The sequence below is a fragment of the Dipteris shenzhenensis genome, chromosome 23 (assembly GCF_047967505.1).
Source record: "Dipteris shenzhenensis isolate YYH24624 ecotype China chromosome 23, Dip_SZ_1.0, whole genome shotgun sequence".
NCBI classification, from domain to species: Eukaryota; Viridiplantae; Streptophyta; class Polypodiopsida; order Gleicheniales; family Dipteridaceae; genus Dipteris; species Dipteris shenzhenensis.
The window spans coordinates 35,417,386-35,478,351 of NC_141618.1; the positions used below are offsets into that span (position 1 = coordinate 35,417,386).

At 39.3% G+C, this 60,966-nt stretch overlaps 1 protein-coding gene across 1 annotated transcript; it reads right to left on the minus strand.

Annotated features, from left to right (window-relative positions):
* Positions 1–8,107: 8,107 nt before the first annotated feature.
* Positions 8,108–38,467, minus strand: LOC147887313 (MADS-box transcription factor 23-like). Its single transcript, XM_087394272.1, has 9 exons — positions 38,199–38,467; positions 37,171–37,212; positions 36,396–36,399; positions 36,225–36,286; positions 35,856–35,955; positions 35,668–35,709; positions 20,249–20,290; positions 20,003–20,164; positions 8,108–8,212 (listed from the first exon to the last, which is right to left on the minus strand). Exons 1-9 carry the CDS (start codon positions 38,465–38,467, stop codon positions 8,108–8,110), a joined length of 828 nt encoding a protein of 275 aa, XP_087250398.1.
* Positions 38,468–60,966: the final 22,499 nt, after the last annotated feature.

Sequence of the window (60,966 nt, forward strand, 5' to 3'; positions counted from 1 at the left end):
CCATTCGTAGTGAGATATCTAAGATAAATGTGTGCTGCTATGACAGGGTGCCTAAAACATAAAATATGCAAGGGCAGCCCTAATCGTGGTTGCATCGCCTAAGTGTGACCATCCCAAAACATATCCTCTAAGGCCTACCTGTGAGGTGACTCACGCTCAAACAACTCTTGAACGGCTCTCCAATTCAAGCCATGACCAGTGATCTCTGCCTCAGCCTGTGCCTGAAAGGTATCCACAACATCCTCAACTGTGTCCAATCGACCCAGAGCCTCAATGACTGAATCTAGACTCGCAACCAAGTGAGGGGGTGCCCTAGCATCCTACAGTGCCCTCATCTTAGCTCTCAGAATCTCTATCTGCATACAAATAGTGGTGCCAGAACCTATGCGCTGGTGGCTAGCGAATGCACAAAAAAAACACATGGAAATTAATATTCTATTTGGGTAATGAAAATAATATTCTATTCAATATGACTTATAATCTATTTACGTAATGAAAACTATTTGTATGTACTCCTTGATGAGGTAGGATGTCGTTGGGATCATCCTATGCACCTACCAGTAGATGGGCCAAATGTGTGGCTATGCCTACAATAGTGCTATGTTGCAAATTCAATTCGTATTTACAATTATTTACAAGTTGTTTACTTTAGAAAGTCGGTTTCTTCAAGCTTATCTCCTTGTCTATACTACCCACCCTTGCTGTAATTAATAGCAAATAGCTTTTGTTCTACATGCTCCCTCCATTTTTTGAGGCTCTACACTACCATGGGCTCTACTAGCATGTCAAAGTATGTAGTAGAGGTGTATTTTTGGAAGAGAGATGTAAAGATACTGAGTGATAGAAAGAAAATATTATGTACAATATATTATAATAAACTACAAGGAATAGATGCTAACTTGAAAGATATAACCCAAGGCAAGACCTGCACACTAGAATATTCCACACAAATGCACCTCTCAATAATTGCAAGTGGAAGTCAAATTGCACCTCTAAACATATGCCAAACTAATGTAGAATAGCATCTTGAAATGTATAGAATATATAGGAAATGACAATATTTATAGGATAGAGATAGGTTATGGTCATTGAGATAACCCTGGTTATACTGCTTGACTTGGAACATCTGTTGAATGATTGGGTGGCATGACTGGCTCCTAGCTAGTTGGGAATAGCTAGCCCTAAACAACTTTTTGACTAGGCCTTAACTAGATCATCTTGCTCTAGCTTGTTAACTCAGCCTACTTACTCTACCTAAATTATGAAACAACTCTTAACCAACTATATAATCTATAATATTCCACATAAAGATAGATAAATGCACACCGCAATAATTTCTTTTTTTTAATACATGATTTCTAAAAACAAAATTTAAACGTTATATTTAATTCAAAACTTCACTAATTTAAAAAATAACATAATCTCTTTTTTTTTTAATAGATGTTTTTAAAAAACAAAATATATACTTTCTGACATTTAAATAAAAACTTCACTAACTTAAATAACATAAAAGCTACCTTAAACTCTTATTTTTCTTTTTTTTTAAAGATAATTTTTAAAACTAAAATTTAAATGTTTTTTTATTTAAATAAAAATACCACCAATTCGAAAAATAACATAAAACCTACTTTAATCTCTCTTTTTTTAATAGATGAATTTAAAAAACAAAATATATACATTTTCACATTTTAAATAAAAAATTACGTAATTAAAAAAAAATATTTAAAAAAACTTTAAAATGCATTTGAAATTTTGAAATATTTTATAATTAGATTACATATTCCTATAAACTAAAATAATATAAAAGCTACTTTAAACTCTTATTTTCTTTTTTTTAATAGATGATTTCTAAAAACAAAATTTAAACATTATATTTAATTCAAAACTTTAGTTATACATTTTTTTTTAAAGATGATTTTAAAAAACAAATTATATACTTTTTGACATTTAAATAAAAACTTCACTAACTTACATAACATAAAAGCTACCTTAAACTCTTATTTTCTTTTTTTTTTAAAGATCATTTTTACAAATAAAATTTAAACGTTTTTTTATTTAAATAAAAATAGCACTAATTTAAAAAATAACTTTAATCTCTTTTGTTTAAAAGATGATTTTAAAAAACAAAAAATATACATTTTCACATTTTAAATAAAAAATTACGTAATTCCAAAAATAATTTAAAAAAACTTGAAAATGCATTTAAAATTTAGAAATATTTTATAATTATTCCTATAAACTAAAATTTAAATGTTATATTTAATTGAAAACTTCACTAATTTAAAAAATAACATACAAACTACTTTAATCTCTTTTTTTTTTAATAGATGATTTTAAAAAACAAAATATATACTTTCTGACATTTAAATAAAAACTTCACCAACTTAAATAATATAAAAGCTACATTAAACTCTTATTTTCTTTTTTTTTAAAAGATGATTTTTAAAACTAAAATTTAAACATTTTTTTATTTAAATAAAAATACCACCAATTTGAAAAATAACATAAAACCTACTTTAATCTCTCTTTTTTTAAATAGATGAATTTAAAAAACAAAATATATACATTTTCACATTTTAAAAAAAAAATTAGTTAAAAAAATTTTAAAATGCATTTGAAATTTGAAATATATTAGATTACAAATTCCTATAAACTAAAATAATATAAAAGCTACTTTAAACTCTTATTTTCTTTTTTTTAATAGATGATTTCTAAAAACAAAATTTAAACGTTATATTTAATTCAAAACTTCAGTAATTTATAAACTTCAGTTATATTTTCTTTTTAAATAGATGATTTTAAAAAACAAATTATATACTTTTTGACATTTAAATAAAAACTTCACTAACTTAAATAACTTACATAACATAAAAGCTACCTTTAACTCTTATTTTCTTTTTTTTTTTAAAGATCTTTTTTAAAAATAAAATTTAAATATTTTTTTATTTAAATAAAAATAGCACTAATTTAAAAAATAACTTTAATCTCTTTTTTTTAAAAGATGATTTTAAAAAACAAAATATATACATTTTCACATTTTAAATAAAATATTACGTAATTCCAAAAATAATTTAAAAAAACTTTAAAATGCATTTGAAATTTAGAAATATAATTATTCCTATAAACTAAAATTTAAATAAGTTTTTGCAAAAAAGAAATGCTACATTAAAAAAACCTTACCTGGAATCTCCCGCTCTATCCATCGTCGGTCGTTGTCCGTCGCTGCTGCAATTCCGTCGAGCTCCCATAAATCCGTCGATTTCGATGAGGAGGAGCTCGATCGAGGTATGAAGAATGAGGGGGAGTCCCTCTTTTTATATACGAAAATTTAGGGTTTCCCTACCTCGATCGAGGTATTTCACATGCAACATACATATCGATCCATCATACCTCGATCGAGGTATAGACATGCCACGATACCTCGATCGAGGTATTTTACATGCCACATATACATCGCTCCGTCATACCTCTATACCTCGATCGAGGTATTTCACATGCCCCATACACATCGGTCCATCTACCTCGATCGAGGTATGGACTTGCCACAATACCTCGATCGAGGTATGTCAGTTGCCAGCTGGATGCCACATACCTCGATCGACATATTGGACATGCGGCCAAGTCATTGGTCCAACATACCTCGATCGAGGTATGTCAATTGCCCTGTCGGATGGCACATACCTCGATTGAGGTATTTGACACGATCGAGATTGAGGTATGTGGACTTACTACAATACCTCGATGGAGGTATAGCTACCTACCAACATTGAAGGAAGCTTAAAAGTATCCCCTAGCGGGGGAATTCTCAACTGGGGGCCAATTTTAAATTGGGCCATTAACCTCGAATGACAAATTGTAGATTGATGCTTCCGCCACACCTACCAAACTACCACATAGTTCCATAGCAAGTGCCTCAAGTCCTCGAGGGCTTTGCCACACAAGGAGCATCCAAATTCACCTAAAGTTAGTCTACAGATACACACAATGGGCACACAATATAGGCACGAAAGTACCGTACATATGCTCCTATAATTTGCAAGAACATGCAAGTTCATATGGTGTTTTGAAAAAAATGTGATGTCTTTCTTCAACAAAGTGGTTCACTACTTCACATGGGTGAAAGCATGCTACGGTGTCTAAAAGGTACTCTTTTTGGCAGAGGTTCTAGCATAGATATAGTACTAAATTGTGTACTAAAAGGCGCTGACAGTTGGACTAGATTTCCACATATTGAGGAGTCTACGATCTACAATTTGCAATCCACTCTCAATCGAGGATGATTTTCTTGCACATAAAGGAATCCGCGATTTGCAATCTACTCTCAATTGACTCTCTTCTCTCTCGTGGAATCACTCGCACATGTTTGAAACCATTGATAGTCGACTCTCTTCTCTCTCATGGAGTCCTATCTCTGTCCCTGCAATTATCTCCGCTCATCTTCACTAGAGGTCCATTTCTCTCTCTCTCCCAGAGGTCCTTTGCTCTCTCTCTCCCCGGCTCTCTCCATTCTTTGTGCAAACTAGCTCTCCCCTTCTCTCATTGAAGCCCTCACACTTTGGACCGTATGGTCTCTTTGGCACAAAAACCAATTATGTTTGAGTGATTCTATTGCTCTCTCTCTCTCTCTCTCTCTCTCTCTCTCTCTCTCTCTCTCTCTCTCTCTCTCTCTCAGGATGACTTTCTTGTATAGTAAGATTCAGCATGCATGTTTTCATGTATTGTCTTCTTGTGTCGTTCATTAATTTATGATTTACCATTGAAATACGGTTGTGCGCAGAATGGAGAACTCTACACTAGAAGTACCACACCATGAAGGGAACTCGCTCAATGCACTACCACAGCATTGCTTCGAAAGGAACATGAGACACTTGACATTAACAGTTGTGCAACATTTCAAGCATACCACAAAGAACTTAGACTTGAGAACGAAGGCTGACATTTTGTCTTAGGTTATAAAACATCCAGATATGCAAGAGCCTGCTCCAAAATGCACATTTTCATATCGCTCTATCTAGATCCGTCGTGCCTCCACGTGCTACAGAATAGGGTCCACTTTCACTGCCTTCATCACTTTCTTCCATTCATGCTTATGAGTGGTGTGTGGCTGGCCTCTTGGTGGTTGTCCTCCCTCTCTCTTGGCAGTCTTGGCTAGTTATTGCCTCTTAAGCAAAGACCTCTTATTGGCAAGGATAGTGGTAATCTTTGTCTTTGCCCATTTTTTAGTGAACTCAACACGTTCTTAACTTGGTTTAACATTTAAATTAGGAAGAACTGTACAATGTGTGGAAGGCATGATTTTTAAACTTATTCTTAATTTTAGATTGTTCCTAGTTTGTAGTCAATGGATGCTACCGTGAAGTGCTGGATCAATTTTTGCTTTTGTGTGCCTTGATTCTGATTTTATTTTAAAGTTATTTGATCCTTTGCTAACTAATCGGCATAACAAGGTAGAATCATTTGCAAAATGATGATCGTATGCCAAATGAATTTATGATTTTCCTTCTTATCAAGTTGCCTTTTTTTTCCCATGAAAAAGACTTCTATTAGAAAGAAACCCATGTGAGCAAGCTCGAAGTGGAAATACATCATGCTAGACACGAGGGGAGAAAACACTGTAGAGGAGTAAATAAAAACTCACAATGAGCTGAAAAGAAACCAAGGTTGAGGCTGAAAATGCCACCTCAACCATGCTGAAGCCTCTAAGAAAAAGGGAAAGCCACTCCATTTCATAAGGAATATAACCATCTTGGCAGAGGTTGCTCGAGAGGACCCCTACATGCTCGTGCAAATGGCCATCAGAGTGTAAATAGTATCAGTGCAAATACTGGCCAAAGTGTGAGAAGGGTGGACATATGATCCATCTATGGCCTCTATGCATCTGGCTCTCCAAATTTTCCAAGCATAAATGCTAGCCAGTATCTCCTTAGCAGAATCCACATCAATGTGTACTGGTCTATAGCGGGAGATAGGCACATCCTCCAAAGATCAAGCCTCGACTAGGTGTTTACATCTTCTGGCCCCAAATATAGCACAAGGGTCAAGTGAGGCTCCTGAAGAGCTTCTTGGCCACATGATGCACTACTGAAAAGAAGAGAAGAAGATTAGAAGAGAAGAGAAGAAGAGTTGAAGATAAGAAGAGTAAAGAAGAGAAGAGATGAAAGAAAGAAGAGTAAAGAAGAGAAGAGAAGAAAGAAAGAAGTAAGAGGGGCATTTTCCATCATGCATGCCCTCTTTCCATATGCATATATAAAAGATTTATGCCAATTTTCCAATTTCCCTCATGTAATCCCGTGATTTCCATCATGCATGCCTTCTTTCCCTATCCCGCCCTCATGCTGCAGTCCTAATTTCATGCATGCAGTCCCTTATTTCCATTATCACCTTCCTCTTCTTCATGCTCTTGCTCTTCACACTCGTGCTCTTCCTGTTTTATTTTCTTTATAGATAAATGACCTCTTTTTTGAGTACCTGTAGTGATACTAGAACTTGATATCGTAGCTCATGAAGTACTCACCCAACATTTGACATCATTGTTTACTTTTTAGAGGCTCTATATCCAAACTGCTTTCGACCGCCTTGCTTCTTCCTTTATTGCCTACACTCCTAGTGTACTCAAGGGTTGTACTTGCTCTTGCATCCCATCACCTTCTTGAGCTACATAATCCAAGTGAGCATCCGTGTGTGTGGCACCCTCATCCAAGGCTACCACATATGTCTTAGCCACTCCACTTCCTCTCTCATATGTACGACCCTAAACCAAGATTGTATGTTTTGCCTCGTCCTATGAAATTTTGGAAGCTCATGTGTAGTTCCGTTTACCTTAGGTCCCTGTATGATGGCACCGTGGAAGTTGAGGGGGGGGAATGGTTTGAGTGGTCCCAGGTGTAAGAGAACTAGCCACACCAATAGGGGTTGTTTATAGGTCTAACCACCCTCCATCTCAACATGGCATTGCCCCACAAAATGGAGAACTCCCATAGGTACACCTAAAATCCCTCACTAACCACTTGAAATTAGGAAACACTTGTTGGGAGCACTTTGGAGACACCGATTCTCCCCTAATGGAGTTTGTATCTCATGCTATAAGAGCAAAAAATCCATAGGTCCTTTCATCATTTAAGGAATTCCAAATCCTACTAATGTCCAATAAAAAGTGGAAGTCTTTTGATTACTATGTTGGAACACTTGTACAACCACCTAATTGGGAGGTCACATTATTGTGAATGGGATATCTTTTTGAAGATCTTATTAGAAAGGATATTCCACCAATATTCTTGAAAGAAAGTCTTGCATGGCACACTTTCACTTGCAAGCTGATCTAACTATTAGCTACAAGAAAGAGGTGGAACATAAGAGGATTCAAGATAATGACATGGATGCTTTTGATGGCTCCCATAATAAAGAGTGTGCAGATAATGACAAAGAGGATGCAAGTAATGATCTAGAGATGATACACAACAACACAATGTATCCATGCATGCATATTCAGATGCATTTATTGATTTTAGTAAAAAGTGATGGGTGCATCTATTAACGCGGCTACAAACTTGTCTATAGCCGTGTCTATATAATAGAGAGATGCAGATATAGACGTGCTAATATATGCTCTAATAGATGCTCTACAAAAATTTAGGAAAAAATAGAAGGATGTGCTAATAGACACGCTTATAGATGCTCTCCAGATTTTTTTGAAAAAATAAAATAGAATGCTGTCTATGCTATGTGGTTGCAGGAATCCCATTTCTATAGTGTGCAATGCAACTCTTACAGCCAATAGCATTTTAATTTGCACAATTCCATGCACGTCTATAGCTCATGATTACAATTCCAAATAAAACATTACAACTCCAAAACACAAAGCATTCATTGATAAAACATTGCACAAGGAAATTGAATGCCAAAAAATTAAGAGTGTATATTAAATCATAGCCTAAAAAGTGCTTGTATATACATATAGCACGAAGCCAAGAAACCTATGGCTTGAAGTACAAAAATGAGAGGAGTGTATATTACATAGCCCAAAAATTCCTTATATATACATATAGCACTAAGCCAAGCCACCTATGGCTTCAAGTACAAAAAAGAATAGCTAGCACTACTTCTATGACTAATTGGAGACATCCTCATCCTCACTCCCATCATCAGAGCCTTGCTCATTACCTTCTTCCTCCTCAGTATCCTCACCTTCCTCCTCCTCAATATCCTTAGGAGCCTGTAAAAGAGGGACACCATGTATCAATGTATGAAAAATTAAATCTTTATTTACAACATTGACATTTTAAAAGTACTTTTAAATACCTTCAAGGGTGCTCTAGTAGCCCCGATATACTACTCAGTAATCAACCCCTTGTCATAGAATTGTCTCCAAGTATGTCGCGTGTGATGTCCATGATGGTAGGAGGTTGTCTCAGAAAGAGTAGGGGATCTATCCACGATATCAAGCTACAAAATGACACAATTTGCAGAGGGGTTAGTACAAAGGAAAAACCTCCTAATAAACCACATAAACATAATATAATTTGAGATCAATACTTACAAATTGGGCCTCCCATGATGCAGCAATACCCCCTGCTCCAAAATGCATGTTTCCATATCGCTCCATCTGGATTCATCGTGCCTCTATGTGCTACAGACTGGGGTCCGCTTTCACTGCCTTCATTGCTTTCTTCCACTTATGCTTATGAGCGGTTTGTGGCTAGCCTCTTGGTGGTTGTCCTTGCTCTCTCTTGGCAATCTTGGCTAGTTCTTTCCTCTTAGGAAAAGACCTCTTATTGGCAAGGATAGTGGTAATCTTTGTCTTTGCCTATTTTTCAGTGAACTCAACACGAGGGTGCTCCATGATACCATGGGCCAATCCATGGGCACGGAGAGTGCTTTCTCCCTTCCAGCCTTGGGAGGAGGTACATGATGATCAAGATGCAGGATTCAGTTCCTCTAGAGATTATGACCAGCTTACATATTGGTAATATCTTCGCGGTCATTGCTTCGGAGGGCAATGAGGAGGGTGTGGATTATTACTTGTTGCGATGCTCTATGGTGAAGAGTGTGCTGAATGAGGATACAGGGGATGGGCATGGGATGCTTTTCAATGCTCATAGCATGATCATAGGTGGCCACTATTTTCAGCAAATATAGAGGCATGGTCACTATATTGAGTTCCAGGAGTACATGGCAGATCACAAGGCATACATGTATTCTCATCTTGTTGTTGCGATCAAGATTACTTTGAGTCGTGTTTGCACTCACAAGGTGACGTCCACTCCATGATGGCACCTAGTAGTAGAGGATCATGAGAGCATACTTGCAACTATTGGCATGAGAGCCGAACGATCCTGAGGAGTAGCACATTACATATCATAGTTTTGGGATCATGAGTTGATCAGATAGATTCTTGGGGGGGTCACTATGTATAAACCCTCTATGTCATGTGCGTTCAAGGCCTATTTCTAAAATCCCTTATTTGTAAATTTTTCATTTAATAAAATGTACTCCTTTTCTATACAAATCTGTAAATTTTTTCCAAAACTAATTTAAATAGTCCCTTATGTATATTTATTTCTGTAAATTTTAGAAATAAAAAATATCCTTCTATTGAACTCACGTGATAGGATTACATATGATGAGTGACCCCCCCAAGGATAGATTTTTATTGGGTATCACTAGATGATTACATATTTTTGTATTCGATATGTATAGGCTCAATATATGACCGTACAATTGTAATTTTCATGGACTCATATTTTGTATTTCACTATGAGATGCCTTATTACAGTAGTTATATAACATTTTCAGGCACCCTCCCTCTCCTCCAGAGGAGTTATATACATACATGATGAGCACTCAAAACACCCCTCGTGAGTTGAGAGCATAGACTCCAAATCACCCCACACCCACACCACCTGAGATTACTCCTATGGAGTTAAGGGGAAGGGGGGGAGGGGGAGGGGGGAGGGTGGAGGGGGAAGAGATCGAGGTGGAGGGCAAAATGTAGGTGGCTAGGGGAAGGGCGGAGGGTGGAGGTAGGGGAGCAGATGACGATGTGGAGGGGGGGACAATGGAGGTGGGGGCGGTTGTGGGGGTGGAGGTGGAGGTGGAGGTGGGATGTAGAGGTGGAGGTGGATCGGTGGTGGTAGCGTGAGATCTAGCTTTAGAGGCTCTCTTGCACTCACGAGCCTTCCGCTTGCACTCCTCGTCAATGAGATTTGGGGGGGCTTCCTACATCTTTCATGTCTACTAGCTCTATGGCTTTGAGAACCCATTCTCAATGAAAGTAGGATGGAAGGTGTGACAAAGTGATGGGGAGGCAAGAATGGCTAAGAATGGGTGAAATGTACTAAAACGTGGTGTCTTATAGAGAGCCTCAACTCATCCACTAGATTGCTCTTGATTATTATTGGTGGAGAAGGTGCTAAGATTGAAAATAATTGGCTACTAAAATTACGTTTGATTTTGTTTTGAAACTAATTTTTGTGGTCTATTCAAATAAGTTGATTTTAATCATATTATATATATATGGAATCCAATGTTAATTTTTAATTTTGCATTGTTTGAATTTATTTCAGTTTAATATTCACATAACATATGTGCCTATCTTGATTAATATTTTCATTAATGCAATTTGAGAATAACCTATGTGATAAACCATGATAATTTGATTATTTTGCCACTTCCAAATATCTCCAAATACCTCGATCGTGGTCATACACCATGACAATTCGATTATTTAGCCACCTTTGGATACCTCCAAATACCTCGATCGTGGTCATAAATACTACAAGGCATAGGCCCTTTTTCGATGAAAATACCGACGCTTTTTACATTAAAAATTTTTTTTAATGGGCACAAACGTCATTATTAAAGTCGTTAAAAGCATCGGAAAAGAACCATCGCTATAAACCGTTACTATATAGCGACACTGATAAGCATCACTATATAGCGACATTGATAAACTTCGCTATATAGTGACACTAGTAAACGTCGCTATATAGCGACGATTAACAGAACTAAAAAAAAAGCATTAGTGGGGCTAAATAGGGCCATAGCAAGCCCTGTTTTGCCTTACTAATGCTTTTTTTTTTTGTAATTACAAAAAAAAGTTTTTTATTACAAAATTTTCCTTGCGAAAAGGGTGATACAAAATCGCTCAAATGAAATGATCGAGCAACAAAAGCATATACATGTCGAACATATACAACATTGTTTGTTACAAAATTACCCTTTCGAAAAGGGTGATACAAAATTGCTCAAACGAGCGGATATACAAAATGACATACATGGCGAAGTATATGCAAACTACTACTACTACTCATTTGAATCGTCCTCGTTGTCCTCGTCCTTGTCCTCATCTTGTTGGCCTGATCCTTAGTCCTTGTGAGCTACACCTTTCCCTGATCCTCATCACGTGCATCTTATCCCTGGCCCTGGTGTCGCTCGCCTCCGGTGATGGGATGCTCGAGCTTTGACCCTAAGAGTGAACCATATAAATTGAAAATTAGATTGGAACTTAAAGAATAAAACAATTTAAAAAGTAATATTAAAAGTAGGAGTAGACTTATACCGTGCGAGCAGCCACGTCAGCCCAATCGACCGTCGCTTCCATTGCCTCTTGCTCAATAAACCACGGCTTTGTTCCTATGCGAAAGGTGCATCGTGTCTCTGCATCTGTAGGAAGATGACCCATCGCAGCTTGTTGTGGATCCAATTAACGAGAGAGTTAGATAAAGTGCATGTAATATGTAGTAAAACAAATAGAACAATACATTAAATGAGAAGTAGACTTACCACGGTTGCCTCGAATGCCAACGTCCGCCTGCACCAGAGTGCAAAGTACCTACGATGTGGATTCAAGCTTGGAGGGCAAATGGAGAGGAATGTCCTCCTGGTATGAAGAGGCTATCAATCTTTCACGAGCTTCCTTATTGGGGTCAGCTACCAATCAATCATCTCTTAGATCCCATGCATATCTTCAAGAATATGGGGGCTACTATTTGGGCACACTTGGTTGGTTCCAAAGACTCGAGAGGAGTGCGAGAAGACTTGCGTGCTATGAATAGGATTCTCGTTTGTGGCCCCAACTGCATGCTTCAGGAAAAGTTGTCCTCCTGAAAGCAATGTGGATCCTCTCTAGGAGGGAGGAGGCAGCGGTCAAGGCGGACATTACCTCTTTTCAAACACCAACAGGGTACATGCGTTGCTTGAAAGGAGCATTTTCAAAGGACAAAAAGCTTAGTGGGCTCAAGTCCCATGATTGGCACAAGGTCTTATAGGTATTCTAAGCTGTACAATTAGTGTATCGATAATCGTGATGCATTAGCATAATTATGATTATGTTATATTGTTGACATGACTTCTTTGTTGCTTTGATAGTTCATCCTCCCAATTACAATAAAAGGGTGCTTACAAGAAGATGTTAGAAATGCTATATTCAAGATCTGTGGTATTGTGAGGTATGCTTACTATCAAATCACATTGATTGCATTTTCTTTAATTTAAGCTAATTAATCTATAGACTGATTATGAAAATATCTTACATGGACATGTGAAATAGGTGGATATCTCAAAAAGAGATCTCCATATCGAGCATCGAGAAGGCTAGGGTGGAATCCATTGATGCCGTATGTTTGCTTGAGAAGCACTTTCCCTTGAGCATTATGACAACTCAAGTCCACTTGCTTGTGCACATAGTTGATGAGGTGGCTATTGCATCCTTGGCAAGGTTACCCAAGGAAAAGGGATTGAAAGAAAGATGAGCGAAGACCAAATGGAGAAATTCAATAAGTTTTGTATCCTCAATAGCCCTGAGATGCAGAAGTGGATTGAGAGATATGAAGTGGCCAAAGCAGAATGAATAAATGCAAGGACAAGATTCATAGTAATGTACAGGTGATCACAACCATATCCATGGGATTTGGCTCTTCTCCCCACTCACATATCACTTGATTGGCTACAACTGGCTCTACATAAAGCCGAACGTGATGGAGAGACAATAAACAAGCACAAGCGAGAGTTATCATCTGGATGTATGATGCATGTAAGTTTCTTATCTCTTGACGTAATTAAGTAATTATTTGTGGCAATATACGCTCTCGGGGGGGTCACTATGTATAAACCCTCTATATCACGTGCGTTCAAGGCTTATATTTAAAATCCCTTATCTGTAAAAGATTTTGTTAATGAAATGTACCCCTTTTCTATACAAATCTGTAAAATTTTCCCAAAACTATTCTAAATAGTCCCTTATGTATATTTATTTCTGTAAATTTTAGAAATAGAAAATATCCTTCTGTTGAACTCACGTGATAGGGTTACATATGATGAGTGACCCCACCGAGTATACGCTATAAAATATATGCATCTTCATTGTTTTAATGATGCTCTTTTACAGTACAAAAAGTACAGTGCATTAAGGTCATATGGATGACATTTTCACGTGGAACGCATCGATTCAAAGAGAGTCACGTATGATTGTGGAGTCATGGCTAACTTCACACAAGATAGCCGAGCAAGTGCTTCAGATACCAATCTTCTCTCCTCACAGTTGGATTATTGTGGAACCATACACGAAATCTATGAAGTTGATTTCAGACAATTTAGTATTTTCATTCTTGATGTAAAATGGTTTGGAACTATTTACAACAGTCCCCATGCAATAGTGAGAAAAGATAGTAGCAGTTTCTTTGCAATAGACTCCACCAAACATTGGACTGATGAAAGTGATATTTTTGTTCTTCCCGAGCACTATGAGCAGGTGCATACAAATGATTTAATTAATCGAAGCTTTCGTTTTTAAAGATCCATTGATACATGTACTTGAGCATAATTTCGTATATATAATTGATGACATCTGGAACCCACCTTCAATATAGGTGGTTTTTCATCCAGATCGTTCTGATCCAAGATGGTGGTACATGATCCATGTTGCACCATGAAGTAAGCAAATTTTTGAAGATATAGATGTGGATATGGAGATGCCACTACCAATGCTGGATCCAATTGATCCTGATGAATCTAGTGAAGAAGATGAAGATCACAATATGAGCCAAGAGGAAGATGCACATAATGACATCGCACGGGAGAAGATGGAGATCATGATACTAAGGAAGAAGACAACGATCATCAAGAATCACCACACTTTATTGAAGAAGATGATCACGTACTTTTAGGTGAATGTACGATGTTAGAGTACGATGATGATATAGGAGATCAACTTGGTATAGAGTTGGAGATAGACTTGTTTGGCACCTTAGACTTGGCTCAAGATGAAACAGTTGATGTAAATGCTCTTCATTGATTTTTTTTCATCTCAAACTTGAACATGAATATATGAGCTTCAAAGGCTTGATGTACATGCTCTCATATTTTTATTCTCTCAAAAGATCAAACATGTATGAAAATTTTAAAAAAAAAATTCATTGGAAAAAACTAACTTTTAAGGCCTATATGAGTGAAAAACCTCTTTGGAAAACGTCACTATAAAATAGTATCTCAGTGTCGCTATATAGTGGCACTTAAAAGTCGATATATAGTGACCTTTGTAATAGTCGCTATATAGTGACGTTTGCCTAACGTCGCTATATAGCAACGTTTTACGGGATGCACTTTTCATACCGATGATTAGCACCCCACGTGCACTAAACGTCGGTACTTAAACATTGCAATAGGATCCATGTGTAGTAGTGAAACCATGACAATTTGATTTGTCATTTGATTATTTTGCCATTTCCAAATACCTCCAAATACCTCGATCGTGGTCATAAACCTCGATCGAGGTATTCTATGCCTCACACACATCATGGTCATAAACCTCGATCGAGGTATTCTATGCCTCATGCACATTGCAGTCATAAACCTCGATCGAGGTATTCTATGCCTCACGCACATCGTGGTTATAAACCTCGATCGTGGTATTCTATGCCTCACGCACATCGTTGTCATAAAACTCGATCATGGTATTCTATGCCTCAGGCACTCAAATCACATGCATGTATAACTTATCATGCATGTTGATGATGTGGCTCACCATCATCACGATGTGTATACATGTGGCTGATGTGGCACCATGCATGGTGATGATGTGGCAATATGGTGTGGAATATATGAGTCTCTTCCATGATGTGGAAATGTGATATGGCATGATGAGTTGGCATTCATGAGGTAGTAGATTGACATGGCAAACTGAGGTGGAGGGATGATGTGGCAATGTTGATGAGGTATGCCAAGGTGGCAAGGTGTAATGACATGGCTCCAAGAGTTCCTATGATGTGGAATGATGAGGTGGCACATGTGGCTGATGTGGCAGCATGTGTGGCAATCTAAGGTGACATGGAAAGGAGTGATGTCACATCTCCTTTATGACATGGCACCATGCGGTCTAACAACGTGACATGGTTGCAAGGCAAAAATAGATGACTCAGCCTTCCACATGGGCAGCATGCACACTCCAAAGACTTGCCACTAGGGTCGGTGATGCTCCTAGCCTACCTCACCAAGCCTAATACCAAGCCTACCTTGTCTTGGTATTAGGCTTGGGTGGCCCTTTTTCCCCCACAAAAGTGAGATTTCACTCTTGGAGGCCATATTGTACATTTCCCTTAGTCAAATTTAACCAAAATTTTTTCCTCTTATTCATCATGTAGAGTACTAAAAATATTGACATTTTGGAAATGTTTGGTCATGTTTGAGAATTACTAGGCAATAACATTTAATCTAAAATGAGTGAGAAATTTAGAATTTAATATGACACTCTCTATTTGTGACAAAGGTGTGACCGCCTTGGAACCATGCCATGTGACACAAAGAAATTTTTTGTGTGTGCATCGAATTTTCGATCAGACTATACCATTGTGTGCACAATAGCATGTGTGATGTTGTGTCTTAAGACTTCAAAGAGATCCATAGGGAAGTACATGAGATTTGCATTTTTGTGGCTAAAAAGCTTGTTTTTCCACCTCCTAAGGATTGGGGAGTGAACAAAAAGTCGACACCCTTAGCTTGCTACTTCCCTGGAATGCTAGAGCTATAGTGTGCAGCACATTATCATCGTGGCCACTACGACCTACATCACATTTGAATGGAGTTTAAAAATTCTCAATGGATGGAGATAGAATGGATCTTCAAGGGTTTCATCTGGGTTGAAGAGGGGGGTAAAAAGAAACTCCACTCATCCTTGTGGGAGGCCTCAAGGCCCCAAAACCTTCAAGGTGGGCTAGGCCTACCAAACATTAAGACAAAGAATATTTTCCTAATTGCTAAATGGTTCCCTTAGATTCTTGAGAAATAGGTTCCGTGGATTGAGATCACCAAAGCTTTAATCTACAAGAGTAGAAGTAAAGGATCCAATGCTTGCAAAGAACTTTCATGGTATGAGCAACTGATTTCTCTTTTCTCGGTGTCCATTGTTGGCTCAAATTTGATTGCAGGGTTGGTAGTGGCATGGAAAGAATGCGTGGCTCAAATTTGATTGTAGGGTTGGTAGTGGCATGGAAAGAATGCGTGGCCTATATGACCTAGGAAGGGTGGAGAGGCCTAAAGGGGGATGCTAGCTTGATGAAGAATATATGGTGGAGTCTTGTAGCTCGATGGGGTGGCGAGGCACTTGCATCAATGAATGTAGCCCAAGCCAGCAATGTATCCAAAGAAGGGGTCTGGCTGTGGACCTCTGGGATGCATACAAGGCAAACTGGTTGTCTATTGAAGAGGTGTGCAACCAATTCCATCTGAACAATAAAGAACCGGACTTGATTTGGGTAGTGCTGGATAGCACGCAGTTAGAGAAAAGACATATATATATATATATATATATATATATATAGGGTTCTTATAATCCCTTTTATTCAATGCATATGTTGAAGGAATAGGATATGAAATCTATAAAATACAAGGTATTTACCATTTAAGTGGAAATGCTAGCTAAGAATCCAGTCGGTTGTGACATACGAGAGTGTCACCAACTCAAAGACAGCAATGTCAATGTATGCTGCAATAGTCATCCTGGACTATTGCAGCTGCTCTATAGAAGAGGCATCAGGATGTGATGCTAGTTGATGTAGTTGTGAAGAAAGAATCCAGTCGGTTGCACATGACATATGACAGTGTCACGAACTCAAAGACATCAATGTCGATGTATGCTGCAATAGTGTAATCTCTATCAAATGATACAAGATTGTAAAAGATTACATAATCAGTGTGGACAGAGTGATCCATGGGATGCATAAAAGCGAAGGCCGAAGGTGAAGCTATGACACACTACTCTATTGATGGGGAGGCCCATAGAACTGACAAGGTACGGTAACCTATCGCACCTATATGCTCAGTTATCATGAGCTGAAGGTCATCTTCTATGTTCATAGCTAAACATGCATTGGCATGGGATGAAGCATCTGTCATAGGCTCATCGAGAAGGAGCTGACAATATAAAGGCCTAGAAGTTAGGAATATAACTGAAAATGCATGTCATGTCCATGAGGCATATGCAGTGCCGAATGTTGATGTAGGGAGTGATATGAAGTCATGGATCCAACCACTGAGGTGCATCATGTAAGGAATCTATACCACGGCCATAAGTGCATGATGAAATAATGAGTCTCCCCAGGTTGCACTATGCCTGAACCTGATGATGTCTATTGGTTTGGGGAAGGACCGTACTGATGCATAAGTATCCTCATACTGAGGAATGTTCCACTAATCAAAGGTGGTGATAATTGGATTGAAGGGTGGTGCAATGCAGCAGGACTGATTTGATGCTAGAATATCCTGAAGACTAATGTGTTGATCTCAACTCCTAAAGGAAAATGAGCCCAAGATATGCTCCGTATTAGAGGTGAAAGCATTAATGATAGATGCTGGAATGGAATCACTTGAAGAGCTAGATGCGCTGGGTCATATATCACTGCATGCGGCAGAAGATGTGAGTGCCTTGTACTGATGAGGACTTACCTACTAAATTCCTATTGAGCATCTACATCTATGGCAAAGGATGGAGTTGGCAGATCCATGCATGAAGATGATGGTTGTGTATCATGAGAATTAGACTATGCTGATATGAGTGGGACTACCTCATGCTAAGGGCTTATTGAGAAGTGTGCCTCATGTTGAGGGCTTACCATCAAATGTGCATGATCTGAAACTACGAGCTGATCCATGCTAACATTTAAAGCATCTGCATCTAATCTCTCAAGACTAGTGAGATGTTGAAAGAAGCCCTTCATGTGTTTGCCATTAATGTTGCAGAGCCATTGATATCGTTGAGGAGTTGTAGTTTTAGTTACTGCTTGTTGGTCAGCACTGCTTGTAAGCTTGGGCTGGAGGCGCAGTTGTTGGTGCAAGTTGTGTCGACTGCTACTTTTGCTCATTGCAAGCCTTTGAGACTTTGTAGTAGTCATTGGTTGATGAGTCATTGAGTCTTAGAGCTTTGTAAAGAAAGCTTTAGACTATCACAAAACTCTCTCTTTGTATCATAGATCTCTCTGAGACTAAGATAAGATTCTAGATCCTCAGCGAACCAGACAAATTATGGAAAATTTAACATCTCACAAAGTAAATCTCTCTCTCTCTCCTTTCTATTTCTCTCTTAGAACTGTCTCTCAATGAACATAAAGAATGGAGAAAATCTGAAATGAGCATAATAGAAGTGCTGCAAATTGGAATCATGAGCTTTCTATCTCGAATCAGAGAAGGAAAAGAGCTCTATGAGATGAACTCTCAAAGAGAAGAAAATGATGAAGGTGCCTCATGGAGAGGGCTTGTGCCTTGACAGAGCAAGGGTTTATGCCTTGAGGAAGCAAGGGCTTCACTCTCTCTGACGGAAGTCTCTCTCAATGGAGGGTGCCTCATGAAAGGAGGGCTTAACACTCATTAAGGGAGTAGGAGCACTTGGTGCTCTAATACCATGATAGCAGAACTGAGAGAGGGAGACAAAGAGGAGTGCACACGATATAGCTACCTGTACACTAAATTGTATTGAACGTAACATGAAGATATACATGTGAACCCTTAATGGTGCAATTTACACCATCCTTAACAAAATCTTTGCGCAAGACAGTTTGAAAAAACAGTTTGAAAAATTAATTAATAACATCTTTAATGAGAAATGTGTTCCATTCCCTTGCAATGTTAGTGAAATCTAATTATTTCATATGCTATTTAAAAGGCATGTTTTCTAAGTTTACTAGATCTCAAATACATTAGAGTACTTGAAACCACTAGTCTAATTCTCTTGTGTCCATTTTCTTTCTTATATACATTGTTTTCTACTTCAAACTATTTAGCATCATTGATTGAAGGAATGTCTTGCAAAGGCTTGAAGTTGCTCAATGTGTTGCACATGAAAATACTCTTTAACTATTGATTTTTTATTTTTTGAGCTCTCTCTCTCTCTCTCTCTCTCAATGACAGGAGCTCTCTTGTTAAAGACAACCACCAAAAGAATTAACATACTCTTAAGCTATATTTGAAATGAAACCTGTAGAATGAAATGAGAAGAATTATCCTCTGAACCTTGGTGAATCCTAAGCTTCAGTAGAGACTTAAATTAGCTAATGTGATCGTCTCGTATTCATCTCAATCTTTCTTATACTCTCTCTCAGGCAATGGCAGAAACACTCTTGTTAAAGACTGCCACCATAAAGCTTTCAAATACGTTTATGTCGATAAATGCTTAAGCTATATTTGAAATGAAGCCCGAAATGAGAAGAATTTCGTGAATTCTAGGGAACGGAGATTGGTAAACAGTGTGGAATGTAGCGCGAAAAGCAAGTTTAGATTGAGTTGGAAAGAGAACTAGCAAAAAAAACGAAACCACGTATGTATTGTCCTATCCTAGGCTGATGGAAGCAGCTCCAACCTGAGGAAAAATTTACACGCGATGTTAGCTTCCTTCCGGGCAATGGATGCCTCAGAAATTATCAATATAAACTGCTGTCAAAAACTTGGTGTAACGCGATGTTAGCTTCCTTCCGGGCAATGGATGCCTCAGAAATTATCAATATAAACTGCTGTCAAAAACTTGGTCCGGCAAGGAAATGCCGGACTCTTTGGTAGCTTTATGACCTGCGCCCTGATCGTTCAATGAATGACTTGGGGACGATCTCTTACTTAAGCATTCGTCCATTCTTTGAGCACTTGAAGCTCCTGACGGCAAAGGGAACCTCGATGTTGCCTCAGCAAGCTGCAGTACACGGATTTAATATAATTACATGGATTCAAGGCGATCTATTACGATTAGAAGTAAAAAAAATCTCACCAATCGTACCTTGATTTTCAGTAAGTTGTTTTCTTCCCGGAGCATGTTTTCCTGAGCGAAATATATTGTAACAATATACAAATACTCAGTATTCAATAGACTACTCGTGTCTATAGCCCTAGCAAAAGAGAATTCGGGTTATGGAAAATACTCCGTAGTCGGACAAATACTAGTATCTGTCCCGGTGGAATAAATTGGTGTGCTAGGTTTGACAATGAAATCGAATGTGAATGAAAATTAGAATACAAGCACACATATGCTTTTATTAGACATGCATCTATTCTCTTCATTAAGGAGAGAAAGCCATTACAGGAAACGCCACCATGGAAGCCAAACGCTGGATCTTACATAGACATTTAGGATCCTACATGGACATTTAGGATCATTGGATCGATAGAATAGGAAGGACTTTTAGTCTTTGGAAGGTTGAAACAAGGAGTCTCAACGTTTCTTGCCGTTAATTGATGAACAAGCTAGGCCAAAGATTATTGGAGGAATAATTGTTTGAAAATTGCACAGTAGGCATTATCGAGTTTATTCGTTGAATAAGGCACTTCTATTGCGACAATTAATACTTGCTAGCATCTTTTTCTCTCTTAAGGAGAGCTTTGGGGGAGGAGGATTGGAGGAACATGGCCCATTGGATTCAATCTAATCAATTTGAGCCATCAAATTAAAGTGCTGCACGAATTGGTGCAAGGGTGGTTACAAAAATGGATTCGCCTTGAATCGCATCCTGCGACATGGATCCTAGCTCTGTAGAGTATTCGTTCCATCTCCAGAGCACCCATCACTTTTGCACATGTAAAATCACCCTCCAACGTAAAGATGATCGTCGCCGCCTTCTCCAGCATCATCTTCACAAACTACGTGCAATCCTCCAAGCAATCCTTCACAGCTTTTTCTGCCACACAAATTGGGCTAGTTTCATGTTTACTTCTCCACAATCGTTGTAGCTACCTATTATGCCAATGCATGCCCCTCACCCACCAAATCTGTGTAGATGCCACTCATCTGCTCAAGCTACTTCCTCAAAAGCTTCTTGATCACTGCATCTGACACCACATTCGATAGTGTTACCCCCTTCATCTCCTTCACCAATGTCTTGATCTTTTGGATTTGCTAGCACTGGCCTAGCACACGCTCTGCATATTTCAATGCATGCTCATGTATCCTCGATGTGAAGTGCAGGTGCTTATCATTCGGAAATACGTCCATACTTCCTCGCATCAATACTTCCTCCATGTGCAATCTAGAATTCCTTTCCGAAGATAGCATGTTGGATCCAAAAGTTGGATGAGATGATGATGGATCTTGGCAAGAAATAGGCATGCTCCTTTCCTCACAACACCACATCTTTCATCATGCTGGCAGAGAAATTGAGTGGTATCTCTCATTGGGTAAACCATTACCCTGCAACTCTATAATCCAACTCTGGTCCTGTCGCTAATTGGGTTGCAGGACAAAGGTTCACTCAAGCAGATCTGGGTGTTGATGGATATGGCTCCATTAATGGGAAAAACAACCTTGCAAAGACCCCTCTTGCATAGGAGAATAAGCAGACAAAGATCTGCCACCATGCACCATTAGAGGACAAAATGTAGACAAAGCAATCGAATATCCGCTATAAATAAAGGCAAAAATTGACCTACGCGTCTATGATGGCCATGCAGAAGAGACATCAATCGCAGCACGTTTGAAAGAGTCTAATTTGGAAATGTGTTTCGATTTCCATCGCTAAAGTATACTGATCCTCATGATGTGCGCTTCTTCTCCGTCAAAACAACAATGCCTAGACCGTACCCGAGAATGAAGAAGAAGAGTTCTCATCTTCTGTGCCTCACGATTAACACCCATTTCATACCAATGAAAACAATGCCTCTCATGACTATTCTGATGGCCAAGGCAGAGATGCTCCGAATGTCAATGTCCCTGAGGCAAACACATCAAAAGGGCAATGATTTGCATGTTTGGACGTTCGGGGCCTCAAAGGCCCAAACCAAGATCAACAATGTTCAACATGAAGATCCAACAGAGGACCACAATGGCGGTGCTCCACGAGATGGACAAATGCATGTCAACGAAGATGCAAAAGAAGATCCCAGGATTATGAATAGCAAGGAAGATATCAATGATCAAGAGAGTGCTTTCAACAATGAACAAAATGGACACAAATCAGAGGGAGACTGCAGTGACCAAAGCACAAGAAAGCAAAGGGGTAAGGGCACTAATGACAAAGATTATGACCATGAATACCAATCAGACTAGGGTGCTCATGAAGACTATGAACACTAACTAGCAAAAGTCTTTTTCATTGCCTTGATCAAGGACCTAAAAAGGAATTGCCATTACAAAGACAGAGACTTATAAATCCAAAGCAAAAATGAAAATGAAGATCTTCAAGATATTAATCATTCAAGTCGAATTGGATCTGAGATATGTTGGATGCATTGCATGGGTGCAACAACGTTGAATAGCATGGTGGGAGAACATGAGAGAGAGAGAGAGAGAGAGAGAGACTAGAGAGAGCGCTCGAGCTCATTGCATCTTTCATTCAGTGGCAAAGCCATGGGTGAACAACTAGTGTTTCTTATGGAAGTAAGACTTAGTTTAAAGTACTAAATACACACGGTGATGCGAAAGGAAGTATTCCATCCTAATCAACACGAACGATCTACAAAGTTACAGTACTTCTCCATTCGATCAATAGATACTGATTCACGTATTCGTTCTTGTCATGGAGGAACATGGCCTGTTGGATTCAATCTAATCAATCTGAGCCATCAAATTAAAGTGCTACACGAATTGGTGCAAGGGTGGTTACAAAAATGGATTCGCCTTGAATCGCATCCTGTGACATGGATCCTAGCTCTGTAGAGTATTCGTTCCATCTCCAGAGCACCCATCACTTTTGTACATGTAAAATCACCCTCCAACGTAAAGATGATCGTCACTGCCTTCTCCAGCATCCTTTTCACAAACTACGTGCAATCCTCCAAGCAATCCTTCATAGCTTTTTCTGCCACACAAATTGGGATAGTTTCATGTTTACTTCTCCACAATCGTTGTAGCTACCTATTGTGCCAATGCATGCCCCTCACCCACCAAATCTATGTAGATGCCACTCATCAGCTCAAGCTGCTTCCTCAAAAGCTTCTTGATCACTGCATCCGACACCACATTCGGTAGTGTCACCCCCTTCATATCCTTCACCAATGTCTTGATCTTTTGGATTTGCTAGCAGTGGCCTAGCACACGCTCTGCATATTTCAATGCATGCTCATGTATCCTCAATGTGAAGTGCAGGTGCTTATCATTTGGAAATACATCCACACTTCCTCGCATCGATACTTCCTCCATGTGCAATCTAGAATTCCTTTCCAAAGACAGCACATTGGATCCAAAAATTGGATGAGATGATGATGAATCTTGGCAAGAAATAGGCATGCTCCTTTCCTCACCACACCACGTCTTTCATCATGCTGGCAGAGGAATTGAGTGGTATCTCTCATTGGGTAAACCATTACCCTGCAACTCTATAATCCAACTCTGGTCCTATCGCTAATTGGGTTACAGGACAAAGGTTCGCTCAAGCAGATCTGGGTGTTGATGGATATGGCTCCATAATTGGGAAAAACAACCTTGGCAAAGACCCACTCTTGCATAGGAGAATAAGCAGACAAAGATCTGCCACCATGCACCATTAGAGGACAAAATGTAGACAAAGCAATCGAATATCCACTATAAATAAAGGCAAAAATTTTCCTATGCGTCTATGATGGCCATGCAGAAGATACATCAATCGTGGCACATTTGAAGGAGTCTAATTTGGAAATATGTTTCGATTTCCATCGCTAAAGTATACTGATCCTCATGATGTGCGCTTCTTCTCCATCAAAACAACAATGCCTAGACCATACCCGAGGATCAAGAAGAAGACTTCTCATCTTCTGTGCCTCACGATTAACATCCATTCTATACCAGTGAAAACAATGCCTCTCATGACTATTCTGATGGCCAAGGTAGAGATGCTCCGAATGTCAATGTCCCTGAGGCAAACGCATCAAAAGGGCAATGATTTGCATGTTTGGTTCGGGCCCTCAAAGGCCCAAACCAAGATCAACAATGTCCAACATGAAGATCCAATAGAGGACCACAATGGCGGTGCTTCACGAGATGGACAAATGCGTGTCAACGAAGATGCAAAAGAAGATCCCAAGATTATGAATAGCAAGGAAGATATCAATGATCAAGAGAGTCAAATCAGAGGGAGACTGCAGTGACAAAGCACAAGAAAGCAAAATGCAGCTACAAAGCACAAGAAAGCAAAGGGGTAAGGGCACTAATGACAAAGATTATGACCATGAATACCGATCAGACTAGGGTGCTCATGAAGACTATGAACACTAACTAGCAAAAGTCTTTTTCATTGCCTTGATCAAGGACCTAAAAAGGAATTGCCGTTACAAAGACAGAGACTTATAAATCCAAATAAAAAATGAAAATGAAGATCTTCAAGATATTAATCATTCAAGTCGAATTGGATCTGAGATAAGTTGGATGCATTGCATGAGTGCAACAACATTGAATATCATGGTGGGAGAACATGAGAGAGAGAGAGAGAGAGAGAGAGACTAGAGAGAGCACTCAAGCTCATTGCGTCTTTCATTCAGTGGCAAAGCCATGGGTGAACAGTTGGAATATGGAAGCAAGAACGAGAACTAGAAACTAGAAATGAAATAACAAGATTGAAAGACAAGAAATACCTTGAGAAGAGTGTAGACAAGACACAAGCTAGACTGATAGATTGCAATGATGTGACCCATGAATATATGGACCAAAGTACAAGACATAAAGCAAGAGTGCTTATGGCATAATTGTAGAAGTGCCACATGGCACACACTCAAGACATAAAGACTAGACTTAGACTTAGACTTAGACAAATGTAGACTAGGAAATAGTACACTTATTGTGCACTTATCTCCAACACCCTCCTTAAGTGGACACTAGGAGTAAGACAGAAAGACAAGACTAGAAGACAGACATAAAGACTGATAGACTGAGAGACAAGATAGAAAACATGACAGACAAAAGATTCTGAGACACCCCTCCTCAAGTGATATCCTCATATGGGTCCACAAGGGTAGGGACAAGATGGATCTAAAACAAAAACATACTCAGATTGATAGACAAATAGATAGACAGACTAGACTAGATAGACAGAAGACTGACTGTAGACTAACAGAAAGACCAAGACACGAGAACCCCTTGACCTACATCATCGGTGGTCAAGGTGGTAGACAAGACATAGAAGTAATCAGAAAGCCCACTTCTCATCATGTGAGGAAGGAACAGCAGGATCAGCTGATGGAGATGTTGCAGCAACATGGGCTGAGCTAGATGCAGGGGTTGATGTAGAGGTTTTGGAGTAGTAGTCCCTCTCCCGGTGATCATCACGGCCACAAATGGTGCATGGATGAGCCTTGAAATAGTCCTTCTCCATATGATTAGTTTTTCCACAATGGGTGCAAGGCTTTCTTACCTTAGAACTTCCTTTCTTTGCTAAAAATGCAGTGTCAGTTACCTTTCGTTGTTGAGTTCTTTCTTCCTCTTGGAGAGCATTGATGATACCCTCAAGAGAAGGATTATTATGATACTTGAAGGTAGTGACAAGAGTAGCATAGGTGTCAGGTAAGCTTTTGAGAAGCACAGCAATAGCAATGTCTTCGGAGATGGGAGACTTGACTGACGCAAGCTGAACCATAAGACTGCGAAGATAATTGACATGAGAGGCTATAGTAGCTCCTTCTTGCATATGTAGATCAAAGAATGAGATCATAAGTGCAATCTTAGAGTTTTTAGATCGGGCTCCAAAAAGGGTATCCAAAGTGATCCATGCTTGAGGAGCAGACTGTATGTCGGAGATATGATGAATGTAATCATCTCCAAGGCCGAGCAATATGATAGCATAGGCTTTGTCGTTCTTGGCAGTGATAACTTGCTCAGAGGGACCTTCAGGAGCAACACGGTGAACAATGTCCCAAAGTCCTTCTTTCATAAGATGGCACTTGATTTTGATTTGCCAAGTATGAAAGTTGGACCCATTGAATTTGTCGATAGATATGAGAGAATGAGAGGAAGATGCCATGTGGGAAGGTCTTACCTCTTGCTAGGATGCAAGGGCAGTGTCTATTCCCTTACAATATTGCAGAAATAAAGGAGAGGAGAGATCCAAGAAGCCAATTCTCTCACCACTTTGTCAAGGCCATAGCATATGACAGCCCATCGAAGCAGGAGGAACCAGCAAAAAAGAGAGACTGCTCAGCAAACTGAAAGAGGCAAAGCACAATACCTTAATCCCAGGTAGAGGTAGAGGTGCAAAAAAGGGCGCAGTCCAGGAGGTCGAATAGATGGCACAGATCTCCATGAAGATGGAGCAGATTTCGAATAGCAGCTAGAGAAGTCGGCCTGTGCAGGTACGGATTCCGTACAGTCGTACGGACTATACGGACAGCTGAGTACGAACAATGTACGGATGGCGTACAGAGTACGGATGACATACAGACAACGTACGAAGTACAGATGACGTACGGACAACGCTAATTTGTACGGATAGTAGGTACATTGATGCAGGAGCAGGTGCAGGAGTGACAGCAGGACGGCGTAGATCTGGTGCTTAGATCTAGCAGAAATGGCGCTCAGATCTGTGGCTGAACTACACAGATCTGGCGCTCAGATCTGGCAGAAATGGTACGTAGATCTGGAGCGCAGATCTAGCATAGAGTGACAGCAGAAACACATAGATCTGGTGCGCAATGGTAGGACAGAAGGAGGGAGAAATCTGAGAAGAGGGGCAGATCTGCAGCGGGGGAGAGATCTGAGAAGAGGCAGACTGAGGGGAGAGAAGAGGGATCAACCTAGCTCTGAAACCAAGTTGGAATATGGAAGCAAGAACTAGAACTAGAAACTGGAAATGAAATAACAAGATTGAAAGACAAGAAATACCTTGAGAAGAGTGTAGACAAGACACAAGTTAAACTGATAGATTGCAATGATGTGACCCATGAATATATGGGCCAAAGTACAAGACATAAAGCAAAAGTGCTTATGGGATAATTGTAGAAGTGCCACATGCAACACACTCAAGACATAAAGACTAGACTTAGACTTAGACTTAGACTTAGACAAATGTAGACTAGGAAATAGTACACTTAGTGTGCACTTATCTCCAACATGAACAACTAGTGTTTCTTATGGAAGTAGCACTTAGTTTAAAGTACTAAATACACACGGTGATGCAAAAGGAGGTATTCTATCCTAATCAACACGAACGATCTACAAAGTTGTACTTCTCCATTCGATCAACAGATACTGATTCACGTATTCGTTCTTGTCTCTATGCGCATCCTCTGATTTCTATATGGTATGAGAGCGTGCATGGGTCCAAACCAACCATGATTTCTGCTATTTGGCAACAGATCCTCTCTTGCCTAGCTTTCCTTCAATTTGTTAGGCTCTTGCGAGAAACAGAAGACCTCGCTGATGGAGGTAACATTGACCCTCCAACCCCTCGACCTAACTTTGATGAGTGCGAGGGAGAAAACCATGTAGTAAAAAATAATCTGCACTCAGGAGGAAACAATGTCCCTCCTCATCATCCCGACACATAATCGGGTGATGGCTACACAACCCACCAAAACCTCATCATCCTGCCTCAAGAGCTTGACATAGTCTAAGCAAAAGATTACTTGTAATCGATGATTAACTTAGTACACAAAGATCCGAAGTCAAATGCAAAAGCAACAATAATTCTTCAATTTTAGACATGACACACATTCAATTCTTAGTCGAAAGTTCCAAAAGACAATCAGTCGTCAAAGCCACCGAATGTAGCCGAGCAAACTGGCCTGTATTCCTCTACATGCATGTTAATTCCCTCATCAATTTTCACATGACACTTACACTTCCCTATCCAAGGGTCAAGATGAAGTCTGAACTCCATTTTACATGATTGCTAAAGTGTTTCCTCCATCCTGGGGAACATCACTGTAGTGACACAAGGCCCAAAGGTCTTTGCACACTTTGCGACTGGCATCCCCAACGGAAGGTTCAAAACTACCGCATGCAGGCTGGAGTATGAAGGTGATCTATCTACTATACTACACGGAGCTTAAAGGATTGTAGATTGCAAGCGTGCTGAGAGATTGTCTTGAAAGAAAGAACCCTATTTCCTAGGCAAGAAATGATACTCAAGATGCTCAATCTGGTGGGAATCATAAAAGAGGCACAAAGGACGACTATCATTGCTACCGTTCCCTATCAAAAACGAAAGATAAAGAGTATGGGAATAGCTCAGACAAAGCATGTAGCGATGGAGCTTTTGACGGAGACTCAGTGGATGACATGGACGATGGAGATCATGATGAAGCTCAACACACTGATGTTGTTGAGGTTTTTGAAGTGGAGAACACCATGCAAGAACATACAAGAACATACTAATGTTGTTGAGGTTTTCGAAGTGGAGAACACCATGCATATGAAGACTCTTCTCTTTCTCTTTTTCATTCCTTTGAGGGGGAAAAATGGTATACTGATCAATGGCATGAAAATGTATGTTTCAAATCAACCAGCTACACAAGTTTTATGGCTATCCAAGGACTTGCTTGATCTTGGATGAATTGTAAATACACTCTCACATTATTAATCGGCAACTCACCTCCAAGTTAAAACTAGTGATTGTATGCACACACATCCATATTCTATTACTTGTTTAGACATTTCGTCTTACGGGGGAGTATTGGAAGTAACACTTAGTCTAAACTACTAAACACACACGATCATGCGAAAGGATGCATCCTATCCTAATCGACACGAATGATCTACAAAGTTGTAACTTGTCCATTCGATAAACAAATCCTAATTCACCTATTTGTTCTTGTCTCTATGTGCATCCTCTGATTTCTATATTTCTAACATGCTCACGTTTGACCATCACACGTTCATTTGCTAGATACAATTAGAGAAATCACTGCAGCTGCTGTGATCATGTAGACTTGTGTATTGTACGTTATAGTCGCCATAACAATAGTGTTGTGGATGGGAAAGACTGAGGACTGTAAGAGGAGGTAGCATTGTCATGCCAGGAGCAACAACAATAGCCATGGCAATTTTGACCAAGGCATAAGTTGACATAAAAGAGATACGAGTATCTAGGATCATCTCGAAGAGCAAGGAGACCACTAAAAGATATTTGATGGTGGCCACGAGTTGTGGAAATTGTAGTTACAAAAATGTTAGTAACCCATTTTCTAGGACAATTCATAGGCGATTCACATGCGAATGTGTTGTAATGTTAATCTGTTTCCAAAAAGATGATGTGCATCAGTATTGTGCATCTATTCTCCCTTGAGAATTGTGTGTGTGTCTATCTCCAAGTATTGTTGTTATGAATGCATCTCTTCTCCCTTGAGAATTCCTATGTGTGTCTATCTCTAAGTATTGTTTGTTATGAATGCTTGAATTCAAACATGATGTCAACCCTCGCTTGATCCAAATCTATAAAGAGGAATAAAGTATGTATTCCTAGAGTCAAATCATTTTGAAATAACTACAAAACATGGCAACATATCGTCTATCTATATTTCCTTATTTTGAACATGCTACGTCCCATAAAATCTTTTTCCACGTGGCATGTACAGGGCTCACGTCTTCTCCTTTCTCTTTGCTATTCCCCTTCCCACGATCTTGCCCAGCCATCTTCCCACAATCACGCACAATGAGGATCTCCATGGACTCCCCACACAACGATCCAAGCGAGAAGATCTCTTCATGTTCTCTTCCCCCCCACTCACAACCTATCCCTCACTTCAGGGTTTTCGCATCTCCAAGCAGCGCTCTCCCTTATTGCCCTACCGTAATGCCTCTCAATATGCAGATCCCTTTTGGGCCGTTCGAATTGTCAATGACACATGAGCTGAAGCTAGGGTGGGCAAGGCTAACATTCTCATGCAACATGAACGACGAGGAAGTGGAATATGTGTTGGCAACGACGATCGAGACGGTGGCCAACTATGGGCAATGCTCTTGCCAGTGATTGGCTGAGTTGTACACTCTGATCGGAGGACAGGAGATTGGATGGACATGTTTCGGGAACATATGAGCACATTGCTAATGTCAGTGCAAACAAGTGGAACAGAAATCTTGCAAGACGTTGAGGACCCTCACGCTCGAATGCATTAGAAGTATATCTCTCTACACCTTGCGATTCCCTTCACTGCTCAGCCAATCAGGGAGGGTGCTTAAGAAAAAGTCTAAAGATAAGTGCTTTTGCACACAAAGAAACAGAGAGAGACTAAGAGCACCTTGGAGCTTTGATGGATTTGGCTACATGGGCCCTTCCACTGAATGGCACAATGTGAAGCTCACCTTAGTAGAGAAGAGCAAGGATCTACGTTGACAAAAGAGGGTTGAGCTCCAATGCTCCATAGATTCTAGTCGCAGCAGCACAGGCAGACAAGAGAACAGATCTACGTCTAAAAGAGGGGTGAGACTTCCAATGCTACATGGATTCCAATCGTCTTAGCATAGGCAGAGAAGGGCATGCATCTACTATAGACACAAGGGCCTGAGAGGTGAACGAAATGAAAGGTGCTCAGATGCAATACTATCCATCGTTTTGATAGGATGGATAAAGCTACACAATTACAGTCAAGCATCGGCTACAAGCCTGCTTTGGCAATCAACAAAGACTCAAGAGCACGCCAAGAGATTATATAGGAAGGGAAACGCTTTGGTAGTACTATGAAGAACAAGGTTCCTTGAAGAGGATGTTGCAAAGAACCCGGACTCCAAGGAAGTTCAATGAAGCGGGATGCCATCAAAACGTGCTTGAGGTCTAAGAGGCCACAGGGATCTCATGAAATTACAAGAGTGCTGGGACATTTGGAAGCTCATGGATGGTTGACGTTGCCTGCCTCCATGAGCCAGTCATGGAACTAAATCGTAAAGGATAATGAAAGCCTCACTCTTCAGTCTCTCTAATGAAGCATGGTGATAATTTCCAAGGTCTCTCCTCACCTTCCTCCAATCGCCTCCCACTTAGAGCTACGTTATGATCACTATCAAGGTAATGCTTTTGCTCTTCAATTAGCTGATTTCTAGATGGAGCGAGGAGAATATTTAGTGAAATCACAGACAATATTTCACCTACCTTTACAATGAAGCAAGCCATAGATATCACAAGAATGCTACTCAAGGATATGAATTACTAAGTAATACATCTAAATTTCTAGATTTCTATTGCACTAGATTGGGTTGCTAGCCCAGGAGCTCGGATTAGATCAATATTGATTAATTGAGCAATGAGTCGGAAGACAAGAACCCAAAGGATGGAAAATGCACGGCTCACTTGACGACGCTTGGGAGAAGTCCTAGCAAATTACATTTGGCAAGTTGAGGGGGATCTTAGGATTGAAATTTGATATAGAAAAGGAATGTGGAAGCTTGGACGTTTTATGTAAGGACAAATTGACAGAGCTTGGCACCAATAGTGCATCATCAGTCTATTTCCACATTATTCCCCCTTTCCATCCCTCTTCTTACCATCAAAATATCATTGCACCAAGAGAGGTTTTGGGCTTTACTTGGAGCATTGTATGGGCATGAAAAAAGCTTACTTGTCATTATTCGAAGTACTTGGCAAGATCTTGTTTATGCAACCGCTTCAACTATACTATTTCTAACTTGAATTTTAAGTGCAATATGAATAAAGTAATCGTTGGCTTTGGAATTATTTTAGGTTTTGAGGATACAAGAAGACAGTAGAGTTCTAGACTAATTGACACTCTCAAAAGGTTGCTTTTGCTTAAAGAGGAAAGTACAAATTGTTGAAGCAACGGCCTCTATGTTGGTTGACCTACAAAATCGGAACCATGAGCTAATCAAGCAAATAGAGAGTTGCCAAGTGCACTTACCTAAGGGACCTTGCTTTATTCCTTTACTAAAACCAAATTCCAATAAATTTAGCTGTCACTATGTATAGGAGGAAAATAAGATATTGGACAAAATACATAGATAAATGTTCACGAGATTGAGAAATTGAGCACTACCATAGTAGAGGTTGAGGAGAGGAATTTCCTGCCAATGTTGTCCATGATATTACCAAAGGGTAGATATCAGCGATGTCTTAGGATTATAGGCATCATGAAGTTGTGTAGCTCAATTAGATGGATGCCTTGGCATAGGGCCCCACTCCCCACCCGTGTGTATGTGTGTGTGTGTGTTTCTCTCTCTCACTAATATATATGTATATGTATATATATATATTAAAGACAAAGTTTTTTATAACAAAATTCTTTTAAGTCATGTTTTTATTTAAAAAAGGCACATATACATACATACTATACGAGTGATGCGTACGCAAAAGAAATGTTACGAGAAATGTTTATTTGAACTAAAAGCGATGATAAGGCTTAATCAAGATCCAACTTAAGGATTCATTAAAAAGCATTCAAATATTGAGATGTGTAAGTAAAGCCTATAATCTTGTTACTTAAAAGTGGGTTCCTGATCGTGGACCTAAAGGAGGTGGGTCCCTAACCTTTGTAGGCGGATCCCTATGGAGTAAATTACATTTGGCTAGTTGAGGGGGATCTTAGGATGGAAATTTGAAATAGAAAAGGAAGGTGGAAGCTTGGAGGTTTCATGGAAGGACAAATTGACAGAGCTTGGCACCAATTGCGCATCATCAGTCTATTGCCACATTATTCCCCCTTTCCATCCCTCTTCTTACCATCAAAATATCATTACACCAAGAGAGATTTTGGGATTTACTCGGGCATGAAAAAAGTTTATTTGCCATTATTCGAAGTGGTTGGCTAGATATTGACTATGCAATAGCTTCAACGATAGTATTTCTAACTTGAGTTTCAAATGCAATATGAATAAAGTAATCATTGGCTTTGGAATTATGTTAGGTTTTAAGGATGCAAGAAGACAACAAAGCTCTAAACCAATTGACACTCTCAAAAGGTTGCTTTTGCTTAAAGTCAAAAGGAAAGTACAAATTGTTAAAGCAATGGCCTCTGTGTTGGTTGACCTACAAAATCAGAACTATGAGCTAATCAAGCAAATAGAGAGTTGCCAAGTGCACCCACATTGGGGACCTTGCTTTATTCCTTTGCTAAAACCAAATTTCAATAAAGTTAGATGTCACTATGTATAGTTGGACAAAATAGATAGACAAAAGATCACAAAGATTGAGAAATTGAGCACTACCATGGTATAGGTTAAGGAGAGGAAGTTCTTGCCAATGTTGCTTTGAAAATGTTGTCCATGATATTACCAAAGGGTAGATATAAGCGATGTCTTAGGATTTTAGGCATCATGAAGTTATGTGGCTCACTAAAATTGAAGCCTTGGCACGAGGCTCCACTATGTATGTGTGGGGGGGGGTGCACAGGGCCCCACTCGCTGCCCATGTGTGTGTTTCTCTCTCTCACTAATATATATATATATATATAAAAGGTAAACTTTTTTTTAAATTATTCTTTTAAGTTATGCTTTCACATATTCATATAAACTATACGTGCCATGCATACACACAAGAAATGTTAATAAAAAATTTTATTTGAACTAAAAGCGATAATAAGGCTTAATTGAGATCCAACTTAAAGATTCCCTAAAAAGCATTCAAATATTGAGATTTGTAAGTAAAGCCTATAATCTTGTTGCTTGAAAGCGGGTCCCTAATCATGGACCTAAAGGAGGTGGGTCCCTAACCTTTGTAGGCAGATCCCTAACCTTAGACTTGAAGGAGGTCGGTCTCTAACCCTCCCTAACCTGTCATAGTTGATGTCATGATTCGCGTGTATACAACTTTTAAAGAACTTTTATTATGGGCTTTGTGTGAGAACATGTAGGCCGTTGGGCCGAAGAGTCTAACTCAACATCACATTACTCCTATTTTCCCTGTTCACCTCTCCTACCACCTCAACAACATATTACTCTCACTATTTTCCCTATTCACCTTTCCTACCAATTTCAATTAGTTTTATTCACCTCTTCTACCAATTTCAATTAGTTTTGGTGTGTGGAGGCTTAATTAACCTATGTTTATCTATGGCTTAATTTAATTACATTTTGACTAAGCTATGTTTATCTATGGTTTAATTTGTTTATGCATGTCTTAATTTATTTTATGCATAGACTATGTGCAAGGGGGATTTCCCAAATGTTCAAGAAAATATTTGAACCCAAATCTTTCCTTTTCCAACTCATGAGCCTTACCATCAAGCTACAAATCAATGTTACATCCCCTTTTTCTTGTGATAGGCCTCCCTCCCTTATGCCCTTCATATGTGGTCCCCCCCCCTTGTGTGATTTCCACCTCTCCCCTCCCCACTTGTGAGATTGCCCCGAGAATGCCTTTATAAATTGACATCACCCATTTCTATATTTAAGGCCTACATCTTTGAACAAAAAGAAAGGAATCTTGCGGCATGAAAGATTTTGCCACCTGGACATGCAAAGCCTATTTCTTATCAATCGAAAAGGTTTTTTGAATGGCTTGTATCATTTTTGCCAAATGACTCTTTCTTCTCACATTATCCTTCTCAACCACTAGAAAGGTTGTTCGTTACTTATATCTTCTTCTTTGTGATATTGGCCTTGTTGTTTGTACCATGTCATATATATATGGTTTTCCATTGCTTGTGGATTTTGTCCTATGTATCCATAATAGGAGCACAAAAGTTTGGGAAGTCCTCATACCCCAATTTCTCACATTGGGCATAAACTTTCATGTATTTCATCATTAATTTAAACTAATAGCTTCTTGTCTAGATCAATTAAGGGGGTCCAGGGGTCTAGGGCCCCACTGGTAGCCTCATGTCTAGATCAATTAAAACACAAGATGGGGTTTAGGGCCCCAACATTCATAACATTCCTCACATTGGTGTTGCTTGAGACTTCCTAGAAGGCTTTCTAGTATATAATAATGCCCATTGGTACCATGTTTTTACAATAGGTCGTACAAGGAGAGATATGGCACCTCTAAGTACTATGAAAAAAAAAAATATTAATGAGACAATGAGTCAAAGCATTGAAGATCGCGTCGCATGATGATTAGCAATAGCCAAAGAAATTATGCATGGAAGGAGTAATGTTTAATATAGGTTTATTATATAAATTCTCAATGTCTAGATATAAATACAACAAAAATTACTAGCTTTTGGTTCAGACAAACACACTCGTGTGTATAAGAAGATGTAAAAACATGCAAAATTAAAGTAGAAAACATAGAGACATGTGTTTGATGAGATATCTCAAGGAGGAAAGCAACTCACAAATCATGAATTTGGAGCACAAGTGTGACATCCATGTTTATAGTAAAATAGGAAAATAAAAGGGGGATAGAAAATGAAGCTCACCTTTTTACGCATTTCTTGGCACTGAATTTGCATCAATTGCACCTAATGATCCAAGAAAAAAAAAGAATCAAAGATTTAAAATATTTAAAGGAAATTAATATTGCATGACACATCACATAAAGAAAATCCCTGAAATTCATGTCATCGAGTTTTGATAAGAGCTGGATATAAATAGCTAAATTACTTACTTTTCTAATCCTTGTTTTGTTGAGTGCAACTTCTAACCTTGATTCAACCTTTAGGACATCCTTTAATGGTAATGACATGAGGTTATCACCCATCATAAACCTACAGCGGTCAAGTATAATACACAATTAATACGACTATAGAAGTTTAGATAAAGAAAACTACTTGAAACTAAGACAAAGATACAAATGTAGACATGATGTAATATTAAGGATCAATCATATAAACAAGGGATATACATATACAACAAATAAACATAATTGAAAATAGTGACTTGAAATACTAACTATTGAATGAGAGACAAGGGTTGGACGAACTACTTTAGAATTAAAAAGAATTGAGAACATTTCAGTGAAAAGATTATTGCCTACCTGTGTAGACCTTGTACATAGTTGATTTGTTCCTTCAGCAAGCTTGCTTCATGCCTCCAATACTAGTATAAAAATACATTTTGAATTGTTAGAAAATGACATTTCTTGACTCGAAAGTAGATTGTAATTTTCTATTTTAAAATAAAGTACAAAATAAAGATTGATCCTTACAAAGCTTCCATTCAATGGAAACCTTAGTGATATGGTAAATGTTCTCTATGCAATGATAAATTTAGTAGGAGGTTTTAGCAGGAAAAGTGAGGCATTGATTTATATTTAATATGAAACTTCTTGTTCTTGTTGTGTGTATACTTGTGTGCACCTACATTGCACATTGAGGGTATGTAGAGGCACACTAAGATGAGGATATCTCTTTGAGAAGAATATAAAAGAATGTGAATCTTTTTCTAAACAAGCATGACTTTAAAAGTCCATGAAGGTTTCGCAAATGCATTTATTTCGATATAGTCATGTCAAAGTACCCTATTGAGAGGTTGTGATTGTATGAGCTTTCATTTGCATGTGTGCAAATGTACAATAGATATACACTTGGCCTATGACCCTTTTGGGAAACTTGATCCCTTAAAATTAAGCATAAACCAATTTAAAAATCAATAATGTTGATTTATTTCACATTTCCTAATCTTTGTGATGAGGTTACCTTCAAGATCAACGCGCACATAACTTTTTTATGCATTGATATTTTTTACTATATATGAAGATGGATATGATGTCTTTGTAAAGAACCATGAGTAGAATAGTTAGTAAACAAAGAGTTCTTTCACGGCGACGTTTCAAAATGAAGCTAGAATAAGCATACTAGAGAGAGAGAGAGAGATAGATAGAGAGAGAGAGAGAGAGAGATAGCTGCCATAACGAGATCATGGGAAAATTTTGAAACTTTCAAGTTTGACCATCATTATCTTACCTCTGCATCCTGTATCACAAATCTGTGCATTCTCGATACCGTTCCAAGGTGCTTGACATGCTAAAAAAATATCACGTGATAAGATATAAAGATACGACTAGTTCAAGAAGACAAGTGATTGTTAGTATTAAACATCTATCTAACTTCCTCCTTAACACTCAATGTCAATGGGTGTCCAGAGCAGATGTTTACGGCAGTACGCGCAAAAGCTTACCTATAAAGTACAGCAGGTAGCAAACTTGTTCCTGGTAACCACGCTTGCATCACCACACAATATAGAAGTCCAAATGCTACTTTTAAACAAATAAGCACCACTGTTTCACGGAAAATATTTCGGAACTTGCAAGTAGAATAGATATGATAACACACGTTGTAACCTCAGTCTTCAGAAACGTGCTCTGCTTTCTACCATTGCACGATTAGTGCGCTGCTTGGCGCTAATTCGGATGCCGATCAGTTACATTTGTAAACTTTCAAACTTCGGAACTAGCTACGCATAGGCTAGCGTAGATACCTTTGGACTAAACTACAATATTGTCTGTATAAAGCAATGCGGCCATTGGATAGGTTCGTAGAATGCTATCATCACAAGTAATTAGCTGACGTCTTCGGTTAACAGTGGCTCGTCCCAAAGAATTCCGTCCATGCTCTGCATGAAGCTAGAGAATTTCGTGCTACCTATTTATAATTATCTGCGACGGGGAATCGCAGGATAGTTGTCTTTGTTAAAATAACATTGACGCAAACTGTTTACACTAACCTACGCTTGGTCACTCATCGCGACTCTTACGTTCTCACGGGTGTCTGTTGTAACTGTTGTAACTGACGGGTGTCCGTTGTAACTAACACCCTCTCTGCCTAAAATAAGGTAAGGTCTCCTTTCAATCTCGTTTCTTCGTTCCGCTCTAGTTGTTCTCCCTATTCTCTGCGCGCACCTTTCTCCACTTCACAATTGATCTTTCCTTCTCGACTAAGATACTTATGCACCCAAGATTATGCAACGGGAATAATTTCAACCAAGATCGGTGGAAGTCGGCAGCAGCTACCTGGAGCTGGCGAATTCGGACAGCTTCCCAGTGGCGGAGAAGACGATAACGGCAACCTCGGCATCGCAGAGGACGGAGAGCTCGTAGGCTTTTTTGAGGAGGCCATTGCGGCGTTTGGAGAAGGTAACCTGGCGACTGGTGGGGTTATCGATGCGACGGATGGGGATACGAACACGGGAGGAGGAGGAGGAGGAGGGAGGGAGGAAGGGGAGAAGGGCATGGGAAGGGTGGGAAGGGGGGGGAGGGGCGGAGTGAAAGCGTGAAAACATGTTGAGGATGGAGGAGTTTGAGAAAATGAGAAAGTCTCAATTAGCTTGTAAACTAGTATATACTCTATGGTTTTGAAGAGCAACAACTCTCTTCATTGGGTAAGGTCGATCCCAAACTTCCCCTTTGACATTATTCACCCTAGGACATTGACCACCTCGTCTCTTTTTGCCTTTTGTCTCTCCAAGGCCACCCCACATGAACTACCAAAGCGGAAGTTGGTTCCTTACAAGTTCTTTCTCTTCACACAACTCATTGCTGACCTTGCCTCATCATTGAACACAGCATTCAATACAAGTCTCATTACTTTGCAAAAGGACCTCCGCCTATGTCAGTTGGGGGTTTCTCATTAGTTAGTTGGGGGTTTCTCATTGGTTAGCCCATCGAAGTCTCTACCTTTTCCAAAGCATTGAAAGCAATCCAATTCAAACCCAGCACCACATGCCCATTTCCCATTGGCTGATGAGCCAATTACACTCCGGTTCTTGCCCACTACTTGGAATGGCACCTCCAAAAATTGAGGTGGGAATTTGGAGTCCAGGGGCACCTCCCTTTATCTTGTTCTTTATGTAAACGACCACTAGTGCCACATTTTCAATGACGTGTACACTAAGGGTCTGTGCACACGCAGAGAGTAGGGCGCAGCCCGAAAATTTGGCTTTGTGTTCATGCGATTTATTTTGAAAGAGCTTGAGAAGCTCATTAAATGTAGACTACAAAGAATGGTGGAGATGTAGAGGGCCTCTGACAAGCCTTAGTTGGCATTGATAGATTGGCTCTTTAGTATCCATGTCAAGTATACATGGTTCCAAATGAGTGTGTAGTGGGAGCTGCAGAGTTTTGAACCATTATGTTGTGGCACCTCATTGGTTGAAAACAAAATCGCGCTCTCGTGCTTGTTTTGGCACCTTTCAAAATTCAAGTGCTCCTTTTACACACCAATGCGCCACCATTTTATCTCAAAATTTGTGTGAACCATCACTAGCTATGCATAATCCTTGATGTGTGCACAAAGCCTAAGCCGAAGACATACTACTCACTTTTAGCTCCCTTCCACATAGGGTGTAGGTGCCAATATGACCTACCCTTGCATCCTTAATTATGTCTATTCTTTCGGTGTCTTCGCTGAGTTTTTGAACACAAGAAGGCACTACATTCCACATGTTTTTTTTAAGTTTATATCCGCTTCTCTTCCATTTATGTCCAATTCTCCACATTCTGTAATTCAATTCTTACAGCCAACCGCATTTTAATTACAATTTTAAATAAAATATTACAACTCCAAAACGCAATAAAATTGAAAGCTCAAAAAGTGCTTGTATATACATATAGCATGAAGCTAAGCCACGTCATGTGGCTTCAAGTACAAAAAATAAGGAAGCTAAGCCATGTCATGTGGCTTCAAGTACAAAAAATAAGAGGAGTCTATATACAAGAGGCACAAAGCCAAGCCAGTGGCTTTAAGTACAAAAAAGAATCGTAGCACTACTTCTACGACTAATCCTCGCTGCCTTCCACGCTCCCTTCTGCGCTCCCTTCTGTGCTCCCTTCTGCGCCTCCTTCCTCGTCTTCCTCATCGTCTTGTGCATGGGCCTGTAAACAAGGGACAACATATATCAATGTATGAAAAATCAAATCTTTACTTATAATTTTGGCATTATTTAATTACTTTCAAATACCTGGGGGGCCTGTCCAGTAGCTCGGGTATACTGCTCCTCATTAATCAACCCGTCATTATAGAAGTGCCTCCATGTATCTCCTCTGCGATGGTGGCGGTGGTAGGTTGTCTTCACTGGAGTAGGGTATCTGCCCACGATCTCAAGCTGCATGACCGCGATACACTTTGTGGAGGGATTAGTACAAAGAAACAACCAACCTCCTAATAAACTACATAAGCAATATAATTTGAGATCGATACTTACAAATTGGGCCTCCCATGATTCAACACCCCCTGCTCCAAAATGCGCGCTTCCATATTCCTCCATCTGGATCCTCCGTGCCTCCACGTGCTGCAGACTGGGCTCCTCCCTCGCTGACTTCATTGTCTTCTTCCACTCACGCTTGTGAGCGGTATGGGGCGGGCCCCTTGGAGGTTGACCTGCCTCAAGCCTGGCAAGCTCCGCTAGTGCCTGCAAAAGTGTGTTTAACAGGGCGTCTGTGTGAGCGTCTACAGACACGTCTGTGTGTGTCTGCAACAAGCCAGACGTGCGGATAGACATGCCTATAGACGTGCCTTGAGACGCGCCTATAGACGCGCTCCGACAGGTGAGAATACTAAAAAGTCGAAAAGGACGTTGCGCCCGACAAAAGAACGTGACGCTCATACCTAGATCCTGCATTTCCTGGATGCGAGAAAGTACAAAACTGGAAAGAGCAAGCAAGAACAACTTCAAAAGGACTTACTTGGATAAAGGTATGGAAGGATCTTTCTTTTCCAAACTTGTTTCTTCTCCTTGTTCGTACTCCTCCTCTCCTTTAGGCTTGGAAGTAAGTGTAGGTACGGTCCCTTTCTCTTGAGTGAAAGCTTGGAACTGTGTATGGGAGGCTCTCTCTTAAGCTTCGAATCTATGGAGCTGCTAATAAAGAAGGAAGGAAGCCGCTCGCGAAGTTTAAGTAATGAAAAGAAAAGCAAAGCGAGCGGCACGCCGAAAAGCAGGTTTAAAAGCCGCATCTATAGTCGCGTCTATTAGCGCGTCTATAGGCGCGTCTGAATACATAGAGTAGATGCATCTATAGTCGCATCTATTAGCACGTCTATAGGCGCATTTAAATACACAGAGTAGACGCGTGTTTAGACACGCCGTTAGACGCGATGTTAGACGCGATGTTAGACGCGGCGATAGACGCAACACAGAGTTTAAATTAAGCATTTGAAGAAGAGCAAATTTGGTGGGTTGTTTGTTTGTAGGATGTCTCCATCTTCAATAAGTAGCTCCAGTGAGGATGAATCCCTCCGTATCCACCATCGTGAAATGTGGTTGGAGCAAAAAATCAAATGTCTATGTGATCGATGTTGAGGAAACATGTATCGTGCACGCAGGATTACGCTCAATCATATCTCAAAGTATGGAGAATGGGATGTGACCGTAAACAGGGTAAGGGTTTGTAAGTTAAGGTTGATTGAGATACCTATGGGTGTTCATATGTTTGAGTTATGATCCCGTTTTAATTTGATACAGGATGCAGTGCCACACCCGCACATGTTACCCTATGCCTGTCGTGAGGAGGCAAAGCGTCGGCGATATGAGGTGGGATCTTCGGAGGGATCAATACGGATGCATGGAGTGATGGTGATAGTAGCCCTCTGCCATTACCTCATGAAGCCGTGGAGGAGGAGGTGTTTGATGATATGGTGCGGGATTTATATGTCCATCAAGGGAGGGATAATAGCATGGAGCAGGATGATCTTTTTACCGTAGCATCGACTCCACTGTTTGAGGGGTGCACATTCTCTGTTCTACGTGCCTCCCTTGAGTTACTAAACTTGCAAACCATCTATGGATGGAGCAATACAAGTTTGAATGCATTACTCAAGTAAGCTTTAAAGTCGATTTCGCAAACATGGTGAATTATGCGCGTGGGTCAATTACTCGAATGCTTTTCCTCATTTATGGTCTTCACGTGCAGGCTATTGTGTAAAATGCTTCAAGGGAGAATAAATTACCGACCTCAAGAGATATGGCAAGGCAACATGTGACCTCTCTTGGAGGATTAGATTACAAGCGCATCCATGCATGTGTCAACGATTGCGTTTTGTATCGTGGACTACATAAGGATGCAAGAGAGTGTCCTACTTGTGGAGAGGCAAGATATAGAGCAGATTTCAAAACCTTGGACGTGCCTCGTAAGGTATTGCGACATTTTCCCATAATCCCTCGCATTCAACATATGTTCAAGTGCAAATCTATTACAGAGCTCATGTCATGGTTTTCCTCCCATCGATCAACCGATGGCAAGTGGAGAACTCCCGCGAACTTTCCTGCGTGGAAGCATATTGAAGACACATGGCCAAGCTTCAAGGAAGAACCTAGGAGCTTGAGACTTGGATTGGGTATGGACGGTGTGAACCCATTTGGTCTCAAAAGCACGTCTTACAGTGTATGGCCAGTGGCATTGGTGAATTACAATCTTCCACCCTCTATGGCTATTAAGAAAGGACATGTCATGCTGTCCCTTCTAATTCCAAGAAAACATAAAGTCAAAAACCCTGATGTTTATTTGGAGCCTTTGATTGATGAGCTAGAGATACTTTGGAGAGGTATCGAGGTGCTTGATGTGAGCAGGCCTCCCTCGTCACGAGACTTCAACTGCAAAGCAGTCTTGATGTGGACGATGCATGACTTCCCAGGCTATGGCGAGTGTTCAGGTAAGCATTGCATTTTTTAATTATGAATAGGCAAAGGATGTGGCACCCTAAACCCACCTTCCACTCTTAATTGCATCTATTGTTCAGGTCTCACTACATCGGGTTACCATGCATGTCTTATTTGTGGTCCTTCACTAGTTGCCTCACGGGCAGACGCATTGAATAAGGTCATCTATGAGAATCACCATCCATTTCTCCCACCTGATCATCCTAGATATGTTGCCCCTTGGAATGAAGTCCTCCCACAATCACTCACCGCGGGAGATTGGATGAGAATTTGCGACGATTCCACGACTCCTCCACCACTTGGCATGAGCCGGTAAGGGTTTGTAACTATTGGCTGGAAGTAAAGATTGGCTATATTGGTTGAAAGTAAAGATTGCACGCTAACACTTTATTTTGTTTAGATACTCCATCTTTTATCGTTTACCATATTGGTCCCACCTCAAGATCAATCACCTGCTCGATCCCATGCATATCTTTAAGAATGTGGCATCTACCATTTGGGAGCATTTGAATGGGACACGAGATTCGGCAGGCATAAGGGAGGATCTACGTACCACCGGGAGGATGCGTGAAGCTTGGCCTCAAGAGAGACCAAATGAGCGTGTTTTTTTACCTCGTGCACCGTGGATGTTATCAAAGCTAGAGATGGCAACGGTGAAGCGCGCTATTACTCCAATTCGTACTCCCACTGGATGCATGAGGTGTTTGAAGGGAGCCTTTAAAAAGAGCAAGAAAAGAGGTGTAGAGCAATTATATGGCTTGAAATCTTATGATTGGCACAAGATGCTCCAAGTAAGTATTTTATATGCATAATTTCTTTTTCCTTTCAAATTTGTGAGTGAATAGCTATAAGCAACTAATCAACCACCTCCTCGTGGGTTCAGTTCATACTACCTACTAGCATTTCACGTAGTGCATCAAAGGGCGTGAAAGATTGTATTTACAAGATGGGCGAGCTTGTGAGGTATGTGAGCTCAAAGGAAATAGATCCCACCATGCTTGAGAATGCTCGAGTTATGTCAGTGGAGGCGGTTTGTTTAGTGGAGGAGACATTTCCACGTTCTATTCTCACAAGCCAACTACATCTCATAGTACATTTGGTGGATGAGATTGCTATATGCGGTACTATACATGCACGATGGTTGTTCTTCCTCGAGCGCTTCATGAAGACCTTGAAGGGCTTCGTGAGACAAAATGCAAGACCTGAAGGTAGCATGGCTGAGGGTTGGTTGGTACAAGAGTCACTTGTATAGATTTCTGAGTTTCTTGTTGATGTGGATAGCTCTCTCCCACGACTATGGAGAGATGATGAAGACCTAAGGATGACCTCTATTGTGCCTCAAGGAAAAGGACGCAACAAAGTAATAGGCACGGAGTTGCATAATAGTATCAACCTCTTTTGCGTGCTTAATAGTGATGTGATGAAAAGATGGGTGACAAGATACGAGGATGCAAAGGCAAGAAGACAAGAAGAAAGGGTCCTCTTTCGTACACACCACGGATCTCGTGTGCCATACCCTCAGCATCTAAGAGCACTTCCAAAGGATATTCATGTGGATTGGCTACTTGATGAAATGGAGAAAGCAGAGAAAGACGAGGGGATGCATATCACAATGGAAGAATGGGAGTATGCTAGGGGATGCTTGAGCAAGGTCGGTATATAGAATGTTATGCATAAGTTAGGAGCTTTTTATAATTTAGATTGCTTATTTAATTGATTTTTTCTTGGTGTAGTGCACTATGTTCAATGCTATATGGTCTGAGGGCAAGCATTTTCGAACACAACGGATTGATGATAAGAGAAACACACAAGATTGCAGCGTCATTGCTAGCTTTGAGGGAGCCAATGGAGCCATGGATGATTATTGTGGCATAATCCAAGATATCATTATGCTTGACTTTCGATGCTTCTTTGTGTACTCGGGGGGGTCACTATGTATAAACCCTCTATACCACGTGCGTTCAAGGCCTATTTCTAAAATCCCCTATCTGTAAATTTTTCATTAATAAAATGTACCCCTTTTCTATACAAATCTGTAAAATTTTCCCAAAACTATTTTAAATAGTCCCTTATGTATATTTATTTCTGTAAATTTTAGAAATAAAAAATATCCTTCTGTTGGACTCATGTGATAGGGTTACATATCATGAGTGACCCCCCCGAGTTTGTGTATGTTTTGGATGTAAAGTGGTTTAAGGACATGGTGGAAAGAGGCCCTAATGCAACATTAATCAAACGCCATGCAAGTGGCTTTGTAACTATTGACTCCACAAAGTTTTGACAAAGTAGGAAGGACACACTAGTACTACCGCAACAATGTGAACAGGTACTGTGCACACACATAAAAATACTCGCTTTTAAATATTTGATGCAAGAAAAGTAACATGATTGTATTTGTGTTTGAATTAGGTTGTCTATCAACCAATGGTGGATAATAATAAATGGTGGCATGTCATACCTATTATGCCACGTTCCAAAGTGATGTATAGTACATTTACTAATATGGAACGTATGGAGGATGATCAAGGCCATGGACGTGATGATGACCGTGATACAAGAGAGGAGGATGATCATGAGATAGGAGATATAGATATTGAGGCCGGCATTACCCGTGAGGACGAGCCTACCATTGGAGATGCTGATTTCGATGAGCACATGAGTGGCACAAGTAGTAGTGGGTTAAATGTATTTGTAGATCTAAACACTTGTTTGGATTTTGAAGTAGATAGTTTGGCAAGGGTTGATCTCATTGAGGATGAGATTGAACCGTAGCCCCACAATTGATATTGGCAAAACTATTTTACATATTGTCTCATTCTCCTCATTTCACTTAATTCTTGTATATGTGGGCTTGCAAAAAATTATGTGCTTTGGTAATCATGGGCAATGTCTGGAAAGCAATGATGTACACCAAAATCTCACTTTCTGTATTCTCTGGAGCGCATCTACAAGATGTTAGATGGGCCCGTATTTTCTCATGACAACGAAAATTTGAGAGGGCTTATAATTGACAGCAAAACACCCCAAAAGTCAAATGACAATGAAGTCGTCAAATATTTCTTTGAAGAAGCCCCATGGGCTCATACTTGAAATGAATATCGTTTAGAGCGCTTCCCCATGAGGGCTAGCAGCTCTTACTCCTGAGTGAGCAACAGCAAGAACAAAATGCAGTGTTCCCATGGACTCCTATCCCGGCTAGTCCAGCATTCCATTGCCAGGCTAGAGTTCTAGTTTTACAACGTTCTGGCTCAGCATTGAGCATTGAGCTGCTGAAACTTGTGAATGAATGAAAAAGCAGAAGAGCCCTGGCAAATATTTACGCTGCAAGCCCTGTTATTTCAGCGCAGAGCCCTGGCATTTACTCTGCAAGCGCTAGCAGTTCAGTGCAGGGATGCAGAACTACTGAGTGAGCTTTGGCCGTGGAGCTGCCCAGCCATCCCCACTAGCATGAATGTGGGGAGGCGCTCTTAGAGCCACTCCACACCCGCCTAATGGTGTGTAGCCAGGGTGGATTGCTCTATGTTCACACATTTAATTTTAAAAGAGAGGATTGGCTCAACACACATTTTATTTAAAAAATGCAGATTCAAGCTCTTTCAATGTAGACCATAGTACATAAGGAAGGACAGAGCCTTCGAGAGCCTCTCTCAAGCCTTAGTTGGCATCGATAGATCCGCTCTTGAGCATCCCTGGCATAGTACATAAGGAAGGACAGAGCCTCTCTCAAGCCTTAATTGGCATCGATAGATCCGCTCTTGAGCGTCCCTAGATTTTGTGTACTTTGTGTGGTGAGTTTGCTAGAGTGCCACGAGTTGCACTAGATACTTGTGATGTGCAGATGGTTCATTGGCAGTAGTATGAGTACGGTACCTTGACATTAGATGGTGGTGCACAGTCGAGGAGGTTGCAGCTTGTGGGGAAGGAGACACCACGTGTTGTATTCATTGACAGTTTTCGAGAGAAGCTGTACCACTACATACGCCACTCGCACACTGCGAAATGGGAGGATCGTCAGTTCCGTGCATGTTTGAGGACATTTCCTACAGGGGTGGTTGTCTCAGTGGTGGACTTTGCGGAGAATTATACCTTTGCACCACAGCATGAGATCCAATTGGAGTATTATTTCTCCGAACAGGTGACGTGTGATTGAGTATTGATTTTTTAATGGCCTCATTATATTGAATTATTTCAATAGTCATATTTTTTTTCAATGCCATATTCATTAGGAGAAAAGGGAGCTCATTTTGGGGCCTTTTACAGTTTGGAAAAATAAGCTCTCAACCAATCAATAGAAGGCCAACGTAACGTTGAAAATTCACGAAAATAAGAGAAAATAGAAAAAAGAAACAATACTTTATGTAAGTACAAGCGTGCTACATTAATGTGGAGATTGGTTTTTTATTCTCAAAAGATCTTTGGACAAGAAGATAGAATCTAAACTGACAATTCAAGTACAGTCAAAACGGAAGGAACTTGGGAAAGGTTTAGTGTTTCGAAAGGAGCATGGGTGCTCATGCAACCTAGCAAAAGAAAAAGACCCCAGACAAAAAACATTTTCTTGGCATCGTGGAAGGGAAGAGTACGAGATTTTAAAATCACCAAAGGGAAGATATCCGTGAAAGAAGTTTTGATTCAGCACGTGTACATGCATAAAGAACTTGTCTTGCAAGACTATCCAAAAAATCTTCCGCAACATAGGCCTAATTGTATATTTTTCTATTGTGGTTTTTTTCTTCATGAGGTGTATGGATTTTTAAGATGAAGCTTTCTCTCTTAGCTTATTGACATTCTTGTGTTCTTTTATTTCAGATTTATATCCTTCATCGTATGAGACATGGCAAAACATCGATTGTATTCTGGGATTTATAGATGTTCTGCATGGATCGATAGGAGAACAACAATACCAAGGTCGATGTGCAACAGAGCTAGCTCAATCGGGTATATTTTTTACTGATCATTTTTATCAGTTGCTGGACAAAGCTAATACACATGGTGTATTAATAAAACAAGACCTTCCGGTGTGGAATTCAATGGATTGGCCTCACCCACATTCTAGTGTTACAGAGGCATATAGGGCGAAGCTTTTTACAGAAGTATAGAAAGCTCTGAGGCCCAATATAGGATAGTAAAAATTTCTTTGTGCATGCCTCTCACAGTTTTTGTGGACTTGTTTAATACCTTTCCAGTGAAGGTTTCAAAAACAATGTTTACAGTTAAAGCAACAAATTCAGCATGCATGCCACAATTTTTGGATAAAGGTTGGGATAAGAAGACATGTAGTTCAGTGTTTTGTGAGGTGGTACAACCTTCTATGCAACTGAAGTACATGGTTGCATCACAAAATTTTATTTTCTCTTTTTATTACAAGCGCAATCGAATGCTAGGCACAAAGCTTGTCCCAATGGATCAAGATGAAGAGTCTTTTGGTGCAGAAAATAAACTTATTGATATTGATGTTGTTGAGAATGGTGATGTGCTAGTCAATATCTCATTAAGAGAATGTTGCTCCCTAGCTCAATTGCGCAGTGACATTCTATTTGAGACTGAAGGTTCTATCTCAAATGACTTTTTATTTATCTACAACAACAGAAAGGTACACCATCTGATTTATCCTAGTCTCATTAAGCATTGCTATTAGTTTAATTTACCACTCTGATTCATATTGCTTTTTTGCAGTTACTCAAAAGAAGAGAGAGCTCAATAAAATGCAAAGACATCGAAAATTTAAAAATTGAGATAACATAGACTCCATAAACAAAGGTTTTGTATTCAATCAAGTAAGATTTTATACAGAACTGTTTAGCTAAATATGTAGAACATATTTCTGACATCCATTTTCTATTTATGTACAGCTTGATCCAAGGCTGCTCTACATTTTCTGGAGGATCTTTTCTCTGCTACTCCATCCTGTCTGTGCTCCATCCTGTCTCCTCCACTGCCCCAGGAGCCTCTCTTTGCTGCTTCTCCACCTTCTCCTCAACATCAGCAGCAGGTCTTTGCTCCTGTGTCTGCTCCTCCTTAGCACTATGTGATTGCTCCTGTGGCTTCTGGTCCTCAGCATTAGGTGCTTCATTTGTGGGATCAAGGTGTATGACACCTTCTTGTACTTTAGAGCTTTCACCCAGCTCCACAGTAGCTGGTACAATAGGTTTGGGGGAGGCATAGCTCAAAAACCTCCAAATTGTATGAGCTCTAAAATTATGTACATAGTTGGAGCTGAAGCTATCCTCTTTCATCTGCAATGGCAGAGGATAATTTAGAACACTTTGTATCATTATGAATTATCTTCAAGCTAAATGAAAAGTATTTTTCCTTACCAGGTCTGGATGTTCCTTCTCAAAGTAGCTTGAAAGTATATATTTTGCATTAATCAGCACTCTCCATCCACAGCTACTTGAATCATTTTGTTGTGGTGTCTGTACAGTTAGAAAGATATGTTAGAAACTGTTAGCATCAGAACAAAACAAAATTATTCAATAAGTTCAAAGACATAGCATTTAATAGACTTTTTACCTCTAGACTTATTGGCTCTATTGAATCCAAAAGAGAGACATTTGGAGGACAGTGGACCGGACATGCACATGCATCTCAGACACAAATTGAATTGAGTGAGACACGACATGCATCAGATAAGACAGGACATGCACACACATCTCTTGTTCATGGTATTACTCACTTAGATGGTGTAACTCATGAAGTTGATGGAATAACAGAACAAGTGAAGCCCTTAAGTATACCTGAAGTTGAGGCAATAGAAGAAGAAGTAGGGCGATCTAAGGCAGTTCACATTGAGCCCCTAAAAAATAAACCTCTACATCAAATGCAAAGGCAAGTACTTCAGGAGCTACAGTTCCAAGTCCTATAACTGGAAAAAGAGGTCGTTCATATACACAGAAAGGGCAAAGAAGAGAAGAGAAAGAACATGAAGAGGATGCGAAGGGTCTTGAAATGGATTTAGATCTAGAAGCAGAAATGTTATCAATGAAGAACCTAAATCTTCGCTTGAATGAGGCTGTGACAGATGAGGATCCAGGATATATATGGGGCCAGAAGACTCAAGTTATACATGCTTCAACAGTGGTCAAAGCAAGTGTCTTCACCAACAGCAGGACCTTAGATACATCCTATGCTGAAAAGATTTTTTAGGCTTTGATTGATGGAAAAAAACCAGTTGTTTCTAATTTGGTACTCCATCCAAGAACATTTTGGCCAGTCATGGGAGATTATAGTCAATCCATCAATTTCTCTCAGCCTATAGATTTTGAGATGCAATTCACTAAGTTCCTCGAAAAACAAGTTCCCTCACTTCAAGAAGGACAGAGTTCAGTGAATGATCCAGAACGACATATAAGGGATGCCAAGAGAAATTTCTTAGCTCATTGTACATTTGAGGCAATAGATGGTCAGCACTATGCCTATGCTTGTAATGAGCACTCTAGAGATGCATACAAGAAAGGAGAAATTACTTATCAAACCTTCGCGAGTGTGCCTCAATTTCACTACTATTCTGCATGCATTTGTATCTTCAAGAACGAGAAAAAATATTTGATTGAGTCGGAAAGACTTAATCATGACATTTATGCACTACGAAAAATCACCTCCACTTCAGAGATGTTGCTCAAAGCTAGGACCATATGGAAAACTTTAATTCTCCTTTGACCACTCTCAAAAGAACTGCAACTAAAGTGGAAGCGGATAATCTTGTTGACTTCTACACATTCTTGAGTGCCATTGTACCAAGGGGAAAGCAAGAAAGAGCAGAGGTGATTACAAGCTTTAAGACAATAAGGGATAGGTATCAAGACTACACAAGCATACTTTTCCGTAGTGATGAAGTTTTTTCATCAGATCAAAGACGTGTGTCTTGCATGTGAGAAAGGAGATGTCACATATGAGGCTCCATCATTGATTAAAGAGAAGGCAAAGAAGATTGAGAAAAAAGAGATGACAGCTCGGATGTGGAGGCCTTTAAGAAACCTACCAAACAAATACGCAAGTCTTGCTGCAGAGAAATTAATGTCCAAAGAATGGTTTTTTGGCAAAAAGGATAAAGATCATTGCATGGAAGATTGCATCATCCAATAGGTCAAGCGTGATGCAGTAAAGAGTGCAATTGAATATTTATCGAGAGAAAAAAATATTCCAATTAGCCAATGTAAAATTGATCATAACATTGTGAGGCAGATGGCATCAGCTTTACTGTCAGCTAAACAGAAGGCTTGGGTGCATAAATGGGTGAAGGTAGAAGATGATGGATCTGAAATTACTCCCTTTATGAGAAGTGACATTTCGGAAAATGTGTATGCATATGCACAAAAAGTCATCAATAAGCACTCTCAGAAAAGAAAAAACTTTGAACAAGGGCTTTTTTTTCATACATGAAATCATTTCAGAGTCTGGAAAGAGTGTTGAGTGCAAGGGAGTTTCATTGAATGATTTTTTGTCCGACGACACTGCTTGGGAGAGATCTCAGCTTTTCTTTGTCTATGAAATATCATCGGATGACATTCGTCAACTCCTTGACAGAATATTACATACCACCATTGGTAGAGTGGGACAATGTAATATAGTCATATTTGCTGATAAAGATGACAAGGAACAAATTTCTGCTACCCTAGAAAAATAATATGGCAATGAGCTTAAGATTTACAATGGTATATACTCAAGAAAAAGGGACAAGAGAGAATGCGGTCTCAAGATACAGAGTCTAGAAACCTTTTTCTTGTGCATGAAGAGCCCTTACAATGATCACTCCTTACAAAACAATATAAGAGGAAATGCAAAGAGATTGCAACTACTGCTGGAAGAGCATGAAGCTCCAAGTCCCCTCCATCGCAACGCAAATCACTATGAAAGGCAAGCAAAAAGTGCTGATCTTTTAATTAGTATGATTTTTGCTACCGTCCAGATGGGAAGTCACATTGTGTCGAATGGGACATCTGTTTGAAGCTCTTATCAGAAAAGGACACAATGTAAATATTATTGAGAGCCCTGCTTGCTTGGAATACCTTGATACCATGGCTTCTCTCACAATAAAGTTTGATAAGAAAGGTCCGATCTCACATGAAGAGGATGCTGACATAGAGATGATCATGTATGATGAGAGCAAGAAAGATGATGAAAATGATCAAAGCTCTGGATATAATAGTGAGGACACCAGCGATAGCAAGGAAGCAGAAGAAGATGGATATGACACTGACCTTGCCTCTGAAGGTTACATAAAAAGACCACGAAGATATGTAGAGGTATGAAAACTTATGTTTAATTTTCTTTATTCATTTAAAGGTCTTTTTAAATTTATAATTAATTTAAAATTTTGAATCTCATAATTATTTTATCCTTTTATAGGAGAAGGGAGAGGAGGAGGATGAGGAGGACATAGCTGGAGTAGAGAATATAGAAAGCTCATCTCAAGAAAGCAAAGCTACTCTGGCTATCCATCGGCGGATGACTCTAGAAAATAATCATACATTGCAGCAAATGGAGAAGTCATTTCAAGTTAGGTTTCAAGTTCGAGAACAACCTCTTACTTTTCTATTCGATGAAGAGGACATTTCAATCCTCATAAACTTCAAGAAAGAGGTTAATGACAAGGTCATAATAGCCATCCTGAGGTTTGACACAAACTTTTTACTGACTTTATGCTTTTGTATTTCCATTGGATCAAAAATATTCTTTTCTTTTTATTGCAGTATGGTTTTACAACAGCTTCCCTTATATATACAAAGATGTGCATATATGGTCGATCCTCTTGTTTCTAGTGTACTTAGCAATAAGCAGAAGACCATAGATGATGTTTTTAAGTGGTTGCAACCTATTGATTTGACAGCGGCGCGAGTTATCTTTACTGCATATCACGAGGAGTGAGTATCAATCCCTACCTAGCTTATCTCTTACATTGTGGAGGATTATATCAATAATAATTATTCTTAATTGATAATGCAGCTTGCATTGGAGCTTGGTAATTGTGGACATCTTAGCCAAGCAATGCTTCTTTGTCAATTCAATAGCATCTATCCATGGCAGTGTGTCAGAGTAAGTATAACCTACTTGTGTCATAATTATGTCAATGAGATGCATCCTATGCAATGCGCACATTCATTTATGTTTTCTATTTTGATGTATAGATCTGCTCGAAAGTTGGTAGGTGCTATAGATGCACTTATGCAAATGGAGGGTGACTTGGAAGATCAAATAGAGTATGTAACATGCCCTGTAGCGGATGACCACAGTTGTGGGTGAAGAGTCGGATATAATTGCTTTTTGCTCCTTGCTCAAATTTTTAATTTGAGAGGCGATGAAACCTCATTGTCGACATATACAGACTTGCATCTATATGCATTTATGTCATCTATCATTAAGGCATTTATTGATAACGTGGTGGAGCATCCAGAGGAAACATTGGTTGCTACGCCCATAAGTTGTCCTGATGTAGCCGCTATATTGGACGAAATGGGGAGCTCTTCTGAGGTTAGGGTCATCATTAGCAAGCAACCTCGTGTTTTGACTTTTGGTAGCGAGGAAGTTACAATCCTCTCTGACCCTTTGAAAGAGGCTAATGACAAAGTCATGATGGCCATCCTCAGGTTTGATATGAACATCTCTTGGCTTGATACTTCAATCATTTGATTCAATCTGCTTCTAACATTTGTTTATTTATTGCTGCAGTCGGTTATATCTCACTTTCCTAGATCAGTACAGAATCGCATCTGTATGCTCGGATTCTCTTCTTTCAGCTGTACTTAGTGATAGCAAGAAGACAGTAGATGATGTTTGTTCAATTCTACAACCTTTAGACTTGGATGGCATACTACTTTTCTTTATGCCATACTATGAGAAGTAAGTATGGTCTCAATCTTTCTTTTACTCTCTTATTTATAATATTGTGTCAATTAATACTTAATATTGTGATAAATCTTATCGCTCTTTCTTGGTGATGTAGTTCACATTGGAGCCTGATAGTATGGGATCTTGATGACAACCATTGTTGGTTTGTCAACTCATTTATAGGCTTTCACGGGGTGTTCAGGTAAGTGTTCTTTTATCATATCATTATGAACATGCATCTTACTATTTACTACACAAATTCACTTTGTCATATGTCATGATGGACAGGTCTGCAAACAAGTTAGTTTCTGCGATTATGAAAATCAGGGAGCATCAAGACCAACCAAATTTCCAGACACGCCTCGCAGTGGAGCAGAAAGACATGTTTAGTAGTGGGTGGAGAATTGCCTACAACTTCATGTTGTATCTCAATGAAATTTTTGAACATGTCTGGATAGAAGCATATACCGAGCTCGAGCTACAAGATTTTGTGGCTAAGACTGTTCACTATCTAACTGCTACCATTGGGAAACAACATGATGGACTCAATGAAGAACCTGAGGGAGCCAAAGAAAAAGAAGAGACAATTCGGTCTCCTTCTGTATCACAGCCTCAAGTAGAAGCATTACAGTCTACACTTGAATTAGAGACTCAATGCATTCTTCCTACACAAGAAGTGGAGACTCAATGTGCATCTACAACATCACATCTTGTAAAGGAGGAAGAGATTAAGTCTATCCCGATTGCACCAGAAGTAGAATCTCAATGTACACCATCTACACAAGTAGAGACTCAATGTACGCTTAGAGAATCACAGCCTCAAGAGGACTCATCAGACTCTATTCAGTTGTAAAACATATAGAAAGAAACATGAGTCCTTGAAGATTTTTATCTTGTTTGTATTGATTAATGATAGTGTTTTTTAAACTTATGTTAAATGTTGCAATACATTAGGATATTTTATGATATTTATTCATTACAATACATTAGGTTTTACTTTTTTGAAAGTCTAATTTATTACTTGGGCGGGTCACTATGTATAAACCCTCTATATCACGTGCGTTCAAGGCCTATATTTAAAGTCCCTTATCTGTAAAAAATTTCATTAATAAAATGTACCCCTTTTCTATACAAATCTGTAAATTTTTTCCAAAACTATTTTAAATAGTCCCTTATGTATATTTATTTCTGTAAATTTTAGAAATATAAAAAATCCTTCTGTTGAACTCACGTGATAGGGTTACATATGATAAGTGACCCCCCCGAGATTTATTATGTACAATAAATATCTTATGATGAGAATCTAATAATTATATCATTCTTATGTTCCATCACTTTATTTTATAGATTTCAATGTACTCAAAATCTATCATTTATTATGTACAGCAAGTCTAACTTATATTATATTAAAAGAATATCTCATGATGAGATTCTAATAATTACTAACTTATATTATATTAAAAGAATATCTCATGATGAGATTCTATTAATTATATCATTCTTGTGTTCCATCATTTTATTTTATAGATTTCAATGTACTATCACTATCTTACATGTCTCAAATGTCTCCCATTACGGTCTTGCAAACCATCATTTTATTTTATAATGTCTCGCATTACGGTCTTGCATCTAGTCATCTCAACCTCTATCAATTTTTTATTCTAAATCTTTCATCCCACATTATGAGTCTGTAGTTCTATAAATTCCCTAGTAGTCGTTCATCTTCTATATCTCACCCACAGCAGACACTTCTTCCACTTTGCTCTTCTTACCTTACTCCTCTCCTCAAGCTTGCTCCTTCCATCTTGCCCGCAGCCTTGCCTCCTCTTCTCAAGCATACTCCTTTCATCTCGCCTTACCTCCTCTAGTTACCTTTCTCACTCTCGTTACCTTCCTCACCTCGTTCGTCTTCTATATCTCACCCACAGCAAAAACTTCTTCCACTTTACTCTTCTTACCTTACTCCTCTCCTCAAGCTTGCTCCTTCCATCTTGCCCGCAGCCTTACCTCCTCTTCTCAAGCATACTCCTTTCATCTTGCAGCGATTATGGATCTTTTTAAGGTAATTGATTCTGTCGAGCAAGCCATTAGCAGCCTCAAAGAATGGATTGCCGAGAACCAAGGAAAGAGAGAGGAGAGAAAGCAAAATCCAGCTCCATTAATCCAGTACGAGAAGGATGACTTTGCTTGTCAGAAGGGCTTAGAGAAGGAAGAGGAAAGAAAAATAAGTATGGCTACTACTGAAATAGATAAATTGCAGTCATATAGGAGAGAGTTGATAGACTTCTAAAGTGAGATATCTTCGCATGTGGCTCGTTATGGAAGATTTTCCCCCGAGGAAGCGCAAGCCATTTGGAATAAACAAAGCGTTATGCAGGAGAAAATTCATCAATCCTTACTTCTCTTCTATAATTTTAACTACATCGATGAGGATGAGATGAGCTCAGCTCTTGAATGGGTTGAATTTAGGCTAAAGACTTGAAAATAGCCATTCATCAAATTGAATGGCTGTAGTCTTGAAAATAAATTTGCCTTCCAGTGAGAGTCTTATTGTAACTTTTGGTGTAATTTGCCTTCCAATGAGATTCTTATTGTAACTTTTGGTGTTTTTCAACACCTAAATTATAAATATTGTGAGAGTTTGCTACTTCCACTTGTAACTTTTGAAAGTGTTTCCTAAACACTATTATAAATATGAAGAGAGTTTACAATTATTGAACCACTCTTTTTCGTGTAACTTATCTCAGGCTTAACTTTTGAAGGTGTTTATTAACACCATTAAATATTAAGAGAGTTTCCAACCAAATCTTATTTTTTCATGTAACTTATCTAGGCTGCGTTAAATTTTATAATTTTAGTTTCATGTCCTTAAAAAATATATTAAAAAATGCTTGTTTTTATGTTTTTATATGTGCTTTGAAGATTGGGTTTTTCTTAAATTTTATCTGAAAACTAGTCCAAAAGTATATGTAAAAATGAATTTGTACATTGACAAGTCCAAAATTAATGAAATAAGTGTTAAAAGAGATCTCCATATCGAGCATCGAGAAGGCTAGGGTGGAATCCATCGAAGCCGTATGCTTGCTTGAGAAGCACTTTCCCTCGAGCATTATGACAACTCAAGTCCACTTGCTTGTGCACATAGTTGATGAGGTGGCTATTGCAGGTACCATTCATAGTCGATGGATGTTTTTTCTCGAGTGGTTTATGAAAACTTTGAAGGGATTTGTAAGACAAAGAGCAAAACCAGAGGCAAGCATGGCAGAGGGATGGCTTGTGCAAGAGTCACTAGTACATATATCACGGAGTTTCTTGCATCCACGGATCTCGATATGCTACAAGCTTGGCATAACAAGGATGATGATCGCATCGTTGGCGAGGTTCCCCAAGGAAAAGGGATTGAAAGAAAGATGAGCGAAAACCAAATGGAGAAATTCAATAAGTTTTGTATCCTCAATAGCCCTGAGATGCAGAAGTGGATTGAGAGATATGAAGTGGCCAAAGCAGAAAGAATAAATGCAAGGACAAGATTCCGAGTAATGTATAGGTGATCACAACCATATCCATGGGATCTATTTTTTCTCCCCACTCACATATCACTTGATTAGCTACAACTAGCTCTACGTAAAGCCGAACGTGATGGAGAGACAATAAACAAGCGCAAGCAAGAGTTATCATCTGGATGTTTGATGCATCTAAGTTTCTTACCTCTTGACGTAATTAAGTAATTATTTGTGGCAATATACACTATAAAATATATGCATCTTCATTGTTTTAATGATTCTCTTTTACAGTAAAAAAAGTACAGTGCATTAAGGTCATATGGATGACATTTTCATGTCGAACGCATCGATTCAAAGAGAGTCACGTATGATTGTGGAGTCATGGCTAACTTCACACAAGATAGCCGAGCAAGTGCTTCAGATACCAATCTTCTCTCCTCACAGTTGGATTATTGTCGAACCATACGCGAAATCTATAAAGTTGATTTCAGACAATTTAGTATTTTCATTCTTGATGTAAAATGGTTTAGAACTATTTACAACGGTCCCCATGCGATAGTGAGAAAAGATAGTAGCGGTTTCTTTGCAATAGACTTGACCAAACGTTGGACTGATGAAAGTGATATTTTTGTTCTTCCCGAGCACTGTGAGCATGTGCATACTAATGATTTAATTAATCGAAGCTTTCATTTTTAAAGATCCATTGATACATGTACTTGAGCATAATTTCGTACATATAATTGATGACATCTGGCACCCATCTTCAATATAGGTGGTTTTTCATCGGATCATTCTGATCCAAGATGGTGGTACGTGATCCATGTTGCACCACGAAGTAATCAAATTTTTGAAGATAGAGATGTGGATATGGAGATGCCACTACCAATGCCGGATCTAATTGATCCTGATGAATCTAGTGAAGAAGATGAAGATCATAATATGAGCCAAGAGGAATATGCACATAATGACATCGCACGGGAGGAAGATGGAGATCACGATAGTAAGGAAGAAGACAACGATCATCAAGAATCACCACACTTTATTGAAGAAGATGATCGAGTACTTTTAGGTGAACATACGATGCTAGAGCACGATGATGATATAGGAGATCAACTCGGTATAGAGTTGGAGATAGACTTGTTTGGCACCTTAGACTTGACTCAAGAAGAAACAGTTAATGTAAATGCTCTTCATTGATTTTTTTCATCTCAAACTTGGACATGAATATGTGAGCTTCAAAGGCTTGATGTACATGCTCTCATATTTTTATTCTCTCAAAAGATCAAACATGTATGAAAATTTAAAAAAATTTGTCATTGAAAAAAACTAACTTTTAAGGCCTATATGAGTAAAAAACCTCTCTGAAAAAGCTTGCTATAAAATAGTATCTCAGTGTCGCTATATAGCAAGACTTAAAAGTCGATATATAGTGACCTTTGTAATAGTCGCTATATAGTGACGTTTGCCTACATTCGCTATATAGCGACGCTTTACGGGATACGCTTTTCATACCGATGATTAGCACCCCACGTGTGCTAAACATTGGTACTTAAACGTTGCAATAGGATCCGTGTGTAGTAGTGAAATCATGACAATTTGATTTGTCATTTGATTATTTTGCCATTTCCAAATACCTCCAAATACCTCGATCGTGGTCATAAACCTCGATTGAGGTATTTTATAAATTTTTTTCCTCTTATTCATCATGCAGAGTACTAAAAATATTGACATTTTTGAAATGTTTGGTCATGTTTGAGAATTACTAGGCAATAACATTTAATCTAAAATGAGTGAGAAATTTAGAATTTAATATGACACTCTCTATTCGTGACAAAGGTGTGACCGCCCTGGAACCATGCCGTGTGACACAAAGAAATTTTTTGTGTGTGCATCGAATTTTCGATCAGACTATACCATTGTGTGCACAATTGCATGTGTGATGTTGTGTCTTAAGACTTCAAAGAGATCCATAGGGAAGTACATGAGATTTGCATTTTTCTGGCTAAAAAGCTTGTTTTTCCACCTCCTAAGGATTGGGGAGTGAACAAAAAGTGGACACCCTTAGCTTGCTACTCCCCTGGAATGCTAGAGCTATAGTGTGCAACACATTATCATCGTGGCCACTACAACCTACATCACATTTGAATGGAGTTTAAAAATTCTCAATGGATGGAGATAGAATGGATCTTCAGGGGTTTCATCTGGGTTGAAGAGGGGGGTAAAAAGAAACTCCACTCATCCTTGTGGGAGGCCCTCAAGGCCCCAAAACCTTCAAGGTGGGCTAGGCCTACCAGACATTAAGACAAAGAATATTTTCCTAATTGCGAAATGGTTCCCTTAGATTCTTGAGAAATAGGTTCCATGGATTGAGATCACCAAAGCTTTAATCTACAAGAGTTGAAGCAAAGGATCCAATGCTTGCAAAGAACTTTCATGGTATGAGCAACTGATTTTTCTTTTCTCGGTGTCCATTGTTGGCTCAAATTTGATTGCAGGGTTGGTAGTGGCATGGAAAGAATGCGTGGCTCAAATTTGATTGCAGGGTTGGTAGTGGCATGGAAAGAATGCATGGCCTTTATGACCTAGGAAGGGTGGAGAGGCCTAAAGGGGGATGCTAGCCTGATGAAGAATATATGGTGGAGTCTTGCAGCTCGATGGGGTGGCGAGGCACTTGCATCAATGAATGTAGCCCGAGCCAGCAATGTATCCAAAGAAGGGGTCTGGCTATGGACCTCTGGGATGCATACAAGGCAAACTAGTTGTCTATTAAAGAGGTGTGCAACCAATTCCATCTGAACAATAAAGAACGGGACTTGGTTTGGGTAGTGCTAGATAGCACGCAGTTAGAGAAAAGACATATATATATATATATATATATATATAGGGTTCTTATAATCCCTTTTATTCAATGCATATGTTGAAGGAATGGGATATGAAATCTATAGAATACAAGGTATTTACCATTTAAGTGGAAATGCTAGCTAGGGCTTCAAGTTGGGAAGGCTTATAATACAAAATTTAGAAGATTCTTTAAATTTGGGAAGGATTAGGATACAAAATCTACACAATATAAGGGCATTTAAATTGATCATTTGAGTGCAAGTGCTAGTAGCTAGGGCTTTCAAATATAACAAGTCAATACCAAGCTAACCAAGTTGGAGGCAAAGCTTCATGGTATCATTAGATGGGCCTAAGATTCTTATTGTACAAGAAAAATGTAGTGTATATTGCTATCCACATGTCTCGGGTATATCAAAGACTAATGTAACATCTCTTTTTGAAAAGCCAATCTTGTGTGTTGTTTAGGTACCATAATAAGAAATATGTTATTAAAAATTTTTAATTTCCAATAGAACGTACAAGCTATCAACATAGTTAGCCAAAATTAGAAGTGTTGGGAGAAGTGTTGTCTTTATCCAAACACAAAATGATTCAATGGTAATGATCACAAGATACTCGGGTGTAAATATCAAGGGTAGAAGTAGAGTTTAATGACCAAGGAAGGTCTAGAAACTTTCATGAAATGCATCTAGTCACTTTTAGCTTTAAGGCATGCATATCAAAGCATAACTAAAAGACATAAATATCCTTTCTTGATGGGGTACTTCATGTAAATATCAAAATCTGATAGCGTAAGTGAGAGAGGGAGAGAGAGAGAGGAGTGCACACTATATAGCTACTTGTACACTAAGTTGCATTGAACATAACATGAAGATATACATGTGAACCCATTAGGGTTAGGGTTAGGATTTTTTCCTAATGTCCTAGAGGTATGGTGCAATTTATACCATCCTCCAC

Excerpts from the sequence above, each read along its gene's own strand:
- LOC147887313 (XM_087394272.1), bottom strand. The coding sequence starts at position 38,467 with ATGTTTTCACGCTTTCACTCCGCCCCTCCCCCCCCTTCCCACCCTTCC. Across the intron at positions 37,213-38,198 it reads TCCGAATTCGCCAGCTCCAG|CATGTCAAGCACCTTGGAAC; the intron begins GTAGCTGCTGCC and ends ATATTTTTTTAG. Across the intron at positions 20,165-20,248 it reads ACAACTTACTGAAAATCAAG|CTTGCTGAGGCAACATCGAG; the intron begins GTACGATTGGTG and ends CGTGTACTGCAG.